The sequence below is a fragment of the Acartia tonsa genome, chromosome 9, assembly GCF_053477335.1.
Source record: "Acartia tonsa isolate MP-2025a chromosome 9, ASM5347733v1, whole genome shotgun sequence".
Classification (NCBI taxonomy): domain Eukaryota; kingdom Metazoa; phylum Arthropoda; class Copepoda; order Calanoida; family Acartiidae; genus Acartia; species Acartia tonsa.
The window spans coordinates 31,099,183-31,171,271 of NC_137268.1; the positions used below are offsets into that span (position 1 = coordinate 31,099,183).

At 35.3% G+C, this 72,089-nt stretch overlaps 4 protein-coding genes across 17 annotated transcripts in view; 1 reads left to right on the forward strand and 3 right to left on the reverse strand.

Moving 5' to 3' along the window:
- LOC145328765 (uncharacterized) overlaps window positions 1-6,936 on the reverse strand; it is a 173,387-nt gene extending 166,451 nt beyond the window's left edge. The window contains exon 1 of the mRNA XM_080172596.1: window positions 6,740-6,936. Coding sequence (XP_080028722.1) covers window positions 6,740-6,747 — 8 coding nt within the window. The 5' untranslated portion in view covers window positions 6,748-6,936. The remainder of the gene's footprint in view (window positions 1-6,739) is intronic.
- Window positions 6,937-20,155: 13,219 nt separating this feature from the next.
- Window positions 20,156-40,833, forward strand: LOC145328762 (uncharacterized). 13 transcript variants are annotated; one of them, XR_013882587.1, is made up of 12 exons: window positions 20,891-21,048; window positions 22,585-22,687; window positions 23,448-23,552; window positions 23,771-24,010; window positions 25,090-25,134; window positions 25,934-26,029; window positions 28,435-28,548; window positions 36,978-37,067; window positions 38,134-38,436; window positions 39,544-39,580; window positions 40,269-40,586; window positions 40,690-40,833. XR_013882587.1 is itself a non-coding variant. In XM_080172581.1 (11 exons), exons 1-11 carry the CDS (start codon window positions 20,992-20,994, stop codon window positions 40,336-40,338), a joined length of 1,260 nt encoding a protein of 419 aa, XP_080028707.1. In that variant the 5' UTR covers window positions 20,891-20,991; the 3' UTR covers window positions 40,339-40,833. The 13 variants fall into 13 exon arrangements, 9 of the variants coding, with proteins under 9 accessions (XP_080028714.1, XP_080028707.1, XP_080028708.1 ...); XR_013882588.1 differs by having other exon boundaries at window positions 40,730-40,833; XR_013882589.1 differs by having other exon boundaries at window positions 20,892-21,048; window positions 39,544-39,583; window positions 40,271-40,586.
- Window positions 40,834-41,983: 1,150 nt separating this feature from the next.
- Window positions 41,984-60,525, reverse strand: LOC145328763 (facilitated trehalose transporter Tret1-like). Of its 2 annotated transcripts, none has more exons than XM_080172591.1 (19): window positions 60,368-60,525; window positions 59,681-59,813; window positions 59,133-59,194; window positions 58,495-58,543; window positions 57,512-57,559; window positions 56,703-56,767; window positions 55,657-55,741; window positions 54,552-54,637; window positions 53,996-54,031; window positions 52,580-52,678; window positions 51,987-52,056; window positions 51,238-51,308; window positions 50,176-50,231; window positions 48,796-48,918; window positions 48,164-48,258; window positions 47,568-47,626; window positions 46,362-46,426; window positions 44,117-44,206; window positions 41,984-42,118 (listed from the first exon to the last, which is right to left on the reverse strand). In XM_080172591.1, exons 1-19 carry the CDS (start codon window positions 60,416-60,418, stop codon window positions 42,049-42,051), a joined length of 1,413 nt encoding a protein of 470 aa, XP_080028717.1. In that variant the 5' UTR covers window positions 60,419-60,525; the 3' UTR covers window positions 41,984-42,048. The 2 variants fall into 2 exon arrangements, with proteins under 2 accessions (XP_080028717.1, XP_080028718.1); XM_080172592.1 differs by lacking the exon at window positions 51,238-51,308 and adding an exon at window positions 51,335-51,405.
- A 1,831-nt stretch (window positions 60,526-62,356) lies between these two features.
- On the reverse strand, window positions 62,357-72,010 carry LOC145328767 (galactosylceramide sulfotransferase-like). The gene is made up of 14 exons (XM_080172614.1): window positions 71,905-72,010; window positions 71,498-71,564; window positions 71,086-71,159; window positions 69,728-69,790; window positions 69,010-69,058; window positions 67,615-67,656; window positions 66,786-66,825; window positions 66,474-66,547; window positions 66,057-66,120; window positions 65,797-65,839; window positions 65,438-65,509; window positions 64,673-64,741; window positions 63,818-63,934; window positions 62,357-62,520 (listed from the first exon to the last, which is right to left on the reverse strand). The coding sequence occupies exons 2-14, from the start codon at window positions 71,531-71,533 to the stop codon at window positions 62,394-62,396; spliced, it is 870 nt and encodes a 289-aa protein (XP_080028740.1). The 5' UTR covers window positions 71,534-71,564; window positions 71,905-72,010; the 3' UTR covers window positions 62,357-62,393.
- Between the last annotated feature and the right edge of the window lie 79 nt (window positions 72,011-72,089).

The following is a 72,089-nucleotide window of genomic DNA, read 5'->3' on the forward strand; positions in this document are numbered from 1 at the left end:
AGAATTAGATGCTTCTTAGTTGCTATTAGATATGGATGTTCCGAATTTCGTATAAAGATTTTCATTAACTATGAGCATCTACTCTTTTAATCGCCTTTTCCATCCATCTGGTTGAATTTTCTTTAAGATTTAAAATTGAAGAACTTTGCCTCTTATGAGTGTTGTCTTCCTTGTTAATAATTAATTGTCAATAAAAAATATAGTTTAACATATAAGAATAAAGCAGTAAAAACAGTAATTTTTAAAAGTAATAAAAAGTTGAGAAAAAAATGTAATTTCACATATTACTAAATATTTTTTTAATTGCACAAAAAATTGTCAGGATAAAGGGATATACTGTAAACAGGATAACGAGATGAATTAATTAACAGCGCTATCACACAAAGTACCCTCTAGAGCACCCCTTTTTAAAATACATTTAAAAAGAAGGGGGTGGGTTACTAGTTTTTCTTATGCATATATGTTTACTTTATGTCAGGTTGGGTTATGTTATGATGCGTACTGGGTAGCCCTGCAGAGTTAGGGCACTGAGGGTATATGCACCCCATGTATACCCCCAGCAGAGTTAGGGCACTGAGGGTATATGCACCGCATGTATACCCCCAGCAGAGTTAGGGCACTGAGGGTATATGCACCGCATGTATACCCCCAGCAGAGTTAGGGCACTGAGGGTATATGCACCGCATGTATACCCCCAGCAGAGTTAGGGCACTGAGGGTATATGCACCCCATGTATACCCCCAGCAGAGTTAGGGCACTGAGGGTATATGCACCGCATGTATACCCCCAGCAGAGTTAGGGCACTGAGGGTATATGCACCGCATGTATACCCCCAGCAGAGTTAGGGCACTGAGGGTATATGCACCGCATGTATACCCCCAGCAGAGTTAGGGCACTGAGGGTATATGAACCGCATGTATACTCCCAGCAGAGTTAGGGCACTAAGGGTATATGCACCGCATGTATATACGCCCAGCAGAGTAAGGGCACTGAGTGTATATGCACCGCATGTATATACGCCCAGCAGAGTTAGGGCACTAAGGGTATATGCACCGCATGTATACGCCCAGGAGAGTGAGGCAAATTCTTATTTTAAATTTACTTTAAAAATGGGTAGGGTAAGAACACAGTAATAGTGTCTGACTGATTATGACGTAACAAAAAAAATAGCCAATGAGAGGCCGTTATTGACCAATGGTAGATGCTGTGAGTATTGGTGCAAAAAATGGGGACAAATTTCAAATTGTTTTGGCGTGTGACTTCATACCCCCATCTCTTTTCTAGGGGGTTTCTTTCCTCCTTCCCTTTTCTTTCCCCTCACTTGTGACGTAAATAAACAGCCCCGTAAAATCAATTTAAAAATTGTCCCAATTTTTTGCACCAATACTCACAGCATCCAATGGTAAAATTTATAGTGGCCTCTCATTGGCTAATTTTTTTTGTTACGTCATAATCAGTCAGACACTATTACTGTGTTCGTAGGGTAATCACCTTATGCGAATATAGGGCAAATATTCTTCAAGCATGTATTAAAAAAATAGGTGTAAAATTTTTTTCTTTCAAAATCCTATCCCTTGTTTCATATAGAATAGTTTGCCAGGGATCTTAAGGGATAAGACAATGGCCGATAATTGTATGTACATCCCCAATGAATTGACACAAAATTTCTGAAGATTACAAATAGGGGTTGAAACGTTTGGTCACTCACCTCAATAACCAACCAATCAAAATTCAATAAAAGTCCCCAACGTTGTTAAGCCAACGAGTAAGAAAACGTTGTTATAAACATTTGGGCCCGTAGGGTTGGGCCGGATATTTTTTTGGCCGGATACCGGATACCGGATATCCGGCTAATTTCAAATGCCGGATATCCGGTATCCGGCCGGATATCCGGCCAACGCCGGATATCCGGTTATCCGGCCAAATTACCGGATATCCGGCCGGATAACCGGCCAAATTACTACATATTAAAGTATCAAAAAAGGATATAGTCCCTTTCGTGGCAACGCACCTTAAGGGGCGATTCATTTTATTTTTTAAATTGCTTTTAATAGGTTATTTTAGGTTAGGTTAGGTTATATTTGGTAAGGTGATTTCCCCGCAGGGTAAGGCAATTGGCCCCGCAAGGTTAGAGTCCCCCGCGAGGGGCTAGAAATAGGAGATACGCTACTGTGAAAATACGAATAATTGCTCCTTAAGGGGCGTTGCCACGAAAGGGACTATTCCCGCAAAAAAATTTCTTCATAAACTGGTGTTTTATATTATACTAGCGTCTGCGTCCCTAGTATCTAGGGATATATATTAGAAGGGACATGAAAGTGCAGAAAAATAACTTAAAACCTTACAACAACTTTTTTATAAAAATTAAACAGCCTAAAACCACCCTGGGACTTATAAGAAGCTTCACTCTAAAGGAGAAACATATCAGCTCAGCAGTTAGCAAGATCCTTTGCTACAGACAAAAAAAGCTTAGTAAATAAATCTAATTAACTATTACTACTCTCAATCTGTATTATCAATCTCTAACGGTTGGAGGATTGGCGGGGAGGTGGCGTTGAATGCCTCCCCCCCCCCCTCTGATTTTTTTCTATCCCATTTTCTGTGTATAAAAGGTAGAGGGCTATAACTGAGTGACTTTCGAAATATGGGTATGACACATAACTGAGAGTTGAAATTTTTTTAATACCTCCTTCCTGGCGGGCACAGGATACCAGCAAATCTGGTAAGGTCATTTAGGTAAAAAGTAAAAATATTTTTTTACTTAAACAAAGCATTTCATGTTATCTAATACTAAAATATCCTATAGTCGTACATCCTCATATGTAATATAGGTGTTCAAGTCGATTTCAGGTTCCAGGTATAATCCTGCAAGTCCTGAACCTCCAGGTCTCTAGATATCTTTAAACGGTTCCTGTGACCGCAAATTTTTACTTGAAGATTTCAAATTTTAAACTTAGGCTTTTTTATATATCTTCATGACATATTACAATTTCATAAAATCTGTTGCCGTTTACCTGCCAACCGTCGGTTTGCGGCTGGCAGCTGCCAAGTACTGCTGCCACCGCCAAAATTTATGTTTTGAGATTTCTAATATAAAATTTACATAAACATAAACATATTCAGAAAAAATTGTTCTTCTAGCTTCAATAATAAGAAAATTAAAGCCATTGAAGATTAAAAAAAACCAGAGATTTTTGTTGTAAAATATAAAAGATTATATTGCCGGATATCCGGCCGGATAGTTTCAATATCCGGTATCCGGCCGGATATTGAAAATGGCCGGATATCCGGCCGGATATCCGGCCACACCGGATATCCGGCCCAACCCTAATTTGGGGACTAGTGAAATAAACAGCCTAATGTCCCCCCCCTGCCTGATAGTTTGCGGTGTCTGCTAGCATCGTGGATAATCAAATAAATTTTTAACAAAGGCAAAAAAATAACGTCAACATCCACGGAAGCGAGGCTAAAACGAGGCGAACGTACAGATATTCAAGCGTGTTTTATCAGAAAGAAAAATGTTTTGCCTACAACTTAATAACAACTTTATAAAAAATATGCAATGTTTAAAAATCATTTTATGCTTTTCTGTACGTCAATATGTATAATATGATGGTTAAATTGTAAGAAACAAAAAAGATGATTTTCCATGTTAAAAGAAATACAATAAATCGAAGTACACATTTTTATGACCTGTTACTTTACAGTTTTATAAATGACCTGACCAATAACCATGCAAAAATCATAATATCCCTGCATAATATGAAAAAGATAATGATAAAGCTATCCTTTAGAGATAAGGAGATAGACAGACAGACACACCTGAATGGCAGAAAATCCTATTTATGAAAAACTTACGGTTGCTCGCGGAACGTGATATAAGAATGCAATAATTTAGTCAATAGAGACTTCATAGTTACAGGGATAGTACAATGGATTAAATAGATGATAAATTAATATCTCCTACAATTTATATTTATGCTAAATTCAATATTTGATAGCTTAGAGAGGGGACAGACCGACAGACAAACATACTGCTACTTTTATTTAGATGAAAAAAAGTAGATGGAGGTGTATGTATTGTACTGTAAGTTTTTATGTCCATTTAGATCTCGTGAACCACTACACTGATTTTTCCATGGAATTCAGGATTGCTAAGAATTCGTTCATGAGTTTAGCTATGTATCGAATGGTGTTAAAAAAAAGTGCCCTAAACACGAGTCCCCCTAAAGAGGATTGTAACCAGAGAGAAAAAGGACAATGGGATGTTTTATGATAAAGTTTTCTTATTCGTTGTCTTAAAAAATTTGGGGAAATTGGTGAATTTTGATTGGGTGATTTATTAAGTCGAGTGTTAAAACGTCTTAACCACTAATTCTAATTTTACAACAGGGGCAATTTTGTGTATCTTCCTTGATATGTTAATGAATTTCTCGGCCATTGTCTTATCTCTTTAGATCCCTAGGTTGTATCGAAAATATATCAGGATACCTTATTCAAAAGAAACTGCCCTCCTCTTATCCCTGACAAACAATGAGTAAACCGTTTGCAAATAAAATATTTGTTTAGCCAGCTTTATTTATCTTTTTCAATAGTAATTCATTTTTTTTTTCACAACGTATTTCTTATTTGATTAATGATTAAGAGGTTTAAGCTTGAAATTTAAGCTTCTAGCATTAATTGACATACTTACAAACAATATCCTATACATAGTAAGATTTTGTTATCAGTTTATAAAGATTTCGGAAGACTTTAATCGGTATTAGATGCACTTTTCATTGAAACTTTAAAACATCTTTGGATGGTTTTAAGTTATTTTCCTAAACTCCACAACCCTCCCCTAAAGGCTTGGGGCTTAGCTGCTGGTATTTTTAATTGTAATATATAGTTTTAGAATGTAGCTACTACTTAAAAGACATTGAATTATTATCTATAATGATGTCTGTATGTACCAAAAGATCTTGGTAACTGCTGTGCCGATGAGGTTCTACTTTATAGAGAAGCTTCTTTTATGGTCCGGGAATGTTTTTCTAATTTGATTCCATTCACAAGAAAACGTCTAACGAAAAGTTAAACCTTTAAAGAAGCTAAATAAAAAGTACAACATTTAAATTCAAAAACATTATATCTTAAATTTATTGCAAAAAAAATGCTTAAAAAGTAAAACATGCATTACAAGCAAATTCTTTTGTATATTTTATCAGCAATTTCATAATTTTACAACAATATTTTGATAGAAATAAACCTTTTTTCATTAATTAAGTTGATTTGTTTAATTTTTGAGTAAAAATGATGTCAATCTATATAATATTAGTAAGAATAGAGAAAATATATAATATATACTTCAGAATTGTTGAGATTAGATACTTTGAAATAGATTTTTGGCACTTGATGTCTAAAAATCAATTAAAAATCACATTCTTGGTATTACGCTTATTTAATTAATTTTTTTAAAAACTAGAAGTAACAATCTTTAAGGGGCGGCCGGACAGACATTTAGATGAACAAACAGTCAAATACTAGAAATATTGTAAATCTATGAAGTTAAATTTTAGGTTGTCTTCGTTTTAATCAGTGGCGTGCACAGTGATTTACCACCGGGGAGTGAAGTCTTAAAAAGAGGGGGAAGAGGAGGGTAACCCTACCATATTAAATGTTTTAGGATGGTGTTGACACCCCCTTCTTCACGCTTCTAGTTTCAATAATTTTCAACCAACCAAACATTGTCAAAAATTTTTAAATGTCTCCATGTTTAAAATTGGTAGAATATGGTATTATCAGGGATCTAAAGGGATAGACAATGGAAAATAAATTAAATGATGATACACAAAATTACCCCTTCTGCAGCGTAATATTAGTGGATGAAACATTTGAACACTCAACTTAATAAACCGACCAAAATTAAAATTAACTAAAGTCCCCAAAATTGTAAGCCAACAAATAAAAAAGGATATTATAAAACTTTGGGGATTTGTGTAATAAACAGCCCATTGTCCCCTCTCTTTCTCTCTGGGTATTATATAGGTTGACACAAGAACCTGATGATAAGAATCTTGTCATATCAACAAATCAAAACAAAATCAAGACCCAAAAAAAACTTAAATAGTCTTACCCTGTCAAAAATCCGTCTCGAAAAACGTTGATAAAAAACGTTCTAAATAAAAGCGTTACATTTAGATTTTAGAATATAAAGTAACAAGTTCTTTGTTTGTTTGTCCGTTAAGATCCCGCTAACCTCTTAACGGATTGAAGTTTCAATTTCAGGAAATTTCCTGTCTATTTTGTTTTAAGATTAAACCCTTGGGATGGTTTTGGGCTATTTTTCTCATACCACATAACATTATAGGATACAGAACCTTTTATATCTAAAAACATCAATGTATTTTTAAGCTTATCTATTGTTATTTTATGTTCAATGATAATGTATTTGACAGCTGTATTAGGGAGAAGAAAGGGCTGTAGAAGAATTTATTATCATTGTACTATCACCCCCTTATAATGTGTCATTTTTTTTAAATTTCAATCCATGATGGTATTTTTAATAGGGTATATATTTTTATAAATGTATTTGACCATGAGCACGTAAAAATAATGTCCTGAGCGCTCAAAAACCAACACAAACGCGCTCGCAAGCGCATACACTCATGTAGATTATAATATGTATGCGTGTACATATATGATTTCTACCTTTTTTTTGATCAAACCCAAAAATAAAAGGATGGAAAATTTGGACGCTTACCTCGACATTGTGACCTTTTCTCACTCGCCTAGGTTACAATCACTACAAGCATTGAAATCACTGTCTTTATAGGTTGATAAAATCACGGTTTTAAGTAAATGAAAAAGTGATGGTTTTGTCAAACCAGTGGGCAAGTACTTTAGGCACTCATATATACATGTGTATGTGTATATGGTTCTCAGCGCCTGACACTTGGGTTACTGTCTATTCAACAGGTGAGAGAGAGAGAGAGAGAGAGAGAGAGAGAGAGAGAGAGAGAGAGAGAGAGAGAGAGAGAGAGGGTGGCATACAAGGGGTGTAGTACAGGGCCTTCACTTCATCATCCTTCTCCTTAAAGTTGTTGTTGTGGTGGTAGGGGTGGTGGGGGCTTCACCCCACCACAGCATCTTCAAGTTGGAGTTGGGGGTGGTTGCACACATGCGGGGCCGGGGGGATCTTTCGTGTATGTAACTATGTATGTGTGTGTGTGAGTGTGTGTGAGCAAGGGTATATACAAATGGGCAGGTCTCTTTCACTTTACATTCTTTTCTCTATCTCTCTTTCATTTTATCTGTGTGTAAGTATGTGTGTGTATGTGAATGATTGGATGACTCAAACAACCTGTACTCTCGTACACACACACACACACCAACTTCTCTGTGTGCTAGCGCACACCGACACACACGCACAACATAAACGTCAAATACGCTCACTTTTATCTTATGTGTGTGTGTGTGTTTGTGAGTGTTTGTTTCCAAATAGTATGCATGAATTTTCAACGAGAAGATTATTTTTTAGGACATTTAAAATGTATTTCATAAAAGTGATCCATATTTTTTTTTATAAACTATTGCTTTTAAAATATTTTATAATTAAAATCAAACATTAATTTATTTAACCTCTATTTTTTAAAGATAATTAATTTAAGATATAAAATAAATATAAAATCACTCCTTTCTACTTCCTTAAAAATCACACAGACACACACACACACACACACACCTACACTGTTAAAATCGTGTAACCATTATTTTAACTGTTTTGCTGTCTTTTTATTTTTCTAAATTCATTTTAATGTCTTGATATTAAGTTTTCTACTCAATGATAAATCTGGAAGTCACCATTTTTATCTGAAATAAATATTTTTGAACACGAGGAAAGAACATTTACACACTCACACACATACACACACACACAGCCTATATGAGAGGGGCCCCAAAAAGATTTGAAATCTGAGTTAGAAGTTAGTCAAGTGGTTACGCCGCACTAAAGCCCCAAAAAGCGTGCATTCAAACCTGCGGGGGATAAAGAAAATAGCCTAAAAAATGCTAAAACTAAATGAAATGTAATTTTTAAATTCAAAATTTAATTTAACTATGGGGTACACTACCCCAAAATAGTTATAAACCATCCCAGAAGCTTCATTGTAAAGCAGAACCATATCGGTAAACGGTTTTAGAGATCCTTCGGTACAGACAGATAGATTCACAGTCATTATATTACTTTTATATCTATAAGAATAAATTCAACAAGGACAATTATATCCTTAAGTAGCGTAACGTCTCTACAAAAATTAAAGCCGCTTTTCATTTACAACCCCTTTAGACAGACGGACTTACAGAGTAACGAATATGCATGAGCTATAGAATATTAATGCATTCAGGAAACATGCGGGATAAGACAATGGATGATAACTTGACGTTAAGACAAATCTAAGAAAATTTGCATAAAAATGAGATGTTGTGTTTACAAAACAGTATGGGGACAAGTATAATGTCCCCTCCCACCCTGAATAACTTTGAGTTAATGACATATCATTGCTGCACTAAGGATGCTTTAAAAATGTCCTTGTTAATAGTAAAAAATCTTCCTTTAATACTTTGTTTGAGTCATAGCTATAGCAATGAACAATATAATTTATAGAGTGTAGGTACCACTACCCAAAATGAGACAAAATCATGAGGAAAGAAGGGTTGCTTGCTATGGGTAGGACAGTTGAGATAAATATTTCCGCACTAGTCATATCTGCAAAATTCTTTAATTTCGCCAAAATACATATTAACAAATTAAGATGCAGTTTGAGTCAAAGAGAGAGGGGACAATGGGATGTTTATTACACAAATCTTCAAAGTTTTATAATGAAGTTTTCTTATTCGTTGGCTTAACAACTTTGGGGTCTTTTACTGAGTTTTGCTTGGTTGGTATGTTAAGTTGAGCGTTCAAATGTTTCAACAAATAATTGTAATCTACACAAGGGGTAACTTTGTGCGTTACATCTATTTATCGGCCATTGTCTTATCCCTTTAGATCCTTGAGTTTTATTGGTAATAATTTGCAATGATGACGTGTTGATAATTGGAAATTGGCGAAATTGATGGCACTCCGATTAATGGAAGATGGGGGAAGAGTGTAAGGAAGGGGATAGTTTGGAATGCTGAAAGGATTAGAAAGGAATATGGCATGAGAGTGTCCAGACAATGCTGAACAAAAAAACGGTGATTAGCGCAGTTTCTCTATAATTACGAAAATATATACTTTTTACCAATCCTTACATAGAGTTTACCATCATATGTTATTGGATTTTTTTCTGCGCTTTATAAGGTCCTTGTTTTTAGATATTTGAGTTTTCATTTTGGAAAGCATATCTTTAAAAATTTGAAATTTAGGTAAGGTTAGGTTAAGTAAATATTAGAAGAGAAGTTCATGATTAACATTAATCAATTTTAATTATTTTTATAAATTTTCAAATGCTAATATTGGAAAAAAATAAATATTTGCTAATTTGTGAGATCACTAAGGCATAAATGGCATGTATGATTTTTGTACTGGTTGCTAAAATGCCTAAACATAAATATCACTTTAGGATATCAGTCATAGTATCAGCGTTATTTTATTGTGATTATTTAAAATTAAATGTGTTTAACCCCTTCTGATGGTGCATGCAGGGAGGGAGGGGACAATGAATTGTTTATTACTCTAGTCCCCAAGTTTTTATAATAGCGTTTTCTTATTCGTTGGTTTAACAACTTTTGGCAATCTAATTCCATTTTGATTGGTTTGTTTATTAAGTTCAGTGTCCAAGCGTTTAATCACTAACTATAATTTACAGAAGGGGGTAATTTTGTGTATCATTTTTGGGGATGTATGTCAATTTATCGGCCAATGTCTTATCCCTTGGGATGCCTGTGGTGTGTGTATGAAAATGGGTAGTGTGTGTCACACGTATAACTGGTTCCAAATACCTTCAAAGGAACCTCTTAGTTGTTTCCTTTTTTTAACCAAAGCTTTTCTATAATTAGGGACTGTCCTACTTACGACCGTCATTCCGTCTGGAACGGATGTGCGTTTAGTTTATTTGGGCATATACAAATTGTCCTATCGATTTAAAATTTTGCCTGATGATTCATATAACAACAAGGTATAATATTGTAAGCAGAGCATCTCTATAACCAAGTCCTAAAAAAGTATGTCCGTAAACAGAATCCTTGTATCTAATTTGATTATAACAATGCGAAGCGTTTACATAAGAGTTTTTATCAATAAAAATAAAAAATTTGTTTTAGTAGCAAAGCTGCTCTATAATTTACTCTTTCTGTCCATCACGTTATGGGGGAAATGTGATTTGCCCAGCTGCTATTAACGATAGATAGCTGAAATTTTCAGAGAAGATAACTATGACAGATGCGCATGATTCAGGGTTGATATATTTTATCAATTGTAACTAACATTACTACTGACATACGGAGCTTCTAGGGATGGACGGACCCATAATAAAGAAAAGCTTTGCTTTTATCTATAATAAGTAGAATGATGTCTGTCCGTACGTCCGTCTGTCTGTCCCTTAAGACCTCGGTAACCACTGAACCGATTGGATTCTAATCTTCAGGGAATATACCTAGTGGTCCTGTGGTGGTTGTAGGCTATTTTGTTGGGGGATGTCGCACCCTTAAAACCCCCGACAAAATAAAAAAAATCCCCATCAATTTATTTTTATGATGCAGGTGATAACAATTATTTGATGCTGCACCACATGTACTAAATTTTTTAAAATTTACCTCTTGGGACAAAGCCCCTAGAGGCTATGGGCGAATCCGCTATTATAAAGTAAAGAAGAAGTAACGGACTGTCTCTTGACATTTTGGAAGATATGAATTTGGAGTGGAAAAACGGGGTAAAAAAGGAAGGGGGATAGAAGCTGCCTAACAAGGATATGGAAATCCATTTAAATTAACGATGCCATATAAGCAGTTTGTCATTATATAGATATAAATGATATGAGTGGTTATTTGCTTCAGACAATTATTCTATCAGAAGAAAAAATTATTGTAATATGCTTTATTTAATTTTAAATATTGCTTTCAATTTCTTCCTTCAAATAAAGTTTTTAAAATCAAGGTGCCTTATTGAAATTTTGTTAACAATTAAATCTTACTAATTTGTATTTAAATATTTCTTCTCTTTTTTAAAATTATTTATTGCGCGTAAAGGTTTTGTGAATTTTTAGTTAAATCCTCAAAAAATGTAAAGCAAAGTTTTTCTATAATATTCAGGGATAAGGGATGGGAAACGTAGGAAAATATTATTTCAGGCCTATTTCAAGCCTAGGCCTAATAAACCAGTTTTGGGATGGCGCAGTGGTTCGTCCTAAACGCTAATGAAAAATCTGTGTGTGTGTGTGTGTAGATAAAGTATAGAATCAAATTCAGGTAGCTAGTTTAAAGTAAAAAACATAACTTTTTATAAACCTATATATTAATAGCTTTTGTTAAAATGAAGTTTTTTCTCTCCCAAAATTTTTTTATCTTTTACTTTGGTAATTTGAACTGTCAGAAAGCTATCATTGGGTTTCCCTCAGACAGATTTTAGTTTGTATTATTTGCATTTTTATTAATGAGTAAAAATTTTATTTGAAAATTTCATTGCTAATTAAAATTCAAAATAAATAAATAAATATGCACTTGGTTAACATTCTATCAAGTTCTTTGGATACTATAATGTAATGATATATCTGTACTGTGTTGTATTGTACAAAAATTAGGGTTAAGGTGTTGTATCAATTCCGTATTAAATTTTTAAAATTCAAAATACAACATCTAATTTATAAACTACCAAATGAAAATTCGTAGCTACCTTCTTTCCAAAAAAATAATCCCGTTATTTTTGTTTTTTCTATATGGCCCTTTTTAAATGTTTAACTCTAAGCAGATTTAATAATTAAACTAATGTGATCTAACACCATATATATTTATTTTTTCGGAGCAGACAAATCATTATTTTTTCTAGAATTGTCTGCTTCTAAAATTTCCGTCAATTGGTGATTGGTTGATACAAAACAAGCCCAAATCACAGAACACTATTGGTTTAGAGCGGTAGCCAATATGAGCCGTCCGCCAGTAAGGTCATTAAATTAGGCAAATGGTAAAAGTTGCATGATCCCTTTCAAAACCAGGCCGAGACCTAATTTATGGCCAGGTTTCCCATCCCTTATCCCTGATAATATTGGATGGTCCTTCCATAGCCCTTGTCCATGAATTGGTTACGATAAAAATGTCCATTAGATTTCAAACTTGGCCAAATGATTTATCTGACAATAAGGTACGATTTCAGAATGGGTAGCAACTCTATAGTCATTACCAGAGAGCCCGTTGGTGAATTAAAAACATATTGATATTAAAAATACTTTTGACAACATTTCGTATGTGATGAAATTAGTTTAATTAGGAATATGAAAAGGATAGATAGGTAAATACCCTGAAAAGACGTGAAAAATAAGGTCTAGGTACTTCATATCTCTTTTGCGGTAAAGCTTCTTAAAGGTCTATATCTATATAGGTCTAAGATTTTTAGAGAAAGTAACTCCAACCTCCCAAGATAAATCACTCTAAAAAAATTACCCCATCTGTTTTTTTACTTTATTCCTATTAAAAATAAAAATTTAAAGTGTAGGGTGGTTGACTTACCCCAATTCCCCATCCCCGAAGTGCCCTAGACTCTAATTGCGTAGCCATTATTATGAAATAAGATTGTTAACTTTTTGTTTTGCTGTCCTACCTATGGTCTTTAAATGAATTGTCAATCATTAATTGTATTTACCATTCATTTGTACATCCTTTTACCCAAGAAGTAATATTTTTTCTTATCACCAAACAAATAGAGTTCTATTTTTATTACCTTTACAGTTTACACGTTATATGTTATACAAGTCAGAATTGATAAAAAATATGATGTAAATAGTCTAAATTTTTATAAAACAACTTTGTTTTGTACTAAACTAAGATGTTGGATGTCAATATAGGTTATGATTTCCATTTTTAAAAATTGCTTGCTTTTTCCATCAAATTGCCTTGTTGAGCACAGGAGCCCTACTCCCCACTAAATATAAGATTGAAAAAAAGGTTTTTTTTTCACTTTTCTCATTACATTAAATAATTTTAGTTTAGGTTAGGTTATATTGGGTACTGGGTAGCCCTGTAGGTATAGGCTGCACAGGGTTTAAGCATAGGAAAAGATACCCTAATTTTGAAAATAAGGGGGTGAGGGGTGGCGGTTTTTCAGTGTTCTATAGCATGTTTTTTGCTCCTCAGAGAATAATTATTTTAATTTAATTTAATTTTAATCAAATATAAATATTTTTAACTCTATTATGTCTATTAAAGTGTTCATCATCACTTTATTTACACAAATAAAAGGCTTTCTTTTATCACTAAAGGTTTTATAACGTCACAAATTTTGACAAACACAAGTATAATATTTAGAATCTGACATAGAGTCAATGTGTAATGTATGAATGTGTAGCTTAAACATCTGATTTCTGTTTACATCTATACGTTTGTCTGACTTTTATGTGTGTGTTTGTGTGTTATCAGGGATATAAAGGGATAAGACAATGGCCGATAATTTGAAATACATCCCAAATAATCATAAACAAAATTACCCCTTCTGTAGATTACAACTAGTGGTGGAAACGTTTGGACACTCAATAAAAGTCCCCAAGTTGTTAGGTCGGAAAAAGCTATTAACAATGTTTGGGGACTAGTGAAATAAACAGCCCAATGTCCCCTCCCTCCCTGGTGTTTCATCGTCCTTGTTAAATAAAATTCTGATTATCTTTTCTGAAGAATTTTCTCAAAAACCTACTTTTTAAATCCGCAAATTAAAATAAGTAAATCCACCATTTATGAAAATTATAAATAAAAATAAATGAAAAGTTAAACTTAAAAACTGATGAAAGAAGGGGAAAAATTGTAAAGGAGATTGTGAAAAGCAAAAATGAGTACTATGAAAAGAAGAAAGCGAAAGGTATTCTAAAAGTAAAAAGTAGAATATAAAAGATACTTGTTGTAGTACTAGAATACATCCAAAAAAACATAAAAATTAATGCAGCTACCCTACAGTCACGAAATGTTCGTCTGTCTTTTACTTGACTAATGGAATAATGATACTCTGTAATTTGATATTATTTTAATATTATCCTTTATGTTTTATATTTCATAAGATGAATTCTTTATAATAATTGTATCACAGTTTATTGTCTTAGTTTCAACTATAATATTGTATTGTCTATAATCTATATTAAACTTAAAATCTGATAATATATGTTTGTCTGTAATGTACTATTGTTTGCTCCTAAGATTATTAATTCCTTTCCCTACACTTAGAGAATAGAAATTGTTGATCTCATAAGAGAATGTCATTTGTGTGTGTGTGAATGTGTGTGTGTTTGTATGTTATGTAATTTCCATAGGTAGAAAGCACCCGGCATGAAAGAATATTTTTGTTGCATAGGTTTCGTGATTTTCTTTTTAAAATATTTGAAAAACATTAAGATGTGTTTCTTCTTTTCAAAAATACTTTATTGCTTTATTGTCTTTTTTGTTTTCTATAATCTTTATTTCATATCAATTAGTTGTAATTTTACTTATCTTCTCAGGAATCCTAAGATTAAAATTTTAAAAACTTTATTATTGTAAAGTATCAAATATTTTGCTAAGGTTACTTCGCCTTTAAATAGCAAATTATACTATCAATTTATTAGCGAAGCCACTCAGTACAATAATTAGGATTTGATTGTCTGCCTTTGCATACAACGAATGTTGAAACACAATATCTACGTATTCTATATTAATATTCTTTAACAAATATATCCGTGGAGAAGAAAACATAACAGTTGCAATCATAAATATACTTTGGTTGCAATTTGCCTTTTGTTACGCGGCAGTTCTTAGTAATGTTTTGAGCGGTTGTAGCAAAGGTGTGGCTTTAGAAGGCTTATTTTCCTCAAAGTTGAATAGTTTATAAGGGTGTCTGTGGCTGAGTATGGGTTAGTTACCTAATAATTATTTCTTATGGGCGATGATGCTGTCCTTGACACTCTAACGTCAAGTCCAATAACCTAGGATAACTAAGGGTAGCCAAATCTCTCCTTTTCTGTTGAAAAACCCCGGGAATTAGGTTAAATAACACACATCAGACAAACGACCTTTGCTTAGAAGTCCTAACTGTACATTAAAATGAGTTGCACCTGTTTCGGGCCAAGGTATTACCCCCACTATAACTATCAATGTTGCGAACTTGACATAGAAGCAGTAGGAACCATTTTTAAAGTCTGTAGTTATGACGCGGTTTTAAGCTGAGATTCGAACCTATCACAATCCAGACGACGAGCGGATGCGCTATGTATTGAGCCACGGTCGCGGGAAAGATGAGATATTTAGTCGGATAGTAAATGATATTGCAGATGAATCGCGGCTCAAGCTTTTAGTGGATTATTCTTATTCTGCCCAGTCCTTCTGATTGTCGTGTAAACTTTACATTTACTATATGTTTGATTTGATACATTAATTAAATCAAAATTAAAAGTTAGTTATTAATTTATAATCATTGGGGGGGGGGGGCATAAGTAATATTAAAATATATCAGATTTTAATCCCCCCCCCCCAAAAAAAAAGGAAGAAGAGTATGTAACCACCCCCCCCCCCTAGATATACCACACTTTTCTGGGATCTTGCCAGATCAAGTATCAACTGTGGGGAATACCAAAGGATGACTCCATGCAAAATTTGAGCCTGATCCGGCCAAAACCGGCCGTGATTTTTATAAAAAACCGGTTTTTTCCGGTTTTTAGGGGGTATCTGTATTTCGATTCAGCTGGAGCAAAACCGGTTGGAGGTACAAAAAATTTTACTTTACATGAAATTTAGCCAATGTAATTGCCTACAAAAATGTACTTCATCATCAACTTGATTGGACAACTCTTTCCCCTCCTAAATGTCCATTAAAATCTCGGAAACGGCAAAAATCGCCAAAAATCACGCCTTCGGCGGCGAATAACGGCTAAACGATCAGCCGGAGGCGAATCAAACATAAGTAAAGAAATGTCCGCCTCAAAAAGTTGTTCAACATCAAAGAGATGCTTGAAGTCTCTAAAACGACTCCTTCCCCTCCTTAAAGGGGAAAAACTGAAAAAACGTGATTTTCAAAAGTATGCCCACTTCGTGGGTGTGGGAGTCACCCCAGGGTCACCAAATATAAAGTCTAGGCGGCTCACAATGCTGAACGGGACCTTTTGCTTAACCTAAGTCTGGTTATTTGTGAGGTCTAAGAAAGAAAAAATCCCGGATTGGATGAAGCACGACGTCGCTGCGCGCCGTCAAAAATCGCTGGTTGGCTCATTTTGCCCCCTCAAACCCTCACCTTGTGCCATTTTTCTGTGTAAAGATTAATATCATAATCTTTTGCGTAAGTCTGATTTTTTTCCCTAGACCTCACAAATAACCAGACTTAGGTTGGGCAAAAGGTCCCGTGAGATTATCTCAAACCGTTTGGGCGTGACAGGCCAAAAACCGCAAAAAATGGCCTAAAAATTGACCGGCCTGTCATTTCATCAAAGAAATCCATCAAAAAATCACAATTTGAAATATTAATTAATTAATAACTTTTTTCTCATAAGAGATAATGACACAAGACTTTCACTTGGTGAAAATTCAGCATTGTGAGCCGCCTAGACTTTATATTTGGTGACCCTGGGGTGACGGGTTCAGTGCCCCCCACACCCACGAAGTGGGCATACTTTTGAAAATCACGTTTTTTCAGTTTTTCCCCTTAAAGGAGGGGAAGGAGTCGTTTTAGAGACTTCAAGCATCTCTTTGATGTTGAACAACTTTTTGAGGCGGACATTTCTTTACTTATGTTTGATTCACCTCCGGCTGACCGTTTAGCCGTTATTCGCCGCCGAAAGCGTGATTTTTGGCGATTTTTGCCGTTTCCGAGATTTTAATGGACATTTAGGAGGGGAAAGAGTTGTCCAATCAAGTTGATGATGAAGTACATTTTTGTAGGCAATTACATTGGCTAAATTTCATGTGAAGTAAAATTTTTTGTACCTCCAACCGGTTTTGCTCCAGCTGAATCGATTTACAGATACCCCCTAAAAACCGGAAAAAACCGGTTTTTTATAAAAATCACGGCCGGTTTTTGCCGGATCAGGCTCAAATTTTGTATGGAGTCATCCTTTGATATTCCCCACAGTTGATACTTGATCTGGCAAGATCCGAAAAAAGTGTGGTATATCTACCCCCCCCCCCCCCCCCCCCCGAGGAGAAAATTACTTAAAAGTTAGCCGCTTTTCGCCACGGTTTGTTTTTATAGTAAAAGTATTTTTTAAACCCACTGAATCTGATTTTAAAAAAAGTACTGCAGGACTTTTTTATATCTATTCGAAGCAGCTAATAGTGCCTAATAAAAATGATGTCATGCAATACAAATGACCAATGACGAATTACAATGTATACCGGCCTATCACTGGTAACTTGTATTGTATGCCGGCACTATGAGATGATTTCATCTATTCTAATCTAAAAGTTATTATTTGTCAGTCTGATGAAATAATATTTTTACTATTATGTCATAAATTGTCAATAATAATTACAAACAGGCTTCGGCGCTTCGCTAGTTATTTTTATGTTTTTTTTTTTAATTTTGATTCAACATTTATATGTTTATGTTCTGATTTTTCAGTTCTGACACTCTACAAATGTTAATGTTCGTTTGTCTTACCGTTACAGAACTTCTATGGATGTTGTCATCCTTGTTTTTTTTTTATAGAAACATAAGATAATTTTTGTAATAAAAACAATTTCATAGCACAACTTATATTTCCTGTTTTATTACAATCATATTCTGGTTAAAACCAGATAGATATTATTACAGTTTTGTTCAACAAAGTACCTTAAAAATGACCACCTTAACGTATTTCATTTTAATATTTTACTAAGAAGAGGTATTTGGGCCAGTTTTCAGCTGTTTTAAATTTTAAAGTCACTCGGACTTTACAAAAGAAAAAAAGCCACTTTGACTCTTTGCAATATAATTATTTATTATTATATATAATGATTGCAATAGACAAAACCAAGGAACAAAAACCCTTTTTTTATATCATAAATAGCGGCTACGACCCTAAAGGCCTCTTTGGGCACTTGAGTAGAGTGTGTTAATTTGACAATACAATTATTTAAAGTAACAGTTTTTCTAGGGGTGATTTCTCCAGGGAAACAGGTGATAACCCCCCCCCCCTCAAGAAAAAAAATTGTTTCAAATCTTCCCAGGACCTTAGCAGTTAAATTAAAGGAGAACTTTATCAGTTAAGCGGATATTCCATGTATCTGTAAACAACCCATTGACCAAATAAACAAGCATTAAATGTTATGCGTCACACATAAGTTAAGAAATCCAAAGATTTATAGAACATGCTTTGAGTGTGAATTTTTTTTGTCATTTACATGTCAAAGTCATTTTCTCTGCTTTGATATCATCCTGCCAGGTTTGTAGGTGTCCAGAGCTGGATCTTTAAATCATTAAATCATTTTAGTGGTGAGCCAGATCGGGGTGCGCTAAAGGTGATCCGGAGGTGGGCCAAAGGTGAGCCTCAGCCACTGCTAAAAAAACATTGATATTTAAAAGATTTTCGGGTGGTGTTGGTTATATTCTTAACTACACAAATTTTGAAAATCGGACCATAAAAACCAAAGATATGAAGAAATATGTAAAAATATAAAAATAGCCAAAAACCTGCTAAAAGACAGTCCAACCTCCATGGATGTTTCATTAAACGACGGGAAATTTAATTTAGATATTCAAAACCAAAAAAAATTGATAATCGGACCATAAATACCATAGTTATGGTGAAATATGTAAAAAATAAAAAAATAGCCTAAAACCTGCTAAAAAGCAGTCCGACCGCTATGGATGTGTTATAGTTAATTATTATCCTTAGTGATGGGAATGTTGTCAAAAAGTTTCAGCCTTCTATCTGTCATAGGAGCCGAGAAAATCCCTCACTTTGTTTCATACAGACGGACGGACATTTCGAATTATAGAGTAGCTTCGCTACTAAAAATTCAACTGATTTTCAAAAACAAAGCTGGTTTTCAACGATAAATGCATAGCAAGTAGAAGGGGAAATAGAATGGGCTATCCACATCCCTGTCAAAATTAAGGGGGATGATTACAACCCTGTACACCCCCTTAATTATATTTATAGGGGAAGGTTGTAAAAATGCGCATTTTGCACATTTAAAACAGCATGCCTTTTTTTAATTGATTCCGTGACTAAAATGTAAGAATCATAAATGACAAGATGAATTTGATTATTTGGTTGTGTCAATAGAAGTGTCACCCCCCAAGCAAAAACCCTGTGTACGCATCTTGATTATGTACAAAAGGTACAATGGTACAAAAAGAAAAAATTTGTATACAAAAACCCCATTTTTCGTTTCTATTTAAAATAAATGCGGAGGGACAGGGGAAAAGGGAGGGGAGATGTTTTGTTTGGGGGTGACATGGGCCGGGGGTGATTACTTTCTTATTTTTTAGATTGGTAACAAATATCATTTTTAAAATGCGGGAACTGAATAAAGGGTAGTGGATTTTATAGTTAGGGGTGGTGGTGGTTGTCTTTGAATTTTGGTCTATATATTTTGATTTTTTCAGATAATTTATCAGTTTTACAAAGTATCTATTTATAGATATGTAGAATTCATTGTGATTAAGTGTAAAGCAGTCCTTAACTATTTATTTTTTATAATAATTGTTATTCTAACTTAAATTTTCTGGATATTATTTTAATTGAAATTTTAACAAATCTATTTTAAATATCAAGAAAATAATGGAATAACGTTTATTTTCTTTTCTGTCTTTTATGTAAATTCTTTTTTGGTGTCTCATTAAGTTTAATTAGATACTTTAAAAAGAAAATTGCACAACTATTTATTTAAACAAAAAATATTTTTTTCAACAGCTGTTATACTTTTCCCTAGATAAGAATATTTGTTTTCTGTATGTACAGTCCCTTTCGTGAAAAGCCTCTTACGGGGCATTTCGTCGTATTTCCACAGTAGATTTTTTTAAATTCTAGCCGTTGTGACTAATTGCTATACACTATAAAATATGATATCATAAGCTACTGTGGATATACGATGAAAGTGACCCTATTTTCAACTTGTTAGAGTTTTTAGTAGCGAAGCAATTCTATAATCCACATTGTCCGTCAGTCCGTAACGCTATGAGGAAACGTGATTTTCTCGGCTCCAGTTTATGAAAGACAGCTGAAATTTTTATTTAAGATTTACATTACATATGTCAATCTAATCTATTCATTATTTTATCCATCTGTCTATTATTTGGGGTGCCAGATCGATTACCAGATTTTCAAGTTTTCCTGATTTTCTCAACTCCTTTTCAAGATATAGGGCTGAGTTTTCGCTAAGTTTTATTGAGATTTGTCTATTAATTAGGGTGCTTATAGATAGATTACCAGATTTTTTAGGTTTTCGAAATTTTCTCTTCCTAGTTAGGATTGACTGTTGAAATTATCAGGGATTAAATATGCTCATATTCTACATATTTCCATCAATTTTTATTAAGATTTGTCTGTTTATTGCTGTGCTATGACTATTTCTATATTTTAAGTATTCGTGATTTTAAAGGTTTAGTTATTTCACTTTTTGTCAACTTTAATGTTTATTGTATGACACTACTCGAGATTCCTTCATGATTTTTGAGCTTTGTTACTTATGGATGTTGACATTCTTGTTATTTATTACTTTGATAATTTAATCGTTAATTATGTCTAAAGCTTTATTGCAACTTTTAACATTGCATATAATCCAAAACTTGCATTTTAAGACCATAAATAACTACATCTTTATTACGAATTATTTAATGCTGAAAATATATTGTTTAGAAGTTAATTTTTTATTAGGGTTTAGATTTTAAAAATGAGGATAGCAGCTTTGTTTATTTTGTTGTTTGTAGATGTTTCTTGGCAGCAATCGGTAAGTTTTAGTTTTTGTAAAATATTTACAAGTAATGAATACCTACCTAGTGCAGGGACAAGGGAATGATATTCTGACAAACCTCTCTAAAGGAAAATTTCCCCACAACTCCTTCCCCTTTTCCTCCCCTTCTTTCTCACCCCTCTTCAGTTACATAACAAACAAAATATACCACCAGATACTTTATAGGGGTTTCGTTTTTTTTTTGTAGAATTGTTTGTTAGAATAGCTACCCCTGACCTAGTGATTCAGATGTAACCAATAATATTAGAGATCCATATTTGGTTATTTCAGGGTTTTTTGTGTCGCAAATCTCTATAGTTAAGTTTTATAATGATAATAATGATTTTAACGATGCTTTGCTTATTAAACAGTTGAGGTTGAAACATTTTTTATAAAAGCAGAATTCTAATAATCATTATGGCTTTTTCCCTCTAAAAGGATAATTTACTATTTCATTTCTTACTCTCTTCATAATTGGATCAACTTGGCCGATATGATTTTTATATAAGGGCCGCTGGGTGAATTAAGGAAGGAAGGAGGGGGGGTGGGATGTTAGTCGACGCTCTCTTTAGAATATAAGTTTAAGTAATATTCGAAAAAAAAACTGAACACAAGTTAATTTAGACTTAATTTTTAAAATTATATTACTCAATATTTAATTTGTTTGTCATTTGTCTACCGAAACTATTTGTTTGGCTTCGCTTTTGTCTTCCTTTCCTATAAATATGTTGCTGGGAACATTATGGTCCTAGAACTGAGGTGAATTCTTAAAAAACTTTTGCCCCACTAAAATCAGTTTGCCTCACTAAAAATTTAGTGGGCTAAATTATCCCCTCTAAATTTTAAGTTTGCCCCACTGATTTTAGTGGGGCAAAAGTTTTATAAGAATTCACCTCAGTTCTAGGACCATAATGTTCCCAGTTCTTTAATAGATAAGGTGTAAGTCTGTTTTACAAGTCAACACATTTGTAATTTTTTCTCTAATTCATATGAAACTAATTAATATCCGGTGGATTAGAACTGATTCTTAACCATATGAAAAAATCTTGTCTAGCATTGTTTTATTTCCAGTTTTATACAAATATAAAAATGTACAAAGATTAAAAGCAGTTTTTTTTCAGCCCATGCCTTCGGCATCTCTGAGCTAAGGAACTGGTTTAATCTTATAATTGTTCATTTATATTCGCGGAAAGCTGTTTATAATACTATGTGACAAATGACTATTATCTGCCCCCAATATTATTTTTGATTGGCTATACCTTGTGCCTGTAATAATTTTTCTCGTATTCATTTGAATCCGGTGGATAGGAACCGGTTCTCATCCATACGAAAAAACTATGTCTAGCATCGAATTATATCCAGCTTTCTACGAATATAAAATGTACAATGATAAGATTAAAACCAGTTTTTTTAGCCGGTGCCTTCGGCACCTCGGGGCTAAAAAAATAGTTTTAATCTTATAATTGTACATTCTATATCCGCGGAAAGCCGTTTATAATACGATGCGAGAAATAACTATTAAAATCTGTTCAGTATACCTTCCCTCCTAAGACAGAAGATTGTTCTCTGACGTGTAAAAATAACCATGTCTGCCTTACATGGACTCTTGATGATGACTCTGATTCTACATTTGATGGTTTGTATTTTTATTAGCTAAGCTTAGGGTCGATCCGTTCTTCTGTAACTGTTAGTGTAGCAACTCTATAATTGTTACCAGAAAGTATGTACGTTTATTTGAAACATGCTGATTTTATAACACTTTAATAACATAGTTATCTGTTATCTGATTTTTTGAATAATTATTCTATTTACGCTATTTTGCAACAAGGGGAGTGGTAGGTTTTGAGTAAAATCCGTCAAGGTTATTTGTTATAAGTTAAAAATGGTAGTATAACGATGAAAATTTAAGTTAACTTAAAAAAAAAAAAAATTTCAATTAGAAATACACATATTTAGTGAATATATATCGTTCTACTACTGTTTTTAAGCCTTAAAACACACACCTTTACGGATTTTACCCGAAACCTACCTCTCCCTTTATATACAATTTTTATTGACTTACAAATTAATGCTCAGCTTTTAAGTTCTGAGTTAGTGCTCGTTTGTCCTTACTTCTGATTTTAGAGTCTCTCTTTTTAGATGTCATTCCTGTTTCTGAGTCTAAAGTTTACTCTAAAAGTTACAAAAATCTTACTTTATTTTAACTTTATTCGCCTTCTTAAGTTTTGCTCTTATGCATTCTTGTTTTTTCTTATCAATAATAACATGACTGGATTGTTCCTTAACTGCGTTCTTAAAGGTCCAATTTACTAATTATGTATCTATTTCTGAACATTAGAGATTTGTCTTGAAGTCGTTAATCTTTATGTTTCTTATTTCAAATTTAAAATTTCTAGGTTGCTGCCCTCCAGGCCTGGCTAGGCAGTTCCTTGATGAAAAAAAGTTAACATGTCCTCCAGGTCAAGTCAACAATGGATGCTGTCCTCCAGATGGTGTCCCAGGTATAGTTTTTATGTCTCCTAGGTCAATGCTGTCGAAGCAGTGGTTTACCAGGTAAAAAGATTTGCCAAAATGTATTTGCTTCATAATCAGAATATTTTATTTTAAGTTAAATATTTTTTATTACTATTCTTAATTCATATTAGGTTTTAGATTACAATGAACATATAACCTTATATTGTAAATAAATTTTTATAAATTTATAACCTTATTATTTTAGTTGAGGGTCCTGGAGGCTCCAAAGGTCCTGTAGGTAATCCAGGTCCACCAGGGGCAAAAGGTAGCAAGGGAGAACCTGGTAAAGGTGGAAATCCTGGTAAAGCTGGAGAGAAGGGTCAGAAGGGAGAATCTGGACCCCCGGGATCACCGGGAAATCCTGGATTTCCAGGTATGAGCCCTGGACCTCAAGGACCCCCTGGACCACCAGGACAACCTGGATCTGGATCACCTGGATTAACAGGTACGTCGGGATGTTATGTTTGTGTTGGGGGTGGCATGGTGCCCAAAATTTTGGAAATTAAAGCTCTGTGCCCGTCATTTAACTCCCTCTTAAAAGCTTAGATACATCCCTCCCCTCCTTATTACAATTCTAGTCTTCTTTTCTTCCCTTATCCATTCCATTTTTAATTTTTCTCTCTTAATAATAGACTAACTTCAAATAATAAATGTGTAAATTAAAAATATTAGTTTATTCCAATTACCTACGGTCATCCTTTATGATTTCTCCTTTTTTAACCTTTTGTTTCTTGATTTTTTAAGTAAACATTTTTTAAGATTGTTTATAATTTATGTTGAGCAAATACTTTCAAAAAGCTCCTTTTTTATCTGAAGTAACCTACTGTAGCCATGTTTTTTTTTCACTTCTCCTTAAACTGTTTTAAAACTATTTTTAAAAGGTATATTAAAAATATACTTTGACATCTGTAGAATCATACTGCAAAGCCAAACATGAGAACAATTGCGCACATCAATTTTTATTAGGATTTTAAAGTTTATTTTTTACTATGGATTAAATAATTTTTACTGAATCGTGATGTTTCTTCCCTTTGTAGGTAAAATACTCAGCTTTTAGAGTGTCTTGCTTCGTAAATATTGTATGCTAGTATACAGTAAAGTTAGGTCTTTTGATTTTATCTATCAATACTAATTAAAAATTAATTCTTTACAATATATCAATGAATTAACATAAAAATGTTTCATGTTTATTATACATTAAAACACATAAAAATTGGCTGTAAAGGGTTAAATAAATTGAACAGAGTAATGTTTTTTTTATTGTATCAGTATAAAGTGAATTATATAAAATTGTTCACTAAGTTACAATATTACACGAAGTAAAAAAAGACCCTTTGATCTGGTAAAAATGACCAGAGCAACAGTAAAAATTAATTTTTAAATCCCCCAAAAAAAGTTTATTGGGGACTTAATTCAAATTTGGGCTCTGCAGTCTGATTCTATAGGTGTCCTAGTATATTTTTGACCCCCCATTCAAAAATAGTTTAAAAACAGTTTAAATAGTAAATTGTAGTTTTTTCATAGGTCAACCAGGAAGAGCTGGTCAAGATGGAAAAGATGGACCTCCTGGTATGTATTGTTAGTAGGGTTGGCAATCCGGATCCGGAATCGGGCCAATTTTGGAATCCGAATCTGGATCCGGAATCCGTTTTTTAATAGCGGATTCTGGATTCTTAATTGGTAGGCTAAAATTAGCGTCCAGCAAACGATCACGTGATGAGCTGTTAAATCCAAGAGCTCAGATTAGACAGCCAACGATCACGTGATGAGCTTGTAATCCACTGACCGTCAACTAAGCCCTCTATTTAGCTGTACAGTGTTCACATGACATCAAAATATATTTATTTTCATTTTACAGCTTTTCATGCTTTATTTATTTTTTTAAACAGCCTTTTGAAATACTGCTAGAATCCGGAATCCGAATCCGGAATCTGCCAAAAATAAGAATCTGGAATCCGCATGGAATCTGCTACTTTTTTGACGGATTTTTTAAAGAATCCAGAATCTGAATCCGGCCCATAAATTCGACGGATTGCCATCACTAATTGTTAGTTTATTATTTTAAATTCTCTTGAGGTGGGAGAGGTCTACAACTCTCTCCACCTTCATCTAAATCTTATTTTTTAAAAGATAAATAAAATATAAGATTTGGTTGTTTCTTTTCTAGGTATATTTTCTTGGGTGGGTGCTTTTACTCTCTCAAAGTATTTATAAGCCTTCCCCGGAAGCTATACTGTAAAATTGAAAAAAAATTCTAAGAGAATAATACCGAAGAACCATATTGGTTCAGCGAGAATCTTTGGAACCGACTCAAATATCTGTTACTTTTTTTATAAGTATGGATGTTTTTCCAATATTTTATTTTTAGGTGTGCAAGGCCCCCCTGGACTTACTGGATCCTGCGGACCTGCTGGACCCCCAGGCCCTGCAGGCCCCCCTGCTTACTGTCCTTGTCACTGCCCCGGTAAGAACCTTTTCTATACAATTTTCCCAACCCACTTTCTGTCACTTAACTTCTCTTAAAATTTTCTTTTACTTTTCATCTTCCTATTTTTTTTATTCTATCACTCTCCTTCACTACTTTCCTTTCTTCTATGCCTACCCTTCACGTCCCCTTTACTTCTCCCTTACCTCCCTTTGACTTTCACTATGGATATTTGCTTCCTTGTTTTTACAGGTCAAACATTTTGCAATGTGATAAATCTATTGTTTAAAATATGTAAGGTTAAGTGTCCACTCTGCAAAACCTTAACTGGTTTTTTTTGCCCCTGAGAATTTTAAAAACCTAAAATATGGTTTAAAATAGGTTAGGTTAAGTGTCCAATCCTACAAAACCTTAAAACTGTTTTTTTTTTACCCGGAGATGCCGAAGGCACAGGCTAAAAAACCGGTTTTAATTTTATGACTACATTTTTTATATTCTCATATTTTATATTAAACTGGATATAATATGGGATGTAATATGTAGTATGGATAAGACTTGCTTCTACTCCAACTGATATTAATCTGTTTTGAATGAATTTAAGATTAGTTTTCCTCCCATTGTATTATAAATAGTTTTCCTCGGATATAAAATTTACAATCATAAGATTAAAACAATTTTTTTAAATCTTATGATTGTAAATTTTATATTCTTAAACTGTATGTAATATGGGATGTAATACGATGTTAGACATAGTTTTTTTCTTATGGATGAGAACCGGTTCTAATCCACCAGATTGGAATCAATTTCGAATGAAAACTAGAAAATATTTCTGTTATTTGATGTTTGAATTATTTTAGGATCTGGAGGTAGGCGTGGTTATGGCTATGGTTATTAGTTTTTTCAGTATTTTGGCCCCCCCCCCCCCTTGCATTGATTTTAACATTTCAATATTTTAAATAGTTAATTTTAGTCGGTTTTATATTATATATATTATTTATTGTATTAATTTATATGTATGAGATATTTATTCATTTTAGCTTAATAAAAAAGATAAAACAATAACTTTTTTTTATTACTTTATACCTAGTAGTTTTAATATTTAATGTTCTTTAATAAGAATGCTGGAAAGAAATTGGGGTTTGAGGTTTAAGGCTTAAATAGAATTAAAACTCCGAAATTTGGCTTGGCAGTTGCTTTAATGGGGAATAATGTTTATTTGTGAAACCACGTTGGATAATCCACCGCTCCCACCGAAAACTGTTTCTTTTTGTTTACTCGCCTACGAAGACAATTTTCAAATATTTGAGACCTTTTTTTTCTAAAATAATTTCCCCTATATCTTCTTAGGACACGTTTTGGTTTAGCTCAGACATGTATTTGATATTAAAATAAAAAAGTGCCCAGAGCACATAAGGTCAACTTTTCAAGAAAATGATAGTTTGTCTTGAATGATGTAATTTGTCTTTAATGATGTAATTTGTCTTAAATGATGTAATCTGTCTTAAATGATTGTAATTTAGTGAGAAAAAAAACTATATAAAATGGCGGCATTTATTGGTTATTGGCGCAAGCGGCGGCTTTGGTGGTAGCGGTGGATTTGCTGCAATACTATCATATTTTTAAGTCATTTAACTCGCACTTTTATGGAATTCTGTGAAATTTACCTCTTCTTTTATCTAAAATTCATTTAAAGCTCTAGAAATGGCTAATTTTACTTATGTTGCGAATTTAGAAAACTTAAGTACTAGCACGGAATTCTGTAACATTTTATGCCTTTATATTTCACTAATTTCTCTATTTTTACTAACTTTTTAAATATGTAAGTTAAATTAGGATTCGATCTAGACTATAGAGGGTGCTATTTCCAAATAAATTATGAAGAAAAGGATATCAAAGATTTTTAAATTTTTCAAAACCTTTTGTACCTAATTATTATGACTACGTCAATGGTTAAAAGCAGGGGTCGGCAGCCGCGTGTATTATAACCTTAATTTGTAAAATTTAGCTGGATGTCATTTAACCTCTCCTCCAATTTTCTTTTACTTTTCTTTTCCCATTTCTTCTCTTCTACCTTTCCTTCCCTAATTCCTTTCTTCTGCTTTGCCTAACATTTACATCATCCTTACCTCCCCTGGACTTACACTATTTCTCTTTATCATAATTTGTACAAAATTTTGACTTTGACAATTGCTTAATCATATACATCAAGTATTTAAAATTTTATCAATTTTTCATCTATATGTATATATATATATTATATATTTTTATAGAGAACCTCGCAATTAGATTATTTTCCACTCTTTCAGTCATCAAATATCATAACTTTGTGATAATTTGAATATTCAAACTTTATCTACAAATCCCTTCTATTAATCACTTTATATGTTCAGTTTAGTGTACACACATTTGAAGAAAACTACCATATGGAATTTTATTTGATTTAGGAGGTGGAAGAAATGGACCAAAAGGACCATACTATGGCTATCATCATATCAAGGGACCCCGAGGACCCCCTGGAAAACCAGGATCACCTGGAATTGGAAAGGATGGATACCCAGGTGAGCAAACATAAGCTTTACAACAAAAGGATAAAATTGTGTTTTATATTTAGGCTTTTTGCGTTATCTCCTTAAATTTCACACTTTAATATTCTTATTTTACAATGAATTTCCAAGCTTAGAACTTAAACATTTTATCATCGGAATATAAGCGTTATTGAAAACCTTTTTCTCGAATTGCATGATTTTTTTTCTGATAAAATTTTTGTTGAATTTTGAAATTGGACACTATGACAGTGTTCATGTTCCTACTGCGATTTTTTTTCAAATTCCTTAATATTTTTTTATTGGAGTTCATGTTCAATAATAGTTATTTCTCGCATCGTATTATAAACGGCTTTCCGCGGATATAGAATGTACAATTATAAGAATAAAACTAGTTTTTTCCTATGATTGTACATTTTTATATTCGTAGAAAGCTGGTTATAATATGATGCTAGACATAGTTTTTTCGGTACTACGTCAAACAATAGATGCGTCAAACACTAGACTACGACAAACAGTAGAATATTTAAAGTGCGACAAACACTAAAAGCGACATACGCTAGATTTAAACTTAAAAAAATTTTCATAGATTTTTTCGTTTGTAATATTGCAATATAAATACTAAATTTATATTACAATCAATGTAAGATATGGCCGAAAAATCTAGCGGTTGAAACGTTTGAACACTCAACTTATTAAACCAACCAATCAAAATTCATAGAAGTACCAAAAGTTGTTTAGCCAATGAATAAGAAATCTTTTGCCTCCCCCCCCCCCCCAACTTCATTTTTATTTTAGTAGGTATTTTTTTTTGGGGGGGGAGTAATTTTTTTATAGGGGCGAAATGTCTTTGGAGGGTGGTGATACCCTCCCCCAAAATAGTTATAATCCTTCCTGGGACCTATAAAGCTACCCTGTTAAGGAGAACGCGACCGGTTCTGCAGTTAGCGAGATCCTTCGATACAGACAAACAAACATCCTTTTACTTTATTATAAGGATTAAATCTAGTGTTTGGTGTATCTATTGTTTGTCGCCTTTAGAAAAAGTCTAACGTTTGTCATATTCTAGCATTTGTCGCATTCTAGCGTTTGTTGTTTCTAGCGTATGTCGTGTCTAGGGTTTGTCTGTCTACTGTTTGTCGCATCTATTGTTTGACGTATCTAGGGTTTGACGTAGTGTGGTAATACGACACCCATACGGACAGGCCGAATACAGAGTTGCTTCGCTGTGACTTATGATAACAAACCCACCGCACTAATCCTATTATATCACTATCCATCTCATGACCGCTGTTAACCCCGCACCCGGCGGTCAAACTAAGCCTGCCTGAATGTGGGGAGGGGACTTGAACATGCAACTATCACGAGTCCATCATGCACTTATATAATCGGGAGGCACTGCCTCCCCTTTTACCACCGCTGCCCCCACAGCCTGTCTACCGTCGGGCGCTAAGCCCTAGCGCCCCACACCCCCTTCAAACCTAACTATTGTCATATTTTTGTTGTATATATATAGTAAACATAACTTGTAAATATTATTCAGTTTAAATATATAATTCTGTATGATTGAATCCTGCTTGTTTGTTTGGTAGAATACTTAAAGGCTAGGGCCCGTTGAATCCGAACTCGTTACCCCGTGGGCCGAGTACGCTCGGCTTACCAGAACTTGGTGTCAGCGTGTTTCAATCGAGCCTTACAGAAACTAGCCTATTCTACCTCTGATTGGACCCTTTGGCAAGTAAGGGGACAATCAGCCGCCAACTGACCCGTGAGACGGCCTTTTTAGGTCGAATTTCCATCATTTTGAACGCAATATGTGGGCCTCTGGCCTACGGCAAGCAGATTTAGCCTGCTAAAAGCGCCAGTTAAGACGCTTTTTCCGTGTCGTGTAGGAGTAGCGCTAGGTGCGCAGCCACGGCAACCGGATAATTTAGCTCAGACGGCTACAAACTGAGTCTAAATTGGCAAGTGTAGCTGGGACAAGCCCCAGGACACCCAGGCCAAACCTACGAGACAGACAGCTGTGTGCTGGTCTCCCTAAGAAGGCAATGTGTGGCTGCGAAGCTTCAGCACACAAGTAAGCCCTACCACTGCGACGGATAGCAGATTTTGAGCCACAGGCACGGCAGGACGGGACATTCCCTGCCGCTGCCTCCCAGGATTCGAACCCGAGGCGCTGTGGGACGGGCCATTCCCTGCCGCCATTTGTCGGGATTCGAACCAGCGGCGCTGTAGGACGGGTCATTCCCTACCGCCGTCACCCCTCTGAACCTTGCAGGACGGACATCCCCTGCTGCCAGTGCTTCCAGAATCACACCTAGAGCTCCTAGTGATAACAACACATCATTGTGTATAAAAAGTCAACCAAGTGATAAAAATAAATATAAAATTGTTGACCAGGTGATAATTAATAAGCTCTAGTGATTCGAAGCTACAGTCTAAGCCACCATGGTAAGCGATACCACCATAGCTGCGGTGCGGCCACCACCAAAGTTTCTGCCAACCCCAGCCGAACGAGAGGCCCCCTTGTCTCAAGGGCAGGACCTCCACTTCCCCTGCCATATCAGGGTGAGGTTTCCTACTCCTGACCCTGCCCAGCATGTACAGGTTGATGCCATGGTTGATTCTGGCAACCGTGTACCAGGGTCTGCTGTAATTTCTGAGCACCTCATGCACGCGATGGGCGTGCAACGCATGTTGATTCCGGACAACACCCAGATCCTGACTGCTAATGAGGAAGGCCAGCCCCTCCAGGTAATTGGAAAATTAAAAGAGTTATATATGGCAGTTTCACACACTCTTATACTCCATCTATACCACGTGACTGTGGTCCGAAATCTCTCCCACCCTCTGAACTTGGGTGGGTATTTTCTCAAGGAGTTCGGAACTAGGCTCTGTTTCGACATGCAACCACCTTGCTTGTGGGCGCGTGGGGAGTTTATCCCACTCCGTGGCGTCCCCATTGACCGGGAGACAGCCGAGAGAGAGCTAAGCTACGAGGGGCCTCTGCCAGGCCCCCTGCCTGAGCAGCCGCGTGTGGTTGAGAAAGGCACACACTGGGTGGACGCTGAGCTCAACGCACACAAGGGCGCTAACCTGCTAGCCATGGGGTTGCCCCCAGTGCCCAAGGTGCCAAGGGAGAGCCTGCCAACAACGTTTCCTGAGATTGCCAGCCCTCCAGAACCAATCTTCTCCTCCGACATTTTTATCAACGGCCAGCCGTGTCCACCTGGCCCCCTCTACCTGGGACCTCCAGCCAGTCCACCAGCCAAGCCCGAGTCCAGACCCGTCAAGTCGCGGTCTGATGTACCCGGAGCCACACTCAACTCTCAGGCCCCAGCCTCTCCCGGCGCCGTGCCCGTCAAGTCGCGGCCGGACGCCCACGGAGCCAAAGCTGGACCCAGCATTTTGGCCTCTCCCAGCGCCGAGCCCGTCAAATCGTGGCCGGACGCCCCCGGAGCCAAGCCTGGCTCCGACACGTCAGCCTCTCCAGAAGCCGAGCCCGTCAAGTCGCGGCCGGTGGGTCCCGGAGCCAAGGCTGACCCCTCACCAGCCACGTATAGGCTGAGCGCTGTCACTCCAACTGACGGTCAACCACCCCAGCTCCGCACAGCCAAGCGGGTGGTCCTGCCTGGCCGCGGGGTTATGGCAGTCCCTGTTGAGCTAGTAGGCCATCGCACCAAGGATGCCATTCAACTAGCTGCCCCAGAACAGAGGTTTGGGGAGGACCTTGTCATTCCAGAGGGCCTATATGCCCACAGGCCTGGCTCTGCCACTGTATTTAGAGTACTGGTGGTCAATGAGGGAGAGGTACCCCTCTTGCTGGATGCTGGCCTCCCAGTGGCAGGGGAGCTGGTCAAACCTGACATTCTGGAGGTCTCTGATACGCCTCCCCCGCGTCTCCACTCGGTCCAAGAACCTGCTGAGCCTATAGACATGCAAGAGTTGTGGGAGGCCTTGGAGATGGAAGACAATGAGTTCCTACGCAAGGACCCCTTGCTCAAGAAGGAGGTCTGGACTACGTTGTCAGAGTACAGGGACGTCTTCTCCAATTCTACCCCCGGCTGCACAGATGTGGTTGAATTGCAGCTGCGCCTCAAGCCAGGGACCCAGCCGATCCGCCAGAGATTTAGGGATCTGAACCCGCGGCAAGAGGCTGAACTGGAGAAACAACTGGACACTTGGCTGCAAGAAGGAGTCATAGAGCCGTCGGACTCCGCCTGGAGCAGCCCCCTGGTGCCCATCAAGAAGAAGGACGGGAGCACCCGCTGGGCCGTCGACTACAGGGCCCTCAACAAGTGTCTGGAGCTGGACAGCTACCCCCTGCCTAGGATCCAGCAATTGGTGGAACGAGCTGGCGGGCACCGTGTCTACAGTGCTCTAGACGCGGTGGCCGCATACTACACCATCCGTGTGTCTGAGGATAGCCGGCCCTGCACCGCCTTCACCACCCCCAGGGGCTTGTATCAATGGAAAAGGATGCCCTTTGGCCTGGCTACGGCACCGTCTGTCTATTCCAGGTTTATTGCAGGGGTCCTAAACCCACTAGGCACAGCCAACCTCCAGTCCTACCTTGACGACGTCCTGACCTTCCACCAGGATACCTGGGCCCACCTGGCCAGGCTCCGAGAGGTTTTGGAAGCCCACCGCAGGGGAGGGATCCGCCTCAAGCCAGCCAAGACCAAGTTGTTCCGGTCCAAGGTGGATTATCTGGGTCACACCCTCAGCCGAGAGGGGATAGCCATGCAAGAGGACTATATTGACCGCATCTTGGACTGGCCAGCCCCTAGCACCCCCAAGGATTTGCTGGCGTTGCTGGGCTTCTTTGGATACTACCGCCTGTTCATCCCAGAGTATGCAGACCTCACCTACGAGATGAATCGGCAGAAGACGGCCAAGACCCTAACCTGGACGCCTGAGATGGAAGCCCAGCTGCTGCAACTCAAGGACAAGTTCCGACAGGCCCCCATCCGAGCGCCGCCCAGGTTTGATTTACCAGCAGTGTTCCAGCTCACCACAGATTTCAGCAGCCGCGCCATCTCTGCCATACTGAGTCAATGCCAGGAGGGCAAGGAGAGGCTGATTGCCGCCGTGGGGCGCAAGACAACCGATCCTGAGACGCGCTACCCGTCCTGGAAGGGAGAGATGGCCGCCATTATCTATGGGATCCGAAAATTCCACGGCATCTTGTCCTATCGCAGCTTCCAGATCAACACTGATTCCTCTGCCCTGCTACAGATGAAATCACTGAACACATCCACAGGGATGGTGGCCCGCTGGCAGGAGGAGCTAGCGGCCTTAGACTTTACCGTCTGCCACAGGCCTGGCACCCAGAATACCAACGCCGACGCCCTCAGCCGCCGGGAAGATGCCAACATGCCAACAGCTAGCGCCGAAGAATTAGCAGAGCAGGCTGAGTATATCCACAACCTGGCCCAGCTAGGGGAGCCCGCAGCTAGCCGGCCTCCCGCCGCCCGACTGGATGCAGCTAGAGTATTGGAAGCCCAGACACAGGACCCCCTCCTGCTCCGTGTCCGCCAATGGGTGGCTGATGGCAAGGCCCCAACCAAGGCTGAGCTGCGTGGCAAGGAACGAGACGAGCAGCAGTACGCCAGCCGCTTCTCAGCCCTGGGGCTTGACGAGCATGGCTGCCTCACCACCACTGACCAGACTCTGACAGGAGAGAGGACAAGATACCTGCTGCCTTCGGCCCTCCAGCAGGATGCGTTCTTTCTAGCCCATGGGACCCCCATGGCTGGGCACTTTGGGATGGACGCAACTATTGCCCGCGTTGCCATGCACTTCTGGTGGCCCAACCTGGCCCGTGACGTCCGCCTGATGGTACAAACCTGCCCTGAGTGTGTCCAGAAAGTTACCAAGGAGAGGCTGAAGCAGGGGATCCACGTGCCTTCCCGCCAGGGGTACCCACAGCAAGTCCTATTTATCGACCTGGTGGGGCCACTGCCAGAGACCCCAGCTGGGAACCGCTACATCCTCACCTGCCAAGATGGATTTAGCCGGTTTGTCAGCCTCTACGCCATCCCCAACAAGCGCACCCTCACGGTGGCTGAAGCCCTGTTGCACCGCCACCTGGCCACGTTCGGATGCCCCCTGAAGATCCATTCCGACAATGGAATGGAATTTACCGGCCAGGTATTCCAGGAACTGGCCTCCCGGCTCGAGATTGGCCTGACACATCCACCACCCTACAATCCGCAGTCCAACCGAGTGGAGAGGTTTCATAGGACGCTCAACACAGGCATGCGCCTGTTCCTAGACAGAGACGATAACAACTGGGAGCCCCACCTGCCTGCCATCGCCTTTGCCTACAACACCAAGGCCTGTAGATCCACTGGTGTGACCCCGTTTCTGGCCTTCTTTGGGAGAGAGGCCAAACTTCTGGTGGACATGGTGCTACGGCTGCCAGAGACAGAATATGCTTCAGTTCCAGCCAACGTCCAAGCTCTGTTGCAGCGCTACTATGCAGTTTATGATGCCATCCAGCAGAAGGAGGAGGGAGCCATCAGGAGGAGCGCGGCAGCTTACGAAGGCACGGCCAAGTATGAGGTTGGAGACTTGGTCTGGTACCTGGCCCCTCGCCTGGTGCCAGGAAAGGCAGCCAAGATTACCAAGAGATGGACTGGCCCCTGGAAAGTAGTGAGGAAAGCTACAGAAGTCCATTATGTCATCAAACCTGCCTCTCCAGTAGCCAGAATCTCAGAAGTTACCGCGCATGTAGGCCGACTGCGCAAATACACTGGAGATGTGACTGCCCACCAGATCCCAGAAGACATCCAAGTTGACGTGGACGGCGACGAGGATGCCACCGAGCTGCCAGTTGGAGCGGCGGCGCCCGCAGCTGGCAACCCAGGAGAGTTTCCAGTGCACCAGCCAGCCGCAGCCGCCCCACAGCCTAGCGGCCAAGACCGTGACCCAGTGGAGGAAAACCTGCAGGAGCAACCCAACGAACCACCGCCGCCGCCGCCCGCTCCAGAGCCACTCAGAGATGCCATCTGGAACCCTGACGCAGACATGGAGAACCTGCCAGCCGGCAGCGGACCTGTAGGAGAAGAGCCAGCCACTGCGATGGAAGAAGCCGCCCCAGAAGAAGAAGAAGAAGCCATGTGCCCCCTGCTGATGACAGCCATCCCCATCCGGGTAGGAGCTAGGAGGCCAAGCAACCTGAATCAAGCAGGCGCCCCCATGGAATTCTATGCGCCCTTTGCCATCACCATTCCACCCTTAGGAACCACCAGAATCTGCCTAGGCCTCCGTGTCCAGTTACCAGCCGAGACAGAACTGATCCTGCAGACAAGGCAAAATTTCCAGCGGCGAGGCCTGGCCGTGGCCAACCCACGCCTAGAAGCCAACCAGGAGCTGACAATGCTGATCACCAACCACAGTCAGACCGAGCAACGAGTGTCCCGAGGAGCCTGTGTAGCCCGAGCTGTCCTCCATCGAGCTGTGCCCCAGGAACTGCCTGTCCGGCGCATGAGCCGGCTGTCGTATCCCCAGGTTCAAGGCCTGGTGGCTCAGGAGCCACGCAACCCTTGAAGGGGAGGTTGTGGTAATACGACACCCATACGGACAGGCCGAATACAGAGTTGCTTCGCTGTGACTTATGATAACAAACCCACCGCACTAATCCTATTATATCACTATCCATCTCATGACCGCTGTTAACCCCGCACCCGGCGGTCAAACTAAGCCTGCCTGAATGTGGGGAGGGGACTTGAACATGCAACTATCACGAGTCCATCATGCACTTATATAATCGGGAGGCACTGCCTCCCCTTTTACCACCGCTGCCCCCACAGCCTGTCTACCGTCGGGCGCTAAGCCCTAGCGCCCCACACCCCCTTCAAACCTAACTATTGTCATATTTTTGTTGTATATATATAGTAAACATAACTTGTAAATATTATTCAGTTTAAATATATAATTCTGTATGATTGAATCCTGCTTGTTTGTTTGGTAGAATACTTAAAGGCTAGGGCCCGTTGAATCCGAACTCGTTACCCCGTGGGCCGAGTACGCTCGGCTTACCAGAGTAGTACTAGTTTTTTCGTATGGATGAGAACCGGTTCCTATCCACCGGATTCGAATGAATACTAGACATTTCTTTAAATGATACAAAAATTTTTGTTGTCCAATCGGACCAACACATTTGTCAGATTGGAAAAGTCCGTAATTTTGATACTTTAACTCTAAATTTTTTGTTGCCCATTCTGAAATAATTGTATTATCCAATTGGATATTTTTTTTTGCCTGAGCGGACTACAAAAAAGTGCCTTCTTAATTTCTATAATACAAAGTTAAAATTTTTGCCATTAGCTTTGTGTTTCTAACTTATTTTTTTTCAATGTATTTATGGTTGTTTTTTTTATCAGACCTTTAAAATCTAAAAGTAAATTATATTTGTGCCTGGATTATCATTTGCATAGGTAAGGATGGTTCTCCTGGAAGTGATGGCAAAGATGGTTATGATGGAAGAGATGGTAACGATGGTTTACCAGGTTCACCAGGTTCAAAGGGTAAGCATTATAAATGTTGAGTATTATTCTTTAATCTAAGGGTTAGTTGCACTAAATGCATTTAGACTTAATTTTAGTGAACTACATATATTTTTTCCTGTTCAATGGATTCAACTACATCTAGGTATAGGGCATATATTTGAAAGAATTTAAATTTTCTACCACGTAGTTTTAATAATATCAAGACTTCAAAATCATATTCTGATGATATATGCAACTTGTATGGCTGTCTTTTTTTCACAAAAACAGCATGGCGGCTATTTTAGGTGCTTAATATTTTTATATTCATTTTAATACAAAATTACATATGTCAGACTGTATTCTGGTATGTAACTTATGCTTGCAATAATTTTTTTTAAATGATCTCATGGAACTATCCCTTTTGGTACTGCCCTTTTTTCGTTGTATTTTGAAAGCCTAGATGCATTTTGGCACATGTACAGTACATCAAACAATAATAAGCTATTTTCATTAAACCAGCAGTTCTAATTGACAAAAATATCCTGGTCGTTTTTTTAAAACACCTTTTAAGGCCTCGCAGCAATCTATATAGTATATCCTACATCTTAGTATGCTTTCATTTATTCTTGCATTTAATAGTGGTCAGAAAATCTGTCAGTGTTTCTGTAACGATATGGCTTTTTATGGATATGGTATAGGGTTGTAAGCCAATCAGACAACCAACCCTTTAATTACACGACCTTTGTCTGAGAAGCCCTAACTGTGTATGGTAGTGAGTTGCGCCTGTTTTTGGGCAAACGCATTCTCCCTACTCTAACTATTTGTGTCGCGCATCTGACATGGGAGCAGTAGCAACTATTTTTTAACGTCTTTAGTTATGACGCAGTGTTGGACAGAGATTCGAGCCTATCACCTTCCCGACGATGAGCGGATGCTCTACGTTTTGAGCAATGGTCGCGGGTTTACTTATATTTATATTCTTTGTTTTGTTTGAGTCTTTAAGAAAACCTTTCTTTGTTCATTTGTCCATGTATTATTTCACTTTGACTAGCAACAATACTACATGGTTTTATCCTTGTTAAATTATTTTCACTTTTATGTTTAGGAGACATGGGATACCCTGGAGTTCCCGGAGAAAGAGGCTCTATGGGCTATACAGGTCCCCAAGGCGAACAAGGTCCCCAAGGCGAACAAGGTCCCCAAGGCTATCCAGGTCCCCAAGGCTATCCAGGTCCCGAAGGCGACAAAGGTCAACAAGGTGATCAAGGTCCCCAAGGCTATCCAGGTCCCCAAGGCAATACAGGTCCCCAAGGCGATCAAGGTCCCCAAGGTGAACAAGGTCCTCAAGGCTATCCAGGTCCCCCTGCATACTATGAAAAGCCCACATATCCTCCTGTTGAAAAATATGGTAAGAATTTTTATTAGTATTGCAGCTACTCATTCTCTAACATAACTTTTCGTCTTTTTGCATTGAACAGGGTGTTTCAAGAGAAATGTCTTTTTTTTAAAACTTAATTATGCATAGAAAAGCAGACAATTTTATAAAATGTTTCAAATATTTAAAAATGATTATTTCAACAAATTATGCCTTAAATACCGTTTTTTTCTAAAGGCCTTTTTTGAAAGATTTATGGATTTAAAGGTTGTTCCAAAAATGCGCACATTTCTAAAATTCAAATTTCTTGGCTTTTAGAAAAGTGCTATGAATACTGTTAGAATTGTCATAAACTCTAGTTTTTGAAAATATAAGTAATATTTTTGTGCCATTTGTAATTTAGAAGCTACGTTGAAAAAAGAAAGAAAAAGGTTGAAAAGTTTTAGGTTGGACATTTTATCACGTAACTTCTATACTAAACGTAGCACAGGATTGATTATTTTAAATCCAAAAACTAGACTTTATAACGATTCTAATGGTATGCATATTTTTCTACTAAAAACCGGTTTTTAAGGCATAATTTGTTGAAATAATTATTTTAAATATTTGAAACAAATTTACCAGAACAGGTTTTCCAAATAAATTAAGCAATTTATATAGTTGTTTTATTTTCTATGTAAAATTAAGTTTAAAAAAAACACCCTGTATATTTGATTGTTAAAGAAAAGCTGCTCTATAAATGTTTTATCTCCTGTAGTACACATTTTTATTTTTTATTTCCCATCCCTTCTCACTCCAACTTTCTCTTACTTTAACTGGATCTACTGCAGTTCACGGTAAAATATTGCTGGTAAGCAATATTTCCAAAAATCTATGAATTTTAAAGGCTGATAGCTGCCAAACGGCTGAACGTACAGATAATGCCCGCACATTGTTTTAAGTGGCATAAGAAGGCCTACAAATAATCTGGAATAATCTGCCTACCCCTTTACTACTAACAAACTTTTCTTTGCCTGACCTTTGAATTGATTTTTTTTTACCAATTAAACATTCCGAATATGGGCTTTAGAAACAGTTTTATTACTAATTCATTCTAACATCAACTTGATGATGATTTAATGACAATCTCTTTTATTTCAGCTACTGTTAAAGGTACTGATAAGTATGCTTCTGGTAAAGGGTAATCTTTTTCTAAAACATGACCATTCGACTTTTTGCATTGTATATTTGATTGTAGGCAGATTTTATTATTTTTCTTTCCAATCCTCTTTAATTTTTACGCACTATCCTATAATAAAAAGTAGTAGAGGTTTTTTTTGTTTTAACTTTTTATAAACCACTGAATTGGTTGAGTTCTTCGTCTTAGGGCAGCTTCCTATTCCCTTTATCACTGCAAAATTTATTTGAGTTTACAACAAGATGTTTAAAAGGGGTAATTTCATGAAAGGCATTTGAACTTAATTTAGTGAACCGCATATTTTTTCCTGGTTAATTTGTTAAACTACATTTATATGGCATATTTGAAAGAATTTTAATTTTCTACCACGTAGTTTTTAAAATATCAAGACTTGAAAATCGTCTATTTAAATTTCAATTTTCAAGTCTTGATATTTTCAAAACTACGTGGTAGAAAATTAAATTGTTATTCTTTCAAATATATTAAACTCATTAACTAGTATAAAATATGCGGTTCACTAAATTAAGTTTACATGCATTTCGTGAAACTACCCCTTTAGTTTACATGACATTTGAATTGACTTTTTTACCAATTTAAAATTCTGAATATAGACTTGTGTAACATTTATATTACTAATTCATCCTTACATCAACCTTATGATGATTTATTAACGAATCTATTTTATTTCAGGTACTGGTAACCAAGCCAACTATAACCAAAAAACGAATGGATATTTCTCCAGGGATGTGGATGTTTAAAACCGAAGATAGAAATCTTTTCAGTATTAGTTCTTCGAATAATTCTAGTTTTGAGGTTCCCTCCACATATTTTAATATTGTAAATAGTTCAAAATTGTGATTTTTATGTATATTATTTTGTATTATGTATTTATTTATATGAATGATGTATTTATTCCCAGGGTTCCAGGGATGGGAAAATGGGTCGAAAATTCAATATATTCAGATTCTGGGTACTGGATTAAAGGGATTGGGCAAGAATTTAGCAGGTTCTAACCCACTTTGATAAATTATAAATATTTATTTCTTTAAATGAATGATAAATTTATCATTTGCATCAAAATGTATTTTATTTTTGAACAAATCTTTTAGTTTAATTGGATTAAAATTATAATAACTTATCAAAAACTAGAAATAAAGTAGTGTATCACTTATAGCATATTTGTTGGTAGTTGTGATTATAGAAATTATTTATCATATTTTGTAAACCATTTTAATACATTTGTTTTATCTAAATAATATTGTGTTGTAAAACGATTATTAGTAATAAGAGTGAAGCTTTTCTAGAATGATTTTCTGCCCGTGGATGAAAAGTTAAGGACTATAATTGAGTGACTTTTTAATAAGGGACTGACTCATAGTTGAGCATTAAATTTTTTTTGAATACCTCATTCCTGGCAGGCACAGGATGCCAGCAAACCTGGAATGGTTATCCAGGTAAGAAGCGAAAATATATTTTTTGACTTAAACAAAGCATTTTATTAAAATCTCTTATAATAGTACATCGTAATATGAATTATAAGTGTTCAATTTTAGGTTCCAGGTATGACCTTCCAGGTCTCCAGAAATCTTTAAAAGGTTCCGGTGACTGCAATTTTTGACTAAGAGACTTCATATTTTTAACTTCAGCTTTTACAATCTGTCTTCATGACCTATTAAAAGGGGGGAGGTTAATGCAGCCATCTTGTAATCAATGATTAAATTGCACTTAGAATTCGAATTTTGATCTTAAGTTTTGCATGAATAATGCATGGTAGGTCTATTTTCTATAAATCGAATAAAAAGTTTAGATCGAAATTTGAATTATAAGTGTTATTTAATCATTGTTTACGTCGAGATGGTTGCATAACCCCCCCCCCCCCCCCACCCCCTTACATAAAAACCCGCAGCAGTTTACCTGCCGGCTGCGGCAGTTGGAATCTGCCTTGTACAGCTGATGCCGTCAAAATTTATGTTTTAATATTTCTAATATAGAATTTACATGAAGGTAAACAATTTCTGAAAAAAATTGTTCTCTTATAGCTACAAAGATAAGAAAATTACAGCCATTCGAAATATTAAAAAGCATTGATTTTTGTTGTTTTGTATAAAAGATTATGTCGCCGTATATACGGCCAGATATTTCCAATACCCCAAAACCGGTTATCATACCCACCACTAGTTTTTTTCATAAAAATCTTATGATGGTTTTATTATATTTTCTGTCCTGGATGCTAGTTAGCCACTAGTTATCCTATTATATGTGTCCTGAACTTTAAAGATCTTAAATATTAAGATGTATAAATGCCCTCAACTTTTAAAGTTAAAATCTGATTTACTTTAGACTGAAGAGGGTGTTATTTCCATCGAAATATATTTCAAAATAAATTGTGAAAAAAAAAGACTATTTAATATTTATAATATTTACAGTATATTTAAAAATCGACAAAAACATAGGTTATTTAATTATATTTAAACTTTAATATTGGATTTAGTACTTTTCTTCTCCATTCCTCTTTCAATGTTGGTCAAACTCATTCCTCTGTGTTTTTAAACAAAAAGTATTTTCAAGCTTTTTATTATAAATTTTTAGAGAAAATAATTTGTAAGCTTTGTTATCTTAATATACAAAAACTAGCGGCTACGCCTCTAGGGGCACTTGAGGAGAGGGGAGTTGAATTTGATAACCCAATATTTTTTTAGATTTAAAAGAAAAGAAAAATTTGGGTTAGGCACCGCACCTCCATTTTTTCAATTAAAAAATTAAATTTTTAAAAAATGTGGGGGGGATTTTTTTCCTAGGGCTATTTCTCTTGGGAAGATGGTGTTATCCTCCCCCAAAATAGTTATAAACCTTCCCCGGACTTCTGAGAACCTACCATGTAAAGGAGAATCTGATCGGTTTAGCAGTTAGCGAGATCCTTCAGTTCAAACATACACACAGACATTCTGTTACTTTATTATAAGGATAGTTATGTATCGCATCAAAATATAAACAGCTTTCCGCAGGTATAAAAATGTACAATTATAAGAATAAAACCAGTTTTTTTAAGACCCGAGATGCCAAAGTCATAGGGTAAATTTTTTTATATTATGATTGTACATTTTTATATTCGTAGATAACTATTATACGCGCAACTAACATAGCAGTAGTAGGAACAACTTCAACGTCTTTAGTTATGACGCGGTGAGGGCCGAGAATCGAACACTTCGACTCTCCGACGACGAGTGTTTGCGCTACATGTTGAGCCACGTTCATGAGTTAACTAATTGAAATACTAAACCTGCCCAGCATAACTTATAGGAAACTAACAAAGTAAATAATAAAGTAGATGCTATCAGCTAAATAGCAGCTATAGGAAACTTAACAAAACAAGGATGACAACATCCATAAAAGCGAAGAACTGAAACTGCAGGACAAACAGACATTAACACTTGTATAGTGTCAGAACTGAATAATCATAATATAAATGTATAAGAGTGAAAGCAAAATTGTAAGTAAATTTGTTGAAAAACTGCTTGATTCAGGATAATGTTTATGGACATTAGGGTGGGTCGATTTTGAACATTTTTTTTCTGAGGCCAAAGCGGGGATCTGCAAATGATTTGTATGAGTATAATACACCTCTGGATGATTTAAAATTTATCCTAAGTCTTAAAACTGATGACGACCAGACATTCAATTGTATAGCTATTTGTAAATGGGAGTCAATTTTTTTTGAATCAGAACTATGGCTTCATGGTGCTCCCAGGAAAGGCATTGAGGAGTAGAATCAGGAACTTTTGACCGTTTCAAAAAATCTCGTTCCTAGCCTGAGAAAAACTAAAAAACCTCTACAGATTAGACAATTCTCAATAAACCTTAAAAAATTGTGGTTTTTTAGTGATTTCTAAGGCTAGGAACTAGTTATTTTGAAACGGACAAAAGTTCCTGATTCAGCTCCTCAAGGCCTTTTCAGGGAGCACCATGAAGCCATAGTTCTGATTCAAAAAAAAATTTTAATGTCGACTTTGCATATTAAAAAGTAATGAAATATACTTTTTAGTGGTCGCGTTCTAAAACTCAATTTTTCAAAATTCTTTTTCGGTCAGAAATGTTTTTAAGGTTAATTTTATCTGTTGCATATCCCCTCTTTGTCTAATTCCGATATGAACCCGCCCTAATGGACATACTTACATTTTTATGACTTGATTATAGAGTTGCTTTGCTTATTACATTATGCTTTGTTGTCCCAGGAATCAATATACCAAAAATCAGATCAATCGGATGATTAGATCCCATCAAAATTTGTTGTTAAAAAAGTAAAAAAATCAACATGTTTAAAATGGACGTACGGACATTTTGGTGATGATTATAGAGTTGCTACGCTTGTAAATCGTACCTAACTATTAAAGGAATCACCATGCAAAATTTCAAATCGATAGGACAATTCTAACATGCCTAAATTAACGAAAAAAGCTATCCGTTACGGACGGACGGACCGACCCTAATTAAAGAAAAGCTTCGCTTTTAAAAATGTGAAAATATTAGAGTGTTTTCCTGTTGTCAGGTATAATACAGAAACCATAGACAGCCAGTAACAGAGCTTGGATGGAAAACCAGAAAAAGCATCCTTCAACTCCTACCAATCTAAAAATTATAAATAAATATTTATTTGTCGCATCATATTATAGACAGTTATCCACGGATATTAAAATGAAAAGTTATAAGATTAAAACAAGTTTTGTTTGCCCCGAGGGGCCGGACGTTCGGAAAACAAAACTGGTATTAATTCTACGATTTTCATTTAAATTTTTAATTTTATCTATAACGACATGTACCTTTAGCAATTCGGCCGCTATTAGACTTTAAATTTCCACATATTTTTAGTAGCGAAGCTACTCTATAATTCACTTTGTCCGTCCGTCAGTCAGTCAGTCAGTCCGTCAGTCCGTAACGCTATGGGGGAAATGGGATTTACTCAGCTCCTATAAAAGATAGAATGCTGAAATTTTTTGACAACATTCCCATTATTAAGGAGCACAATTGACTATAAAACATCATTTGCGGTCGGACCGATTTTTAGCAGGTTTTAGGCTATTTTTATATTTTTCACATTTTTCTCTATATCTTCAGTGTTTATGGTCCGATTTTCAAAATTTTTTCAGTTACAGATATCAAAATTAAATTTCCTGTCGTTTAAAGAAACAATCATGAAGGCCAGACTGCCTTTTTAGCAGGTTTTAGGCTATTTTTATATTTTTCACATTTTTTTTCCATATCTCCAGTGTATGGTCCGATTTTCAAAAATTTTTCAGTTATAGATATCAAAATTAAATTTCCCGTCTTTTAAAGAAGACAACCATGACGGCCAGACTGCCTTTTCAGCAGGTTTTAGGCTGTTTTTTTTATATTTTTAACATTTTTCTCCATATCTTCAGTGTTTATAGTCCGATTTTCAAAATTTTTTCAGTTGTAGATATCAAAATTAAATTTCCCGTCTTTAAAGGAAATAACCATGACGGCCAGACTGCCTTTTTGGCAGGTTTTAGGCTATTTATAAATATATTTAACACTTTTTTCCATATCTTCAGTGTATATGGTCCGATTTTCCAAATTTTTTAAGTTTTTAAGGATTTAAAAATTAATTTTTTTGTCGTTTCAAGAAAACAACCATGGCGGCCAGACTGCCTTTTATCAGGTTTTTGGCTATTTTTATATGTTTTACATATTTCCAAAGATCTTTGTTTATTTTGATCCAATTTTCAAACTTTTATGGGATATCAGTATTAAAATAATTTTTCCCATTGTTATGAGCATCTTTAATATAATTTACTTTGACCATCGTCATCATACAAAATAAAACAAGGTTTCATATTTATCTTATCCAATAAATCTATTCTTGATTTTAGTAAAAACCTTTTAAATCTACCTGTACGTATTCCCATCTACGATTTTTTGTGCTTCGCTACTTATGGATGTTGTCATCCTTGTTCATATATAATCGATACCAGCAACTTCTATCGTAAACTGTACCAGATCAAATAGTTATAATATCGTATTATAAACAGCTTTCCGCGGATATAAAAATGTACAATTATAACACCAAAACTAGTTTTTTTTGCACCAAAATGTCAAAGGCACGGGCTACATTTTTATATTCGTAGAAAACTGGATATAATACGATATGATACATGATTTTTCATTATGTTGTAGAACCGGTTATAATCCAGCGGATATTAATCGGTTTCATAGCCATATTGGAAAAAGTTATCCTTGTTAACATAATCGCTCTATTACACAAAGTCCTTACAAAGCTCTAGTAAACTCCTCTCTTTCCCTTTAAAAAAAATAATGGAGGGGAGAGGTTGGTTTTATTTCTTTAGAACAGGTTAGGTACTTTTATATTGGGTACTAGCTAGCCCCGCAGGGTTACGACTCCTCCATGGATTAGGCATAAAAAAACACATTCTTATACTTTAAATTTACTTAAAAATAAAAGGTGGGGGGGACTATGGCGCTCAACAGGCAACCTGTGTGGAAGAACAATAAAAACTCAGAGAAGAAGGGGACATTGGGCTGTTTATTACACTAGTCCCCAAAGTTTTATAATAGCGTTTTGTTATTAGTTGACTTAACAACTTTAGGGACTTTTTACTGGTTAGTTTCCTTTAAATGAGTGTCGAAACGTTTTAGCCAATAGTTGTGATCTACAGAAGGCTCAATTCTTTGTATCATTTTTGGGGAAGTACATTCATTTATCGACCATTGCCTTAACCCTTAAGATCCTTGAGGAAAAACTTACTCTAGAACATAGGGATAAATAGCTGCTTGTATAGCGTTGCCTCCCATACCAAGACACGTTACAACTCCTTCACACAGAATATTAAGTTCAAGAATATACAGCGGTTACGCTCCTAGAGGCCTCTAAGGGCTCGTGAGGGGGAGGGGGTATTGATTTCGACAACCCAATTTTTATTTTAGCTTTAAAAAGAAAGTAAAAATATTTTACCGGGGGGGGGGGGGGCTATTTCTTTTAGGGGGTTGTTTTAACTTCCCCCAAAAAAGTTATAAATCTTCCCAGGACTTATGAGAAGCTACATTGTAAAGGATAACCACATCGGTTCAAAGGTTAGCGAGAATCTTCGGTACAGACATACACAGATTTATATCCTGTTACTTTAAGAATTTTATGGTTTTATATTTTTTTCACATTTAAAAAATGTACAATCTGTTCTTAAACTTGCAAGAAGTTACAGCTTGCTTACAGCTATACCAATTGAATTTAATTTCTTATGCTAAAGCTTTGCTTTAGGGGAGAGTATAGTCCAAAAATTGTATCGATATTGTTAATAGATTCTATGTGTCTAAGTATAAATTAAAATCTATGTATCCCACAAATTTCGGATCATGGAAAGAAAACCAAAGTAGCAGGTTTCGTCGTATTTTCGCAGTAGCTTTTCTCCTATTTCTAGCCATTGCGGGGGGCTCGAACCCTGCAGGGCCAATTTCATAACCCTGTGGGTCAATCATTAACATTTACCTAACCCAACCTAAAATAACTTATCAAAATCTATTGTGAAAATACTATGAAACCCGCTACTTCGTTTTCTTTCCATGATCCAAATTTAATTTTAATTATGTTTAAAGAGGGAAGTTAAGAAGTATTTATATATTGCATTGAATTTAATAGACTATAACCTAGTCATAGAGTAGCTGCACTACTTATACCAAGTTTATCATTTAATTTCAGGAAGGAAGGAGACAATGGGCTGTTTAGTACACTGGTCCCCCCCCAAAGTTTTGTAATAACGTTTTCTAATTTGTTGGCTTAACAACTTTGCGGACTTTAATGAATTTTGATTGATTAGTTAAGTTGAGTGTCTAAACGTCCATACCACAAATTGTAATGTACAGGAGGGGTAATTTTGTTTATCATCAATAGGGATGTACATCAAATTATCGGCCTTTAGATCCCTAATTTAATTTATCTTTGGACTTTGTATTCTGTTCCTTGTCCCAAAGATCGTACAGCTGTAGGAAATACTTCACCAGCCAAAAGATTCATCACTGTATTGCAATCAAGTTTTCAAAAAGGATATATAATTACTTGGATCTTACACCAGATTTTCATGTTCTTTAATAAAGTGATCTCTGCAGGAGGCTAAAATAACAACCCCCCCCCCCCCCACCCCCTTGCCTTCCTTCACCCGATCCTCTTTCCTCCTACTTGATAAACGACCCAACCATTAAATGCGAGGGGAAATAATTGCAACCTAAATTGACGACAATTTTGCTCCTGTTATATCATCCACGTTTATTCTACATATAATATTTTCGATCATTTTTCACGACAAAACTATTCGACCCGAGATATAAAAGTATGTAATGTTTGTTGTCATTGTGAGGCTATAGAGGCAAAGCAATAAGTCAGTCAAATTTAGTAACGTTAATTTTGTTATGCTACTCGTAAAATTGATAGGCAGTTTCCCCTAAAAGGGCCTAGCGACCACAGAACTACCCCCCCCCCTCCCTTCCTATCCACAACCCTCTTTAATTTTAAGTTTTATATTTTTTCAACTTTTTGATGATTTTTTGAAAATATTCCTGTAACACAACCAAATGAATGGGACATAAACATGAGAAGAATAAGAGGGAAGGGTAGGAACCCCAGCCAGTTAGGACTTTCTTCGTTCATCTCCCTAAAAAAACAATAATCTAATAAATAAATTCTCTGAAAGGGCAGACCTTAAACCAACTAAAGACATCTGTAACGCTTCCCTGAAAAAAATCGTACTACTTTATATTATAGGATTATGTAGTTTACATGACACTAAATGTAAATTGATAAAGTTTAGTGGTGAGAAAAAGCAGAAAATTCACCATGAAAAAGGGTCTAATAATTATAAAAGAAACTTTGTTATAAATGAAAAAAATGCTATTATATCTACTTTTATTTCTATATTAATGTGCCAAATCCTTGTAGGATGTTTATTTTTCATAAAAAAAGACCACATTTAAAGTTTTTTTTTTATAATAGCATAAATTTATTTTGACCTTTTCAAACTAATCTTCCTAATGTTAATGTCTGCTTTACTGAATTTACATTGTGCCAAATCCTATAAAATTATCTTAGCTACTTAATTCAACCCCACTCCCACTGAAATTTATGGTGGTGGATCGACTTTCTACATTTTTTAAATGCTCTTGTTGTCTCTAGTGGCGCAGCCGCTGTTTACCTGTACAAAGTAATGCTGGCAATTCCCATAGCACACACAGACAAGGTGAACGCACAACCAGAGAAGATATATTTTCTATTCCCTTTTTTGAGGGCTACAGACGAAAATATACCAAGCACAATCCTTAAAGGAAAATAGTTGAAGTAAAATTTTTAATAAAACCCATACATTACAGGGAGGGAGGGGACATTACGATGATTATTATCATAGTTTATTATTTAGAAGGGGTTATTTTATCTAATGTCATAATGGATTTACATTACACAGTGCGTATGAAGGTGCTTTGACTTTTGTGTCAGAACCTAAATTGGGACTATATATTATTTATTTAAGGCTGAATTTCCGTGACCTTAGCAAAGCAACTGATAAAAATGGCCATGAATCAACTCACTTAAGGAGTGGTTTTATGAAGAACTTTATAAAAGCAAACTTGTTCAAAATTTTAAATAAATAATCTTTGCTTTTCTTGTCATGATTATGCGGTAACTCCTAATGGATGAAAATTGAACTTGAAATTTTCAAATTTAATTTTCTCAAAAACGGCTGCATTTTAGATTTTATTGAAAAGTGAAATGAAGTTAGCTAACCTAGGGTAATGAAATGCACTATGTCCCAATTTAGGTTCTGACAAAAAAGTCAAAGCACCTTTAAACGCACTGTGATTAATTTATCGGCCATTGCCTTATCCCTTTAGATCCCTGCATACAATGCTTTTCCATAATGATTTATGTTTTAAACAAGTAACAATAATCGTTTGGAGTTCTTAATTCATTATGTGTTCATCTTGAACATAATTCTCCAGAGCTGGATCTTTTAATCGTTTAGTGGTTTAGTTCACCCCGGTTTGTACTGGGCGCGCTGGTTCGCCCATTCCATTTTGATTTAAAGATTGAAATCTAATAATATCTAGGTGCACCGAACTGGATCGCCCCGATTTAGCGCACCACTAAACGATTTAAAGATCCAGCTCTTGTTAAGTATTGAAAAGAGTGATCAACACAGTTTTTTTTTATATTAAATATGTCATTTTTATTTGATAAGTCCGGTACACAGTGTTTCAATGTTTAATTTCAACAAATCATCAGTTGGTTTATAAATAAAAAGACATGATATACAAATGAGTGAAAAATTGAAACTGACTATTGAAGCATAATGGGAAAATTTTTCGTACAGTAAAGGTAAGTTATTTTTGAAGCATAGTAGCATCTCTATAAGTATCCAATTCCCTCACTGACTTGTTCCCTGTAAGGGAGAACCATATCAGTTCAAAGCAAAATCCTTTAGTACAAACAGATAGACATCCTGTCACTTTGTAATACGGATGTACATATATAAACATCTTCATCTACACATGTATGACCGCTTATGGTCTTGTTTTACCTAGTAGCACCCACTAGTACCGGGGCCAATCTTGGATCAAATGAAAGATTAGCATCCTAGAAACATACAAAATTTATATTAATTCAACTTATAATAAAAAGTTGCAAAACAGTAATTATTTGTTAAATTGAAATTGGTTAGAGCTGGATCCTTAAATCAATTCGATGTCACTGCCGATGCCTCTAGTGAGCCGTTTTGAAAGCAGATCACCTAATATCAATCTTCAAAATGGCAGTGGTGTTTCCCGGCTCACCACTGACATTTTGATTTAAGGATCCATATTTTATTAGCAGCACTGGCAGCACTAAATGGTTTAAAGATCCAGCTCTGATTATTTTTCATAGTTGATAATGCTACTTTTGCTATGTCCTTAATGTAATGGGAGAAATTTGAAATGTCTCGATATTAGAAAGATTTTTTGTGAAGATATCCCCTCAATATATAATTCAATAATTAAAAACATTAGAGAATATAGAAAATTAAAAGAAAGTAAAAATGATGATAAAATTTAAGTCCAAATATTAGAAAAACATTAAAAATATGAACATTTAAAATATCATATAAACTTGTAAGTTTTTTTTCTGTAGCAAAGGATCTTGCTACAGTTGAACCGATATGGTTCTCCTTTACAGTAAAGCTTCTTTTAGGTCCAGGAAGAATTATATCTCCACCCTGCCAAGAGAAATCCCCCCTAAAAAAATTACCTCCTCAAAAAAAAACATTCTTTTTACTTTTACTTTTAAAAACTGAAATGAAAAATTGGGGCGTGGGGTGAACTCCTTTCCCTTCAGTTCCCCGCCCTAGAGGTTTCTAGGGGCGTAGCTGCTATTATTATAAGAAATAGAACAGGAGAGGGAAACAGGGAGAACACAGGACAAGACCATCCAATATTTGCAAGTCATATCCCGTTTAACACACATTCACCGAGCAGAATGTTAATTCAAACTCAGCTTTATTTGGTACAGCTTAATTTCATAATTTTTTTGTATTTTCCATAAAGTTGTGTGTAAGCTTCTAGTCAAATGCGCTTTATGAATACAAATCTTACAAAACCTCTGTTACCTGAAAAATGTTGATCATGTAAACGTTCAGCGCCGAAATTCCAGTAAATTGATGAAAAAACTGCATAAGACCTAAGAAAAATTACAGTAAATATTACCTGAAAAATATTAATCATAAAAACATTGAGGGTAGCTATGCCAGTAAACATGCCAATAAACGCTAAAAAACCTAAATAAAATAGGGCATATTTTCCATAAAGTTGTGTGTTAGTGTTTAGTCAAACGCGCTTATTATGTTAAACTCTGCTTTATTATGGACCATTTCATGTATATACATTTGCAGGTTATAATTAATGACACTTTGACTTAACAAGAGCATTTGACTACAGCCCAACACCCAACTTTAAGGAATTATGCGGAAAGAGACCCTCTTTATCAACCAAAAATATGGTTAATGGTCATGGCTTAATGGATATATTATTACTTGGATCTTACACCAGATTTTCATGCTCTCTAATAAAGCGAAACACACAGCGAAAATAAAATATCGATTCCCCCCTTCCACCACTTTTACCCCATTTAGTCACCTCCTACTGGATGAACAAACTGATTTAAAAATATGTTTCATGTTAGCAAGCTAAATTTTAATAGACGACAATTTTTCCCCTGTCATAATATACACGATTATCGTACATCCATTTGGATGACTTAATATCAAAAGAAGGGGTTGAGCTAAGTGGAGTATGCTAAATTTATATATACGTAAGAATGAAAGATAGACTAACGGACATTTTTCTACAAAAACTGTACCTGAACACATTTGAGCTCTGAAGAACTGCATTGAAAAAATGGTTGATATGATACTAGTTTTTGCACTAACCTAAAAATAAAAAAAAATAATCATAACTTAAATATTATTAATTTCAATAAATGTTGCATGACATGTTTTTATCTTAGGTTGAAAAAAAAAATGTTACTGGTTATTTCCCATAAATGCCTGTCGAGCACTGTAACAACCTCCCTTATTAAATTAGGTGAGGGGGGGTTATTTTGTTTGCCTATGTGGTGCATATACATTTGATGTTCTACCCCTACAGGGCTACCAGCTGTCAATATAATTTGATATATTTTGTTGTCCTACAAATAAGTATTCCAAAAAACAGATCAATTGAATAATTATGTCACATAAAAATTTGCTGTTAAATAAGTTATTAATTAAAATGGACGTACGAACATTCTGGTAACGACTATAGAGTTGCCTAACTACTACAGGAATCACCATGCAAAGTTTGAAATCGATAAAACAATTCTAACATGCCTAAATTAACTAAAAGAGCTAACCGTCACGGACTGACGGACGGACCGACCATAATTACAGAAAGCTTTGCTTTTCCAAATACTACCGCTAATGATTCTTCTTTCTTCTTAATGATATCATTTAACTCTTGTGAAATATCTGCACCAGTTTCTCTGTACCATTGCAAATTTACTTCAGCTTCTTCCTATTTTGGGGGGGTCATTTTTTTCATGTATTTTCCATAAAATTGTGTGTTACCGTTTAATCAAATTCAAAAGTGCTTATTAAGTCAAACTGTTCTTATTGTGAACAATGTATATATATGTATATATATATATATATCTATAATACAAAATAGCTTGATGTCTGTCAGTCCGTCTGTCCGTCTGAAGCTTAAGATCTCAGTAATCGCTGAACCGATTGGGCTCTACTCTTCAGGAAATATACCCCCCCAAACTAAAAAAAAACACCCCCCTCTAAAAAATTAATTACATTTTTTGTAAAATCTCAGTAACCGCTGAACCGATTTGGCTCTACTCTTCAGGGAATATACCTACTGGTCCCCTGGTGGTTTTAAGCTCTTTTCTTGAGGGGTGAGACACCCCAACCCCCAAAAAATAAAAAAATCCCCACTTCCAAAATTTTTTTATTTTTGTAAACAAAAACCAATAATTGGGGTGGGGGAACCCCACTGCTATATGGGGCGAAGCCCCCATGAATCCCCCCCCACCAAAAAAAAATATATTTATTGACAAATTTTAATTTTTATGTATGCGAACAACCTTGGTTTAATTTGACTAAACAGTAACACACAACTTTACAGAAAATACGCGAAAAATATGACCCCTTCTATTAGTTGTAAAACTACTTATTTTCTCACAAAGTTCATATGAAGCACTGATAGAATCTTCCCCCTCCCTTTTATTTTCGAGATTTGAAAATATAAGGGGGGGGGAGCTATTTTTTCTCCTATGACTAATCTATTGTGAGGGGCCCTTTTCCTGAGAGGCCTAAGTTTACTGGGCAATCCAGTACCCAATATAACCTAACCAAACGTGACTAATTAATAACCAAACTATTTAATTTAAAAAACTACGCTAATTTCAATTTATTATAAAGCGTGTGGGGGGGGGGGGGGGTGTTAGAAATTCTCAACAAGTTGATTTGAGTGAAAGCACCCACCTGTGTCATACTATATATCAGAATATAATGGCAAATGATTGTTTATATTACCTTATTCATAAATATGAATATGTTTTTTTTTACTTTTGAACGTAAAATGTTTTTAGATACCCTGTGCCCTGTGCGTCTATCACTCAGGATATTGGAATTTATTGGAATATAATGCAAGGAACTGAGGGCTGTTTATTACACTAGTTTTAATTGTAATCTAAACAAGAAATAATATTGTGTATGATAATTGGGGATGTACATTGTACACCAATTTATCGGCCATTGTCTTATCCCTACAGATTGCTGTCTAAAATGTCAGATATTTTAATGTAAATTAATTTTTGTTTACCTTTTTATTGTGCTGAACTAACCAATACGGTGATTCCTATAAGATAAAAGTAATTTTAAAATTGTGGGTTCACTCACTCTACATTTTTGATAAATGAGGAGGTAGTTTTGTTTGTTTGTTTATTACATTTTAGACCAAGTTAGATTCTATTGGTAACTGGGTTCCGAGTTCGGGAACAGCAGCTTTAGGACTTACGCACGGGCAGGAGTAGAAAGAAGATTCAATTTCGTTTTTAAAATCAGGTGGAAGGGTTCAAAGTTTATCATTTTCATTTTTTTGCCTTTTGAAAACCATACTTGAAAACTTAATGATATTAGATGAAGTGAAACCAGCAGACAACCAAACCTTGATTGCAGGATCTTTGACTGTAAATCCTAACTGTGCATGAATTACTTTGACATGCCTGATAAAGCAGAAGTAGATGTCTTTAGCATAACACGATGTTGTCCAAACTCGAACCCGACACCTCTACGACATGAGCAGGCAGGTACACTCAATCAATTTCATGACATAACATCAAATGAAAATTTTCCAAAACAGTCAATAAATGTTTTACCTTTATGCACATTAGACAACAAAAACTGAGAATTGGTTGAAACAAAGAAATGAAACAAATTTGTCTCCAAGAGTCTATCAAATAACCTACAAAAATCATTTTTTAAAATCATTTCAAGATATGATAAAATTTCAAAAACTCTTAAAAATTAAAAATTGCGGCATTTGAGTATAAATCAAGAGTCTAAAGGGATAGGACAATGGCCGATTAATTAATTTACATCCCAAAAGATGATGCATAAATTACGCTTTCTGTACATTACAATTTGTAGTCGAATCATTTGGACATTCAACATGATAAACCAACCGATCAAAATTCAATAAAAGTCTCCAAAGCCAACGAATAAAAAAAGGGTATTATAAAACTTTGTGGACTAGTGAACTAAACAGACCAATGTCCCCTCCCATAAATCATACTCTTAGAGTTCAGTTTAGATTAGAGTTTCTCATTTTCTTCTTTTTTTTTACAAATGTTTGTATGTTCAGGGAAAAAAGGAAGGAAAATATAAGGGAGGGAAAAGTGAAGGGGCAGTGATACAATTTATGATTTTTCAACATGGATCAAAAATGGTTCTAATCCAAAGTATGTTAACTTGTATTGTAGTCATAAAATGGAAAGATAATTATATACACTTATAGTAATAAAATTTGGCAACCCCCTTTAACATTAAAGACAGATAGATTAATGGCAGACAGACACAAACACTTACAGAATAAATGTATTACATTACACTCGTTGTACAGGATTTGTACTGCTAAAAAAGGGTAAAAAGGTATAAATTGGGTTAGATTTTTAAAAAACAATGATGGCAACATCCATAAAAGGACATATTTACATTTTTAGGACTTGAATATAAAGATGCTTCGATTATAATTTAGTACTTTGTTGTCCTAGTAATCAGTATTCCAAAAATCAGATAACTAGGATTATTATATCTGTCACATAAGATTTTGTTGTTAGAAAGTTAAAAATTAAAAAAGTTTAAACTGGGCGTACGGGCATTCTGGTAACGATTTTAGAGTTGCTACGCTTTCTAAATCTTAACTACTACAGGAAACTCCATGCAAAGTTTGAAATGTTTTGGTTACTTACAATAAAAGGTTACCTAATGAAAATGAGATAAAAAGTCCAGTTGAAATAAATATGGATGGAAAAACTCCCAACGTTCCTCTAATGCTTGGATGTACAATCTAAAAAAATAAAATCTTCAAAATGTTCATTGGATTCGTTTTCTTTAAGAACCACTTTACTTTTTTTGTTTTTCATACATCTTAAATTATGTTTCAGAAAAGAAATTCAAAAAGAACTAGAATTTTAACAAATACGTTGTATAAATGTATAAGGTCATTAATTTTCTTTTTTACAATATTTTAAATTTCAACCTTATTTCAGCAAGAATTTTTATTTAAAATGCATTATTATTTTTAACTAACTTTAAAGCATTTTTTTGAATAATGTACATTGTCAACAAGTCATTGTTGAAATTTTCAACAAATATGTTAATTAATTCAAATTTATTCTTATATGTTTAGCTTAAAAACTACGTACTCAAGCACAACATTTCAGCAGTTTCCCTTATAACGCATTTGCCATTTGGACCTCCAACAAAGCTTTTTTTTGTTAAGATATGGTTATGTTGTTAAAATTTGATTATGGTATGTAAGTCTAAATTGTATAAAGGTTAAAAGAGTCCCGTAGGGATTGTTCCCCCATAAATGCAAGAAATATGGAGTGGGGGGGGGGCGAGGTGTTTTAATAATTTTTTAAAATTAAACATGTTAGAGCTTTTTTTATTTAGAAGTGGAGGAGAACATCTGAGCTTTTTTTAAATTTTTTTTTTGGGGGGGGGGATAAATTAAAAATCAAATTATTTTTTTGGGGGGGAGATGGGGTTGTAATCATCCCTTTACCCTCTCCCCCTCCCCCCTTGACGTCCCTGATGTTATTACCATTTTATCAACTTCAAACTTTGCATTATGATTCTTTTAGCGATAAGGTATGAAAGTAAATCTAAAATTCTAAGCATTGCTAACCTCAGAGACAAGAACCCTAGAACATGAATATCCCATCTAGGCTCCAACTAGTGCTAACTAGTGATATCTAGTGCTAACTAGTGCTAACTAGTGCTATCTAGAGCTAACTAGTGCTAACCTCAGAGACAAGAACCCCAGAACATGGATATCCCAACCAGGCTCCAACTGAACTCAAACATCTTCCTAGAAGTTTTTTTATGGCAATAAATTAGATTATTTTAAGATTAAAGCCATTTTTAAGCCCCGAGATGTCGAAGGCACTAAAAAAACTTGTTTTAATCTTATAATTGTACATTTTTGTATTCGTAGAAAACTAGATACAGTACAATGCAAGACATATTTTTTTCGTATGGATGAGAACTGGTCTAATCCACCGGATATTGATCAGTTTCAAATGAATACAATTATACAAAAACCACCATTTTTTACTGTCATAAAAGGGTAGATTCAAAACTACTGTAAAGCATGTTAATACATTTAAATATTAGACCTTAGATACCTTCCTGAATTCGTCTTGATGAGTAGATTAAGAATCTAAAAACGATATTAAAATATTTTGATCATAGCAAGAGCTATCCTCAAAAGACTGACAATTTTGGTCATTTTAGCAAAATCAGCTAGGGTCAATATTTTTTAAAAATCGTTTTTTGATCCTTAATCTACTCATCAAGACGAATTCAGGAAGGTATATGAAGCCATGCTTTAAAAGAAAAAAAAGATTTCTTCCCCAGGGCGGACCATTCCCCTTTTTTATAAAAATCGAATATGACATATTGCTGAAAAAAAGCTACCACACTTTTTTTTAGTATCAATGGTCTTTATATTATAAAATGAATGGGTTGGAATAGCGTGCCCATTGAATTTTAAAAAAAGTGGTAATTCTGAGTCGATGTAATAAATATATGTACAGTAAAGATAAAATCTTACCTAATAAAAGCACAGAATATGAATTGGCAGTACCCATAAGAATCAGACCTAAAGCAATAAGATTGTATTTTAAAACTTGGATGACAACATCTAAAAAAGCAAAGATCAACCTATCAGACAAACAAACGAACATTGGAAAACATAAAAATACTAAACTATAAATAATATACAAAATCTAATTTCAAATCTAAAGAAAATAAATAATTTCATTTCATATTTGATAATTGAGTTGTTTCGCTTAATAAATCTATAATACAAAGTAGAATGATGTCTGTCCGTCTGTCCGTCCGTCCGTCTGAAGCTTAAGATCTCGGTAACCACTGAACCGATCGGATTCTACTCTTCAGGGTATATACCTATTGGTCCTGTGGAGGTTTTAAGCTATTTTCTTGGGGGGTTATGTAATAACGTAAAAATTGATAAAAATATGTTTTGAATACCAATTTGATAACGAATAGAGTTGGAATATTTGTCTGTTTTATACAATAGTCCTTAAAGTCTTACAATACAGTTTTCTAATTCGATGGCTTAACAACCTTGGAGACTTATATCTAATTTTAATTGGTTGGCTCATTTTGTATAGTGTTCAAACGTTTCAACCACTAATTGTAACCTATAGAACTATAAAAAGAGTAATTTTTTGAAGCATCATTGGGGATGTACATGCAACCCAATCTTTCCCACTTTTGTATTAATTTTGTTGGAACATGATTCCAGTTACGTCATATTTTTCTTTCCCGAAAAAGGGAAGGGGAGAAGAAAAAAGAGATTGGAGAAAAGGGGGTTTTCCCCATCTCTTTTGAAGAGATTTTCTTCCCCCCTTCCCTTTTTCGGGAAAGAAAAATATGACGTAACTGGAATCATGTTCCAACAAAATTAATACAAAAGTGGGAAAGATTGGGTTGCGTCTGTACATCAATTTATCGGCCATTGTCTTATCCCTTTAGATCCCTGATAAGTAGCTCTGGTTGAATTGTTCGTACCTGAGGAAAGAGGAATAAGAGAAATCAATGCCATCCGCCTTCTTCCAAACTTTAAATATAAATTTTTTTTTAACCAGGAATTGAAAAAACTTTTAAAAAATAACGTCTTACAATACAAATGACCAATGATTGCCCAATACACAGGTTAAATTACTTTAATACTATTTCCCTCAAATTGCATATAGATCAAAAACACACTTCTTGAGAAAAGGTTAAGTATGAGTTATAAGAGCCCTAGAGAAACAGTACTACAAAAGGAAAGAGCCCCACAAGGCTAGAAACGCATATTTGTAAAAAAAAATTAAAAATCATTTTACACATAAAGAGGAATAAAAATCTAGTTTCACTTGTCTATCTCTTTAAATTATTCAGCTTACTAATGACAATAGTTTCTAAAGGAGGGAGGGGAAATTGGACTATAAATTACTAATACTCAAAGTTTAATGACGACGTCATCTTAAACGTTTGGTACTAATATCGAATTTAAATAGGTTGGTTCCAAGCCTAAAGTGTCCAAACTTTACAATTAATTATAAAAATATACACAAGGGTAGTTTTGTTTATTATACTTGTGAATGTATATCAATTTATTGTCCACTGTCTTATCCCTTAAGATCCCTGATAATTTGTAGTTGTACCTTATCACTGGAAATGCCTCCAACAATAGCCATAGGTACAGCTACTATAGCAAAACTGGTCGCTAAAATAGGAAAAGTTATTTATCGCATCGTATTAAAGAGAGTTTTCCTAGGATATGGAAATTAACAAAACTTGTTTTAACATTATGAGTTTACATTTTCATATTCGTAAAAAAAACTAGATATAAGTTGACACTTTATGGCTTAATTTTATTATTTGTGAAGTATTGTCTTTAATACGAAACGAAACATTAAATTTTAGTATAGCTTAGAACCGATTAATATCTGCTATATTATAACAACCAGTTCTGGGCCGTATTGAAAGATCATGTATCTTATCTAATTACAGACAATTTTCAACAAACAATAATAAAACTAAATTCATAAAATTATAACTAGTTTTGTTTAACAAACCTTCGGTCCTTCAGGACCAACAAAAAAGAAACTAATTTATTTTATTCTTATCTCATATTAAATAATTTCATTTTTGTTGAAATAAGATTGACGCTATTCTGAATTTCTAAAAAGATTCCTTTAAAAAACTTTACCAATCCAGGAGGCCTCTGTGAAGTCCTGAACTAAATCCCCATCTTTTAACAGTATTGGAATAATACTGGAAGAGAGGGCCACATTTGCTCCAACTATCATGGCAAGTGTGCTGGCAGCTAGTGTCGCAGCCACCTGAAACATTCAAATGGCGATATAAAAAACTCGAATCTTTGCAAAGTGTCTCAAAAAATCAGCCAGGCCATGTGATGTCATAAAAATGAGGGATTATCCATTTCTTTCTTAGAGGTTTTCTTTCTCACTTCTCCTCTCATTCCTCATTTGTTTTGTCCTCACATGGCTGATTTTTTGACACACTTTGTAAAGCTTTAAAAAAAACTCTGATTAAAAAGCACTAATTGAGTACAGTATTTTTTTTTTTTGTTGCTGTTATCATCATTCTTAGTTAACCTCCCCCCTCCCCACCTTTTAATAGGATGAAAATAAGGATGGGTTTCTCACATGCCTAACCCCTGCGGGGACTCTACCTGGGATGAACAAAACCCTGCTAGGCCACCCAGTTCCTATTAGAACTTAACCTAATCTGACCTAAAGTAACAAAAAACGAAAAACAACCCCCCCCCCCCCTCCCACCAAATCTTTATATTTTCAATTTATTTAAAAGTAATGAGGAAGGAGGTTCAGTGCTCGACTAGGCACTTTGAGGAAAATAGGCCAAAATATCTTACTTGTGTCAAATATTTTGAACAAAATTTCTTTAAAACACTTTTCACTACCATTTTGATTTAATATTGTATCAAATATACAAAACATTTAATTGTCTATATCTAGTGTATTAACAAACACTAAGGACAATGTCCTGTATTTAAAAGAAGGAAATTATCAGTGTTTTTCACTTTTATAGACTTTTCATAAGACATGGATATTGATTGGCGTATACATTTTAAAAACGTTTTAATAGAAATTTAAAAAGTTTTTATCTTACTTCTAGCCTTTTTAAGAACTATAACCCTTCAGGATTAGACCTTCTTGACCAGTACAAAACTATTTTTCATTGTTATTTACTTTGATCTGTATGCCAGGGCTCAACAGTATCAGCCAAATTTTATCAGAAACCTTACTAACAGCCAAGAATCTTACATATTGCGTAAGTCATCTAACAAGATTCGGCCTCTACCAAATAGAATATGGAAGAAATTTATCAATCTATTCTATATCTACCTTTAGCCATATTCAGCCTCAAACAAAAACATTGATTTCAGCCTAAGCTTCACTCAGTCAAACTACCACCAGGTACATGGCTTTGAGGAAACTGCAGCCACAGTCACAAAGCTGTTTTCACGAAGCTGCAGACGCAGCTGTAACTAGTAGCTTTTTATAAGATTCCATAAACCGCAGTCTAACTTTACGGTCACAGACTGGGTAGCCTTTGCCACAGCTGCGTGGCTACAGGCACGTGAAGGGTGTCCAATCCTGTCATTTACAGTCAATTTTGCCGATTTTTTATGCATTAATCCTTTTTTATCTTTATTCTCTTTCTAAACAAGAGGCCTTATTTTTTACATTATTTTGTTCGCGGAACCTGTTGATATGCCTATTTAAAAAGGAGAAAAATTTTAAACCTATTTGTCGAAGAATCACAAATGACGTCATATTAGAATAGTCCATTATAAGCTTCATGTTCGCGTAACCATTTTATCCTTTTTTGTAAATTATTATATCTTTTCTTTAAAAACAAATAAATTAATTTTTGTTAAAAAATTTCCATTAATATAAAGGATCATGATACAATAGGAAAGAATTGCATAATTTTTTTTTCAATCTAATTAGTGAAATTCAGAATTCACCTCACGAACTCATGGCATAGAGTACATTAAAACAAGGATGACAACATCCACAAAAGCGAAGCACTGAAACGGTAGGACAAACGGACATGTAAAGTGAATAATCAATATATAAATGTATAAGAGTCGAAGCAAATTTGTAAGTAAATTTGTTGAAAAACTGCTTGATACAGAATAATGTTTAATGACATATTTACATTTTTAGGACTTCATTATATAGTTGCTTCGCTTATAATATTGTACTATGTTGTCCCTGGAATCAGTATACCAAAAATCTGATTATTAGATCACATAAAAATTTGTTGTCAAATAAGTAAAAAAATCATCATGTTTAAAATGGACGGACATTCTGGTAATTAACGAAAAACGCTATATATTACGGACGTACGGACGGACCAACCCTAATTAAAGAAAAGCTTCGCTTTCAACAAATAACAAATTTGATTACATATATGATAAATCAGCAGTTTTCCTCATATTGCATCTGGACCACAAACAAACCCAACATGGTTATGAATTTTTTATGAGAGAGTAACAATGACGTGGATGCATTTTATTTTGGGGCTTGGTTGAGGGACGTCCAAGCTTTTTATTTTAGGGGGGGGGATAAAATAAAAGGTTTGAGGTGAGGTAATCTTATCTTCTAATGTATTTTTTTTTATTTTTAGGGGGTTAAATAGTAAACATGCCTTCACCCCCTCCTCCCTTAGACGTCCCTGGAATAAGGATAACCTGATACATACAGGGATCTAAAGGGCTTGGACAGTGGCCATCCCCAGTGATAATACACACAATTACATAGTTTATAACCTTTGATGCATTATTTACATCCTCAATTGATGGTGAGGTTTGTGTTGAATAAAATGGCGACATATAATTCTTATTTCAATTATTTTTTATTTAACATTTATTAGTCTAAAGAATTAGTCTGTTTCTTTTTTAATAGGTTAAAGTAAGCAGGTTCAGTTCTGGCAAAGTCAGCACACCATGGGATGGTGGAGTTGATTACATATCCCTCCACTATGTCTAACACCATCCTAAATAAAATATGAAGTAGTATATTAAACACTAGCGGCCCGGGAAGCCTATAGGGCATTTGAGATGGGAGAGGGAAAATTCGAACTCCCCCACCATTTTTAAAAGCGAAGCTTTTCTATAATTAGGGTCGGTCCGTCCGTACGTCCGTCCGTCCGTCCGTCCGTACGTCCGTACGTCCGTAACGGATAGCTTTTTTCGTTAATTTAGGCATGTTAGAATTGTCCTATCGATTTCAAATTTTGCATGGTGATTCCTTTAATAGTTAGGTACGATTTAGAAAGCATAGCAACTCTATAATCATCACCAAAATGTCCGTACGTCCATTTTAAACATGTTGATTTTTTACTTTTTTAACAACAAATTTTTATGTGATCTAATCATCCGATTGATCTGATTTTTGGTATATTGATTCCTGGGACAACAAAGTATAATGTAATAAGCGAAGCAACTCTATAATCAAGTCCTAGAAATGTAAGTATGTCCATAAACATTATCCTGAATCAAGCAGTTTTTCAACACATTTTACTTACAATTTTGCTTTGACTCTTATACATTTATATTATGATTATTCAGTTCCGACACTATATAAGTGTTAATGTCCGTTTGTCCTACTGTTTAAGTGCTTCGCTTTTATGGATGTTGTCATCCTTGTTAATTTGAGTTCTAAATGGAAAAAGTAATAAAAAATATTTGGGGGTGGGATCATTTTTATTGGGAGGGTGAAGTTACCCTCCCCCAAAATAATTTAATCCCTTCCTTGTTCCTTTAAGTAGCTTCACTGTAAAGAAGAACCATAATGGTTCAGCGGTTAGATCCTTTGCCGAAGACAAAAAGTTTACTACTTTTTATAATAGGATAATAATTATTAAATAGGGTAAAACAAGGATGACATCATCCATAAGTAGCGAAGCACAAAAATATTAAAATATATCATGAAAGAAACATAATGTTTGTCTGAAGCTTAAGATCCAAAAAAACGTCTGAACCGATTAAGTTTTCTATTTAAGTTTAAGTGATAGTGTTAGGCTATTTATTCTCCCATCCCTATCCCATTGAATACGTAGCCCAAAGATGCTAGGGTGAAAATGCTACCTGCCCCTTTATCTAAAAAAATATAATTATAATATTGGAGTTTACTTTAATCTTGTAGTGAAGCATCTAGTGCCTAAAAGTTTGGTGTTTTTTGTCTTCAATAGGTATCAAAAATTGATTAATATCATAGTGATGTTTAGGCTATTTTTTAATAAAGTTAGATCTCTTCTCTAGAGACTAGGGGCGCAGTATTCTAAATCTTACTTAAATTCTCCTTTTAGAAGAGAGTTATCTGCCACTTGAAGAACACATTCCTCCCTCAGTTTTCTGTTCATTTCACGTAGTTTGGCCACGTCTTTTTCCAACCTTTCTCTACCATATCTGAAAAAAAATATGATACAGTGATAGGACAATAAATTTTTACTGCAAACTCGAGGGAACTTGGACAAAGTAGCCTCGGGACATTTACTTAAGAAAAGTAGCCTCCTAAGGAAAATATATAGGTGGTTTAGAATTTCGTGGATTTTACAAAAATTAGTTGGTAGACTTTTACAGTTTTTTTAATTGATTTTACAATTTTAAATATAAATTTTACAATTTTTAATATTGTTTTTACAATGTTTAGGTTAGGTTAGGTTATAGACCAGGGGGCCTAGCACCCGCGGCTAGGTAGACCAGGGGGCCGAGTGCTGCGACCATGACCTTTACTTTTCTACTTTTCTTAAGTAAATGTTCTGAGGCTACTTTGTCCTAGGAGTTACTTTGTACGGAGGCTACTTTGTCCGAGGCTACTTTGTCCAAGATCCAAATCGAGGGGGGTAATAAGACAGCAAGATTTGTGTATTTTTAGTGTGCCTTCTCTCCCCCATTTAAAAGTAAAAAAGCCGTGTATTTGATTTGTAAATTGAAGTGTGAAGCAAGCTAATTTCTTAAGCACCCCTTTTAATTTAAGAGGGGTTTAATTTTTACCTTAACACCCCGCTTGACTGTATTAGCGGGTGTTGTATACCCTTGTCAATGGGGATGCATAGGGCTGTAAGGGTATGAACACCCTTGGGGTGTATCCACCCCCCGTTAATTTTGCTAGGAGGTGAATGACCCTACCTCTGCACGCATTACCTGTCCATGGCCATTTCCAGCTTAGCTTTGAAATAATTGTAAACTTGATACTCTTTGGATAACCATTCACTAAATAAATACAGACTTAAATTTTTTTTCGTTAATTTAGGCATGTTAGAAGTGTTCTATCGATTTCAAACTATGCATGATGGTTTCTGTAGTAGTAAGATACGATTTACAAAGCGTAGCAACTCTATATCCGTTACAAGAATGCCCGTATGTCCATTTAATATGTTAATTTTTTAACTTTTTTAACAACAAATTTTTATGTATTATAATTATCTGATTTTTGAAATAATGATTCCTAGAACAACAATGTACAATGTTATAAGCTAAGTATGTCTATAATCAAGTCCTATTTACTTAAACTTTATCCAGCATTTAAGCAGATGTTCAACAATTTTTTTTCAATTATGTTTAGACTTTTATGCATTTATATTCTAAGTATTCAGTTTTGACACTCTACAAGTGTTAATGATTGTTTGTCCTACCGTTTCAGAGCTTTGCATTTATGTTTTATTATGTACTTTTTAGATTGGTCCATTTGTCGAATAAATAAATTTAATTATATTTTATTCCTCTCTGATGTTTCTAAAACTTGAAAATGCAAATCCAATAAAAATCCTTAGCCTTTGGCCTAGGAGTTAGTGTTTCCTAAGTTTCACAAGTTCCTTTGTATTTATGTAAGGCTATAAAAACCCTAGCTCCTTAGGAATTTATATCGGATTTGTACCATTTTAAAAAAAATTTAAGTTTAAATCTTACGAAAGTATTTCAACTGTTTCTCTAGACATAGCAATTTTCTTTTCTTTCTTTCTCACATTCTGTTTGAGATACCTAAATAAATTTTGTAAGTTTTACTGAATAATCCTTATATAAAAGTAATAGGTCTGTGTGTACCGAATGATCTCGCTAACCGCTGAACCGATATGGTTCTCCTTCATAGTGTTTACTCCCCCCCTAAAATTTGAATGCGAAGTTTTGTGGCAGCTAAAAAATAAAATAAGCAGCTTCTTTTTCCATACCAACTTAAAAAAAAAAATTCAATTATCAACAAAAAAAAATTACTCTGAAAAAGCTTTATAGAACATGCTTGACGTTTTTAATTAAAAAACAAAACTGACCTTACTTCTCTCAAATTCCAACACATGATATCAGCCAACATTACTTTACAAAATTATTTTTTTCATAATATTTAATAACAATTTATTACATACTAGCGGATACGCCTTTAGAGGCATCTACATGATTTTTTAAGAGGGGGGGGGGGGGTCATTATAATTTATTGTGGACACCTTTGCAGGTTTGAATTTTGTCCTCAAGATTTATGGGTAATTTTTTTTTATTTTTATTAACAGATTTATTTAAGGAAAATAATGAATTCCTAAAGATTCATCAAAGTATTCTGCTATCATTACTAAATCAAACTCTCTATCAAAATCGTTTATCTAAAATAAAATATATTTATAAGTGGGGTAGTTGGTTTAAGGTTTATCCAAATCATTCTCTAATTGATCTCCTAAAGGTTCTTAACCCAAGGGTTATTCTTTGGGCACGCTACTTTATTAAGTCTTACAAGAGTACTTTTTTAAAAGTTTTTAGAGAGTAGGAAGAAAAACTAAGTTTAATTCAATTTTTTTGCCTGTGTGGTGGAAATAGTTTTTGAAATTATTTTTTATTATAATTATATTTTAAAGATATTTGGGGTAATACAAATTTTGTTTCAATTTTCAAACTGGACGCAACTTTCTTTATTTTCTAGTCAAAACATAATTTTTAAAAATTATCTTTATTAAAATACCTTTTTGTCAATGTAATAAGAGTTATCTAACAATTCTTCGGGTATCCCAAGTCCATAAAGCTGTTGACTTTTACCTTATTGAAAAGTAAAGTACAAATAGCTAAGCAACTTAATATTGAATTCAATTGGCTGTAAAATCATAAAATTAATCCAGTTGAACTCCTTCTTCGAACCGATTAGAATAAAAATCATGTAATAAATACCAGTTTTGTTGGCTCAACAATTAATCTTAAAATTTTTCATTTTACTATCCGCAGAAAGGTGTCTATAATATAATGCGATATATAACTATTAAATTGATAAATATCTTACCAACATTCCAACCTTCTAATCTACTTGGATTTGTAGAAGCCTGAACAAATTATGGATATTGAATTTTATATTTGTTAGATCCAGTGGAGTTCAGAAGGGGGTTGGATTCATCCGCCTATGTGCCCAACCCTCTTTACCTCTGTACGTATGTAGTCTTGATTCTCTGAAGTTAGGATTTAGATGCACGAGGAGATTGGAGGTGAGAATCCTTTGACCAATCCTAGATTGGTAAGCTTCGCGCTCAGCTGAGTGTATTCTATGTCACATTACAATTCTCGTAGAAGCTACTCAATTATTACATCACTTTGGCCTAGAGTTTTGGAAGGTGTTCTATATTAAGCCAACCTTATTAATGGCACTCTCATATGAATGAGGAGCATGGACGAGGGAAAGCACGATTACAGTTGCTTGATAGGTAGGATCCAAACTTCCTACAAATCTCCCTCCTTACAACCTAAGGGAATCACAGGGAAGGTTGCGTGATTATATTCTGACAAATTGCAACAGCATTTGTCATCCAAGTGCAATATCTATGAGGGGACTTGAACTTGTATTTTCCCAACCATAGCGTAGTGCGCTAACCACTACTCTATGGGACACCCTCTCTCTTTACCTCTCTACGCCGTCCTTGACAAGAGTCTACACCTCTTTGATACAGCCCTGATATAAAATGGCACCACTGTTATAGAGAGTATTAAAACCTCATAAAGTTCGATTTTGGCTTTAGGAAGGTGTCATTTTTGGATGCGCACCCTCTGGCAAAACCCTGTGCACGCCACTAGTTAGGTTCTTGATAATTTTATTTTTAAACTTAAAAATCAAAACTTACATTTTTTCGAGCAAACTCATTAATATCCATTTTGTAGCGTCCCTATAATATAAATACTTATGGTCTGCTATTACATACTAAGAAAATGGTTTTACTTGGATATTACAGCAGATTTTTATGTTCTCCAATAAAGTGAAACACTTAACCGGATAAAAAAATGATTTTCCTTCCACCACATACACCCCTTCCCTTCCCCTCCCCTCCTACTAGATGAACAAGCTGACCAATACAGTAGTTCCATGTCAGCAACCTAAATTGACGAAAATATTTCCCTAATATAAATCATCGTATATTCTATGACCCTTACTATGAGTATGAACGTGTTACTTTTATTGTTTAAAAAAGCAGCCGAAGAAATGTTCATTTATTGGGGCACTTGATTTTTTTTTAAAAATACTTATTAACTTTTCTAGGACCTGTAAGAGGCTACCTTGTAAAGTAAAAATATATGTTAGGGTGGGTCGATTTTGGATATTTTTATCTGAGACCAAAGCGGGAATCTGCTAATTATTTTTATAGTATAATACACCTCTGAATGATTTAAAGTCAAAGTCTTAAAACCGCTAATGACCAGACATACAATTGTACAGCTATTTGCAAATGAGAGTAAAAAAATTATTGTATCAGAACTATGCCTTTATGGTGCTTCCTGTTAGTGCCTTGAGGAGTAGAATCAGGAACTTTAGTCGGTTTCAAAATATCTCTATCCTCACCTGAAAAAAATCTCAAAATTCTCTACAAATTGGACAATTCTCAATAAACTTTTAAAAATGGCGGTTTTCCAGTCATTTCCAGTCATTTCTATGGCTAGTTATTTTGAACCGGACAAAAGTTCCTGATTCTACTACTCAAAGCCTTTTCTGGAAGCACCATGAAGGCATAGTTCTGATTCAATAATTTTTTGACTCCCATTTACAAATAGCTATACAATTATATTTCTGGTCGTCAGCGGTTTTTTAAATCATCCAGAGGTGTATTATACTCATAAAAATAATTTGCAGATTCCCGCATTGGTCTCAGATAAAAATGACCAAAACGACTCACCCTAATATAGGTTCAGTTGATAGCGAGATCCTTCGGTACACACAGACACACACAGATCCTGTTACTTTATTATAAGGACTAGCTGCTGCGCCCCTAGAATCAAGGGGTTCTATATTAAAAGGGAAATGGAAGTACAGAAAAACTGCCTATATGCATACCCTAACCCAATATCTATAAGAAGCTTCACTAAAAAGGAGAACATTATCAGTTCAACGGTTACCGAGATCCTTTGCTACAGAGAAAAAACCTTACTACTTTATATATTAGGAGGATAAAATATCAAAAAAATGTTCATTTCTTTAAAATAATTAGTTAAAATGTATATGTAGTATTTAAAAATAATTATTTAACCTGTAAATTCATGTAGACATACATTGATTCAAAACAGTTTACAGGATCCCTAGGTTTTAATTTGACGAAGATAGAAATAATTTTAATTGAAATGTAGTGGCCAGACAGAAATTGGGCTAGTTGTACTGCTACGCAACTATGTCGTTCTTGTTATTTACCTATGTTGTTTAAATGATTGTTTTATGATAGGATTTCTTGCTCTAATACAAAACCACAATAAATCTACATATTAAGCCCACTTAACCCTGCCTATCCAGAGATAGGGAGGGTTAAGCGGGAAGGTACCCCTACCCCCCACTACCATGGGAAGCGGGGCTACTTGCAACCTGCACTTTATCTGTTAATCATGCATTGTAATAATCCTTTAATATTGTCTTAGTTTTATAGTGGAAAAACATATATTTTAATCTTTGCATTGTGTTATTCTTGAATGCGCAGCAACTCTACTACTTGCTGCTTTTATAATGACTCGTTCATTGTAATATACTTTGTCTATCCGAATGTGTCCACAGTCCAGCCGTCACTACAGAAACATAAGAATAAAATTTTTCTCTTCTATTAATAAGCTGTATATTTTAAATGTTTAAAGTGAATGGGATTTTCTCGGCTGTTATATAAGATAGACAGCTTGAAATTGTATAAGTATTTTTTTCTTTTTGCACTGTGCTACATTTGAATGTTGTCATTCTTGTTGTTATTATATTTTAAAAATACACACCTTAAGATTGTTGAAAATATTGCCTCTGGAAGCAAATTCTTCATTTCAAAATAATTCCATTTACTTAAAATATAATACAGGTCTTCATAAGAATATGAAATGAAATATCTATTCAAATTCAAATTGAAATAAAGTTAAAATAGTTAAAAGCACTTTAGCAACCTATTAATGAAATACTATGGCATTTAAAAAAACTAGTATGACAACATCACAAGTAGCAAAGGACGTAAACTCACGTATTAAAATTTATGGGGGGAAAACATTTATAAATAGGTTTTATGTTTTTCAATATTTATATTGTGTAGCATGACAATTTTTCAGCCATCTATCTTAACTATTTTTATCTTCAATTACCACCACCCTCACAAAAAATATCGCCCCTAGAAAAAATAAACCAACCCAAAAAAAAAATCAATAGTAAGTACATTATAGGAAACTAGCGGCTACGCTCCTAGAGGCCTCTAGGGACACTTGAGGATAGGAGAGTCGAATTTTTTAACCCAATTTACTATTTTAGATTTAAAAAGAAAAAGTAAAAAAGAAAATTTGGGAAGGAGAATTGTTTTTTTTTTAAGGGGAGTCCTCCCAATTTTTTATTTTAGTTATTTTTTTTTTTTTGGGGGGGGAGGGTTAATTTTTTTCTAAGGGCGATTTCTCTTGGGAGAGTGGTGGTGGTACCCTCCCCCAGAGGTTCAGCGGTTAGCAAGATCCTTCGATACAAACACACAGACAAACAGACATCCTGTTACTTTAGTATAAGGATTATATGTCCGACGCTATTAGTTGATTTCAAAGAGTTACATATAGCTGATGCCCCCTCTAATATTTTAATTTGAACCTGTGAAATGTAAAGAGGTGGTATGTCTAGTCTTCTGAAGTTAACTCTAATATTTTAATTTGAACCTGTGGAATGTAAAGAGGTGGTATGTCTAGTCTTCTGAATTTAACTCTAATATTTTAATTTGAACCTGTGAAATGTAAAGAGGTGGTATGTCTAGTCTTCTGAAGTTAACTCTAATATTTTAATTTGAACCTGTGAAATGTAAAGAGGTGGTATGTCTAGTCTTCTGAAGTTAACTCTAATATTTTACTTTAAACCTGTGAAATGTAAAGAGGTGGTATGTCTTGTCTTCTGAAGTTAACTCTAATATTTTAATTTGAACCTGTGAAATGTAAAGAGGTGGTATGTCTGGTCCTCTGAAGTTAACTCTAATATTTTAGTTTGAACCTGTGAATTGTAAAGAGGGGGTATGTCTGGTCCTTTGAAGTTAACTCTAATATTTTAATTTGAACCTGTGAAATGTAAAGAGGTGATATGTCTAGTCTTCTGAAGTTAACTCTAATATTTTAATTTAAACCTGTGAAATGTAAAGAGGTGGTATGTCTGGTCCTCTGGAGTTAACTCGGCAGCCATAGAGCTCTTGAAGGGCATCTAAAGTCAAGATACATTTTTTTTGCAAATCTCTTAAAGTGTATGTTTCGAGCCCTTCTCTTTTAAAAATAATCAGATTGGGTCAGTGCTTGATAGATACATTTTCAGGGGTTTAGCTTATGCTAAAGTCATAGCTTTATCAATTAAAACTAGACATTACTGCAATATTAGGCTAAAGCATCGAATATAAGAATTAAATATACATTTTAGGACATCACAAGTGATAAGTATTAACAAAGAGTCAAGAAGAGTACGGACGAACGTATTGATGGATGGACAAACATATGAACGGACAGACCATAATTATAGAAAATGTTTGCATTTACTAAAATTGTTACCTTATGAGTAAACATCCAAGAATTATCTTTCGGCATTATGAAATTTAAATTATTACGATCACCATATCTATAAAAAAAAGTATATTTAAAGTTTTATTTTCAGGAATTTCATTAAATTTTACATTATTCACTTCTTTTTTAATAATATTTTATACATATAATAATAATACAAAGTAGAACGACGTCCGTCTGTCTGTTTGAAGCTTAATATCTCAATAACCACTGAACCGATTGGGCTCTAATCTTCAGAGAATATACCTACTAGTCCTGTGGTGGTTTTAAGCTATTTTCTTAGGGAGTGGAACACCCGCAACCAACCAAAAAAAAGAATAATATCCCCCCCGAAATGATATATAAATGGTATATGATATTCAATTTTATGCAAGTAAATAGAATAAAATCTTTACCTAAAAATGATATTTTGAACAGTTGAGCTACCAGTCTTATGAGTTTTGGCGAAAGCTAATTTATTCTTTGGACTACAAATATACTGTGTCGCTGAATTTGTGGATGTCTAAATTAAATTTTGAATACATCTGTGTCTGTTTGTACGTCTTTCTGTCTGTAACTCTGTCTTATTGTCTGTCTGTCA

Excerpts from the sequence above, each read along its gene's own strand:
- LOC145328762 (XM_080172581.1), top strand. The coding sequence starts at position 20,992 with ATGAGGATAGCAGCTTTGTTTATTTTGTTGTTTGTAGATGTTTCTTGG. Across the intron at positions 26,030-28,434 it reads CTGTCCTTGTCACTGCCCCG|GAGGTGGAAGAAATGGACCA; the intron begins GTAAGAACCTTT and ends TATTTGATTTAG. Across the intron at positions 37,068-38,133 it reads AGGTTCACCAGGTTCAAAGG|GAGACATGGGATACCCTGGA; the intron begins GTAAGCATTATA and ends TTTTATGTTTAG.
- LOC145328763 (XM_080172591.1), bottom strand. The coding sequence starts at position 60,418 with ATGGTAGTGAAAAGTGTTTTAAAGAAATTTTGTTCAAAATATTTGACA. Across the intron at positions 54,638-55,656 it reads TTTTATCTCATTTTCATTAG|GTTATTTGATAGACTCTTGG; the intron begins GTAACCTTTTAT and ends TGATTTTTGTAG. Across the intron at positions 52,679-53,995 it reads TAGTTCAGCACAATAAAAAG|GAAGAAGCTGAAGTAAATTT; the intron begins GTAAACAAAAAT and ends CCCCCAAAATAG.
- LOC145328767 (XM_080172614.1), bottom strand. The coding sequence starts at position 71,533 with ATGCCGAAAGATAATTCTTGGATGTTTACTCATAAG. Across the intron at positions 71,160-71,497 it reads CTTGGATGTTTACTCATAAG|ATGCCCTTCAAGAGCTCTAT; the intron begins GTAACAATTTTA and ends TCTTGACTTTAG. Across the intron at positions 63,935-64,672 it reads CTGGAAATGGCCATGGACAG|ATATGGTAGAGAAAGGTTGG; the intron begins GTAATGCGTGCA and ends ATTTTTTTTCAG.